We start from the raw sequence: 72,089 nt of genomic DNA on the forward strand, positions 1-72,089 counted from the left end.
ACGACGATACACTGAAATTAGATCAGGATTCAGTAACACAAGCCCTATACCGGCTTCTGACAGGCGAGTAACACTTGAACTGGTCTGTGCTTGGAACCTTTCCTGTTAGTCCACTAGTAGTTTCCGATGCACAACTGTAGGTTTACTGTAACCCTTGTAGATTCAGATTGACGACTAAACACAGAAATTGCATCATGACTCAATACAACATGCCCTATGCCGGCTTCTGTCCAGGCGAGTAACACTTGAATCGGTCGGTGCTTGGAACCTCTCCTGTGAGTCCAGTAGTAGTTTCCGATGCAAAACTGCAGGTTTACTGTAACAACTGTAGCTTCACATATACGACGAAACACAAGAATTATATCAGGATTCAGTAACGAAACCCCTATGCCGGCTTCTCTACAGGCGAGTACACTGGAACCGGTCTGTGCTTGGAACCTTTCCTGTGAGTGCAGTAGTAGTTTCCGATGTACAGCTGCAGGTTTACTCTAACCCACGTAGATTAACATTGACGACGAAACACAGTAATAGCATCAGGATTCAATACAAAAGTTCGTATGCCGGCTTCTGTCCAGGCGACTAACACTTGAACCGGTCTATGCATGGAACTCTTCCTGCGGGTCCAGTAGTAGTTTCCGTTCACAACTGCTGGTTTACTGTAACCCTTGTAGCTTCAGATTGACGACGAAAAACAGAAATTACATCAGCATTCAATAAAACAGTCACAATGCCGGCATCTGTCCAGGCGTGTAACACTGGATCCGGTCTGTACTTGGAATCTTTCCTGTGAGTCTAGTAGTAGTTTCCGATCGACATCTGCAGTTTTACTGTATCCCTTGTAGCTTCACATTGACGAAGAAACACAGAAATTGCATTAGGATTCCATACAACTGTGCCTATGCCGGCTTCATTCCAGGCGTGTAACACTTGATCCGGTCTGTGCTTGGAACGTATCCGGTGAGTCCAGTAGTAGTTTCGGATGCCCAACTGCATGTTTACTGTACACCTTGTAGCTTCACATTGACGGCGAAAGACAGAAATTACTTCAATATTCAGTACAACAGGCCAAATGACGGCATCCATAAAGGCGACAACATTTGATCTGGTCTGGACATGGAACCATTCCTGTTAGTCCAGTAGTAGTTTCCGACGCACAACTGCAGGTTTACTGTAACCTTTGTAGCTTCAGATTGACAACGAAACACAGAAATTGCATCACGATTCCATACAACTGGGCCTTTGCCGGCTTCATTCCTGGCGAGAACACTTAACCGGTCTGTGATTGGAACCTTTCTTGTGAGTCCAGTAGTAGTTTCTGATGTTTAACTGCAGATTTACTGTAACCCTTGTAGCTGCACATTGACGACGAAAAACACAGAAATTACTACAGGATTCAGTTCAACAACCCCTATGCCTTATTAGTCCAGGCGAATAACACTTGGGCCAGCCTGTTATTGGAACCTTTCCTGTGGGTCCACTAGTAGTTTCGGATACACAACTGCAGGTTTGCTGTAAACCATGTAGCTTCAGATTACCGACGAAACACAGAAATTGCATCAGGATTAAATACAACTAGCCCTATGAAGGCATCTGTCCACGCGAGTAACACTTGACCTGGTGTGTGCTTGGAACCTTTCCTGTGACTCCAGTAGTAGTTTCCGATGCACAATTGCAGGTTTACTGTAACCTTTGTAGCTTCACATTGACGACGAAACACAGAAATTGCATCGCGTTCCCATACAACTGGGCCTATGACGGCTTCAATACAACAGGCCCTATGCTGGCATCTTTCCAGTCGAGTAACATCTCAACTGGACTCTGCTTGGAACTTTTCCTGTGAGTCCAGTAGTAGTTTCCGATGCACAAAATGCAGGTTTACTGTAACCCTTGTAGCTATACATTGACGACGAAACACAGAAATTGCATCACGATTCTATACAAGTGGGCCTATGCTGGCTTCTTTCAGGCGAATAACACTTGAACCAGTCTGTGCTTGGAACCCTTCATGTCAGTTCAGTAGTAGTTTCCGATGCACAACTGCAGGTTTACTGTAACCGTTGTAGTTTCATATTGACGAAGAAACACAGAAATTGCATCAGGATTCAATACAACAGGCCTTATGCCAGCTTCTATCCAGGCGAGTAAAACTTGAACCGGTCTGTGCTTGGAACCTTTCCTGTGGGTCCAGTAGTAGTTTCCGATGCATAACAGCATGATCTTTTTTTCTTTTTTTTTGCCCTTGTAGCTTCAGATTTACGGGGAAACACAGAAATTGCATCAGGATTCAATACAACAAGCCTTATGCCAGCTTCTGTCCAGGCGAGTAACACTTGAACCGGTCTGTGCTCCAAACCTTTCCTGTGGGTCCAGTTGTAGTTTCCGTTGCACAACTCCAGGTTAACTCTACACCTTGTAGCTTCACATCCACGGCGACAGACAGATACTGCATCAGGATTCAATGCACCTAGCCCTATGAAGGGATCTGTCCACGCGAGTAACACTTGAGCAGGACTGAGCTTCTAACCTTTCCTCTTAGTCCAGTAGTAGTTTCCGGTGCATAACTGCAGGTTTACTTTTACCCATGTAGCTTCAGATTGTCGACGAAACACAGAAATTGCATCATTATTCAATACAACAGGCCCTATGCCGGCTTCTGTCCTGGCGAGTAACACTTGACCGGTTCTGTGATTGGAACCGTTCCTGTGAGCCCAGTAGTAGTTACCTTGCACAACTTCAGGTTAACTGTAAACCTTGTATCTTCACATTGACGACAAAACACAGAAGTTTCATCAGGATTCACTACAACCGGCCCTATGCCTGCTTCTATCCAGGTGAGTAACACTTGAACTGGTCTGTGCTTGAACCTTCCTGTGAGTCCAGTAGTAGTTTCCGATGCACAACTGCTGGTTTACTGTAAACCTTATAGCTTCCCATTGACGACCAAACACAGAAATTACATCAGGATTTAGAACAACAAGCCCTACGCCAGTTTCTGTCCAGGCGAGTAACACTTGAACCGGTCTGTGCTTGAACCTTAATGTGAGTCCAGTAGTAGTTTTCGGTGCACAGCTGCAGGTTTACTGTAACCTTTGTAGCATCACATTGACGACGAAACACAGAAATTACATCAGGATTCAGAAAAATAAGCCCTATGCCCCCTACTGTCCAGGCGAGTATTACGTGAACCGGTCCATGCTTGGAACTTATCCTGTGTGTCCAGTAGTAGTTTCCTATGCACAACTGCAGGATTACTGTATCCATTAAAGCTTCAGATTGACGACGAAACACAGAAATTGCATCAGGACTCAATACAACATGCCCCATGCCCGCTTGTGTCCAGGCGAGTAACCCTTGAATCGGTCCGTGCTTGGAACTTTACCTGTGAGTCCAGTAGTGGTTTCCTAGGCACAACTCCCAATTTAATATAAGACTTGTAGCTTCAGATTGACGACGAAACACAGAAATTGCATCAGGATTCAATACAACAGGCCCTATGCCGGCGTCTGTCCAGATGAGTAACACATGAAGCGGTCTTTGCCTGGAACCTTTCGTCTGAGTCCAGTAGTAGTTTCCGATGCACAACTGCAGCTTTACAGTAACCCTTGTAGCTTCAGATTGATGACGAATCACTGAAATTGTATCAGGATTCAATACAACAGGCCCTATGCCGGCTTCTGTCCACGCGAATAACACTAGAATCGGTCTGTGCTGGGAACTTTTCCTGTGAGTCCAGTAGTAGTTTTCGATGCACAACTGCAGGTATAATGTAACTCTTGTAGCTTGAGATTAGCGACGAATCACAGAAATTACATCAGGATTAAATACAACAGGTCCTATGCCGGCTTCTTCCAGGCGAGTAACACTTGAACCTGTTGTGCTTGGAACCTTTCCTGTGAGTCCAGTAGTAGTTTCCGATGGACAAGTGCAGGTTTACTGTAACCCTTGTAGCTTCAGATTGACGACGAAGCACAGAAATTGCATCAGGATTCAATTCAACAGGCAATATGCCGGCTTCTGTCCAGGCGAATAATACTTGAACTGGTCTGTGCTTCGAACCTTTCCTGTAAGTCCACTACTAGTTTACGATGCACAACTGCAGGTTTAATTTATCCATTGTAGCTTCAGATTGACGACGAAACACAGAAAATGCATCAGGATTCAATACAACAGTCCCTATGCCGGCTTCTGTCCAGGCGAGTAACACATGAACTGGTCTGTGCTTTGAGTCTTTACTGTGAGTCCCGTAGTAGTTACCGATGCACAACTGCAGGTTTCCTGTGACCTTGTAGATTCAGATTGATGACGAATCACAGAAATTGCATCAGGATTAGATACAACAGGCCCTATGAGGGCTTCTGTCCAGATGAGTAACACATGAACCGGTCTGTGCTTGGAACCTTTCCTGTGAGTGCAGTAGTAGTTTAGGATGTACAACTGCAGGTATACTCTAAACCTTGTAGATTCACATTGACGACGAAACACAGAAATTGCATCAGGATTCAATACAAAAGATCCTATGCCGGCTTCTGTCCAGGCGAGTAACACTTGAATCGGTCTGTGCTTGGAACCTTTCCTGTGATTCCAGTAGTAGTGTCCGATGCACAACTGCAGGTTTAATGTAACCCTTGTAGCTTGAGATTGACGACGAATCACACAAGTCGCATCTGGATTCAATGCAACAGGCCCTCTTCCGGCTTCTGTCCAGGCGAGTAACACTTGAACTGGTCTGTGCCTGGAACCTTTCTTGTGAGTCCAGTAGTAGTTTCCGATGCACAACCGCAAATTTACAGTAACCCTTGCTGCTTCAGATTGAGGACGAATCACAGAAATCTTATCAGGATTCAATACAAGTGGCCCAATGCCGGAATCTGTCCAGGCGAGTAACACTTGAATCGTATGTGCATGGAACCTTTCCTGTTATTCCAGTAGAAGTTCCCGATGCACATCTCCAGATTTACTGTAACCCTTGTAGCTTCACATTGACGACGAAACACAGAAATTGCATCAAAACTCAGTACAACAGGCGCTATGCCGGCTTCTGTCCGAGCGAGTAACGCTTGAACCGGTCTGTGATTGGAACATTTCCTGTGGGTCCAGTAGTAATTTTCGATGCAAAACTGCAGATTAATTATAACCCTTTGTTGCTTCACATTGACGAAGAAACACAGAAATTGCGTCAGGATTCAATACAACAGACCCTATGCAGGCTTCTGTCCAGGCGAGTAACCACTTAACCGGCCGGTCTAGGAACCTTTCCTGTGAGACCAGTTGTTGTTTCCGATGCACTACTGAAGGTTTACTGTTACTCTTGTAGCTTCAGATTGACGAAGAAACACACAAATTGTATCAGGATTCAATACAACAGGCCCTATGCCGGGTTCTGTCCAGGAGAATAACACTTGAATCGGTCTGTGCTTGCAACCTCTCCTGTGAGTCCAGTAGTAGTTTCCGATGCAAAACTACAGGTTTACTGTACCCCTTGTAGCTTCACATAGACGACGATACACTGAAATTAGATCAGGATTCAGTAACACAAGCCCTATACCGGCTTCTGACAGGCGAGTAACACTTGAACTGGTCTGTGCTTGGAACCTTTCCTGTTAGTCCACTAGTAGTTTCCGATGCACAACTGTAGGTTTACTGTAACCCTTGTAGATTCAGATTGACGACTAAACACAGAAATTGCATCATGACTCAATACAACATGCCCTATGCCGGCTTCTGTCCAGGCGAGTAACACTTGAATCGGTCGGTGCTTGGAACCTCTCCTGTGAGTCCAGTAGTAGTTTCCGATGCAAAACTGCAGGTTTACTGTAACAACTGTAGCTTCACATATACGACGAAACACAAGAATTATATCAGGATTCAGTAACGAAACCCCTATGCCGGCTTCTCTACAGGCGAGTACACTGGAACCGGTCTGTGCTTGGAACCTTTCCTGTGAGTCTAGTAGTAGTTTCCGATCGACATCTGCAGTTTTACTGTATCCCTTGTAGCTTCACATTGACGAAGAAACACAGAAATTGCATTAGGATTCCATACAACTGTGCCTATGCCGGCTTCATTCCAGGCGTGTAACACTTGATCCGGTCTGTGCTTGGAACGTATCCGGTGAGTCCAGTAGTAGTTTCGGATGCCCAACTGCATGTTTACTGTACACCTTGTAGCTTCACATTGACGGCGAAAGACAGAAATTACTTCAATATTCAGTACAACAGGCCAAATGACGGCATCCGTAAAGGCGACAACATTTGATCTGGTCTGGACATGGAACCATTCCTGTTAGTCCAGTAGTAGTTTCCGACGCACAACTGCAGGTTTACTGTAACCTTTGTAGCTTCAGATTGACAACGAAACACAGAAATTGCATCACGATTCCATACAACTGGGCCTTGCCGGCTTCATTCCTGGCGAGAACACTTAACCGGTCTGTGATTGGAACCTTTCTTGTGAGTCCAGTAGTAGTTTCTGATGTTTAACTGCAGATTTACTGTAACCCTTGTAGCTGCACATTGACGACGAAAAACACAGAAATTACTACAGGATTCAGTTCAACAACCCCTATGCCTTATTAGTCCAGGCGAATAACACTTGGGCCAGCCTGTTATTGGAACCTTTCCTGTGGGTCCACTAGTAGTTTCGGATACACAACTGCAGGTTTGCTGTAAACCATGTAGCTTCAGATTACCGACGAAACACAGAAATTGCATCAGGATTAAATACAACTAGCCCTATGAAGGCATCTGTCCACGCGAGTAACACTTGACCTGGTGTGTGCTTGGAACCTTTCCTGTGACTCCAGTAGTAGTTTCCGATGCACAATTGCAGGTTTACTGTAACCTTTGTAGCTTCACATTGACGACGAAACACAGAAATTGCATCGCGTTCCCATACAACTGGGCCTATGACGGCTTCAATACAACAGGCCCTATGCTGGCATCTTTCCAGTCGAGTAACATCTCAACTGGACTCTGCTTGGAACTTTTCCTGTGAGTCCAGTAGTAGTTTCCGATGCACAAAATGCAGGTTTACTGTAACCCTTGTAGCTATACATTGACGACGAAACACAGAAATTGCATCACGATTCTATACAAGTGGGCCTATGCTGGCTTCTTTCAGGCGAATAACACTTGAACCAGTCTGTGCTTGGAACCCTTCATGTCAGTTCAGTAGTAGTTTCCGATGCACAACTGCAGGTTTACTGTAACCGTTGTAGTTTCATATTGACGAAGAAACACAGAAATTGCATCAGGATTCAATACAACAGGCCTTATGCCAGCTTCTATCCAGGCGAGTAAAACTTGAACCGGTCTGTGCTTGGAACCTTTCCTGTGGGTCCAGTAGTAGTTTCCGATGCATAACAGCATGATCTTTTTTTCTTTTTTTTTTTTTTGCCCTTGTAGCTTCAGATTTACGGGGAAACACAGAAATTGCATCAGGATTCAATACAACAAGCCTTATGCCAGCTTCTGTCCAGGCGAGTAACACTTGAACCGGTCTGTGCTTCAAACCTTTCCTGTGGGTCCAGTTGTAGTTTCCGTTGCACAACTCCAGGTTAACTCTACACCTTGTAGCTTCACATCCACGGCGACAGACAGATACTGCATCAGGATTCAATGCACCTAGCCCTATGAAGGGATCTGTCCACGCGAGTAACACTTGAGCAGGACTGAGCTTCTAACCTTTCCTCTTAGTCCAGTAGTAGTTTCCGGTGCATAACTGCAGGTTTACTTTTACCCATGTAGCTTCAGATTGTCGACGAAACACAGAAATTGCATCATTATTCAATACAACAGGCCCTATGCCGGCTTCTGTCCTGGCGAGTAACACTTGACCGGTTCTGTGAATGGAACCGTTCCTGTGAGCCCAGTAGTAGTTACCTTGCACAACTTCAGGTTAACTGTAAACCTTGTATCTTCACATTGACGACAAAACACAGAAGTTTCATCAGGATTCACTACAACCGGCCCTATGCCTGCTTCTATCCAGGTGAGTAACACTTGAACTGGTCTGTGCTTGAACCTTCCTGTGAGTCCAGTAGTAGTTTCCGATGCACAACTGCTGGTTTACTGTAAACCTTATAGCTTCCCATTGACGACCAAACACAGAAATTACATCAGGATTTAGAACAACAAGCCCTACGCCAGTTTCTGTCCAGGCGAGTAACACTTGAACCGGTCTGTGCTTGAACCTTAATGTGAGTCCAGTAGTAGTTTTCGGTGCACAACTGCAGGTTTACTGTAACCTTTGTAGCATCACATTGACGACGAAACACAGAAATTACATCAGGATTCAGAAAAATAAGCCCTATGCCCCCTACTGTCCAGGCGAGTATTACGTGAACCGGTCCATGCTTGGAACTTATCCTGTGTGTCCAGTAGTAGTTTCCTATGCACAACTGCAGGATTACTGTATCCATTAAAGCTTCAGATTGACGACGAAACACAGAAATTGCATCAGGACTCAATACAACATGCCCCATGCCCGCTTGTGTCCAGGCGAGTAACCCTTGAATCGGTCCGTGCTTGGAACTTTACCTGTGAGTCCAGTAGTGGTTTCCTAGGCACAACTCCCAATTTAATATAAGACTTGTAGCTTCAGATTGACGACGAAACACAGAAATTGCATCAGGATTCAATACAACAGGCCCTATGCCGGCGTCTGTCCAGATGAGTAACACATGAAGCGGTCTTTGCCTGGAACCTTTCGTCTGAGTCCAGTAGTAGTTTCCGATGCACAACTGCAGCTTTACAGTAACCCTTGTAGCTTCAGATTGATGACGAATCACTGAAATTGTATCAGGATTCAATACAACAGGCCCTATGCCGGCTTCTGTCCACGCGAATAACACTAGAATCGGTCTGTGCTGGGAACTTTTCCTGTGAGTCCAGTAGTAGTTTTCGATGCACAACTGCAGGTATAATGTAACTCTTGTAGCTTGAGATTAGCGACGAATCACAGAAATTACATCAGGATTAAATACAACAGGTCCTATGCCGGCTTCTTCCAGGCGAGTAACACTTGAACCTGTTGTGCTTGGAACCTTTCCTGTGAGTCCAGTAGTAGTTTCCGATGGACAAGTGCAGGTTTACTGTAACCCTTGTAGCTTCAGATTGACGACGAAGCACAGAAATTGCATCAGGATTCAATTCAACAGGCAATATGCCGGCTTCTGTCCAGGCGAATAATACTTGAACTGGTCTGTGCTTCGAACCTTTCCTGTAAGTCCACTACTAGTTTACGATGCACAACTGCAGGTTTAATTTATCCATTGTAGCTTCAGATTGACGACGAAACACAGAAAATGCATCAGGATTCAATACAACAGTCCCTATGCCGGCTTCTGTCCAGGCGAGTAACACATGAACTGGTCTGTGCTTTGAGTCTTTACTGTGAGTCCCGTAGTAGTTACCGATGCACAACTGCAGGTTTCCTGTGACCTTGTAGATTCAGATTGATGACGAATCACAGAAATTGCATCAGGATTAGATACAACAGGCCCTATGAGGGCTTCTGTCCAGATGAGTAACACATGAACCGGTCTGTGCTTGGAACCTTTCCTGTGAGTCCACTAGCAGTTTCCGATGCACAAATGCAGGTTTAATGTATCCATTGTATCTTCAGATTGACGATTAAACACAGCAAATGCATCAGGATTCAATAAAACAGGCCCTATGCCGGCTTCTGTCCAGATGAGTAACACATGTACTGGCCTGTGATTGGAGCCTTTCCTGTGAGTCCAGTTGTAGTTTCCGATGCACAACTCCAGGTTTATTGTATCCATTGAAGCTTCCGATTCACGAAGAAAAACAGATATTGCAGCACGGTTCAATAAAAAAAGCCCTAAGAAGCCTTCTGTCCAGGCTAGTAACACTTGAACTGGTCTGTGATTGGAATCTTTCCTGTGAGTCCAGTAGTGGTTTCCGATGCACAACCGCAGGTATACTGTAACCCTTGTAGCTTTACATAGACGACGAAACACTGAAAATACAGCAGGACTCATTAACACACGCCCTATGCCGCCTTCTGTCCAGGTAAGTAACACTTTAATCCATCTGTGCTTGGAACCTTTCCTGTGAGTCCAGTAGCGGTTTCCGATGCACAACTGCACGTTTACTGTAACCCTTGTAGCTTCAGATTGATGACGAATCACAGAAATTGCATCAGGGTTCAATACAACAGGCCCTATGATGGCTTCTGTCTAGGCGAGTTACACTTGAACCGGTCTGTGCTTGGTACATTTCCTGTGAGTCCAGTAGTAGTTTTAGTGCACAACTGCAGGGTTACTGTAACCCTTGTAGTTTCACATTGACGACGAATCACAGATATTGCATCAGGATTCAATTCAACAGGCGCTGTGCCGGCTTCCGTCCAGGTGAATAATACTTGAAGTGGTCTGTGCTTGCAACCTTTCCTGTGAGTCCAGTAGTAGTTACCGATGCAAAACTGCAGGATTACTGTAACCCTTGTAGCTGCATACTGACGACAAAACACATCAGGATTCAATACAACAGCCCGAATGCCGGCATCTGTCTAGTCGTGTAACACTTAATCCGATCTGTGATTGGAACCTTTCCTGTGAGACCAGTAGTAGTTTGCGATGCACAACTGCAGGTTTACTGTAACCCTTGTAGCTTCAGGTTGACAACGAATCATAGAACTTGCATTAGGATTCAATACAAATGGCCCTATGCCGGCTTCTTCCAGGTGAGTAACACTTGAACTGGTCTGTGCTTGGAACATTTCCTGTGAGTCCAGTAGTAGTTTCCATGACCACTGCAGGTTTACTGTAGCCCACGTAGCGTCATATTGACGACGAAACACAGAAATTGGATCAGGATTCAATACAACAGGCCATATGTTGGCCTTTGTATAGGCGAGCAACACTGAATCGGTCTGTGATTGGAACGATTCCTGTGAGTCCAGTAGTATTTCCCAATGCACAACTCCAGATTTACTGCAAACCTTGTAGCTTCACATTGACGACGGGACACAGAAATTGCATCAAATTCAATACAACAGGCCTTATGGCGTCTTCTGTCTAGGCAAGTAACACTTGAACTGGTCTGTGATTGGAACATTTCCTGTGAGTCCAGGAATAGTTACCGATGCACAACTGCAGGTTAACTGTAACACTTTGTAGTTTAAAATTGATGAACAAACACAGAAATTGCATCACGATTCAATACAACAGGTCCTATGCCGGCTTCTGTGCAGACGAGTAACAGTTGAACCACCTGTGCTTAGAACCTTTCCTGTGAGTCCAGTAGTAGTTTCAGATGCACAACTGCAGGTTTACTGTAAACCTTGTAGCTTCAGGTTGATGACGATACACAGAAATTGCATCAGGATTCTATTTAACGAGCCCTTTGAAGGCATCTGTCCACGCGAGTAACACTTGAGCAGGTCTGTGCTTGGAACCTTTCCTGTAAGTCCAGTAGTAGTTTCCGATGAACAACATCAGGGTTACTGTAACTCTTGTAGCTTCACATTGACGACGAATCACAGAAATTGCATCAAGAATCAATACAACTAGCCCTATGCAGTAATCTGTCCACGCGTAACACTTGAGCAGGTCTGTGCTTCTAACGTTTCCTGTGAGTCCAGTAGTAGTTTCCGAAGCTAACTGCAGGTTTACGTTAACCCTTGCAGCTTCAGTTTCACGACGAAACACAGAAGTTGCAGCAGGTTTCAATACAACAGGTCCTATGTCGGCTTCTGTCCAGGCGAGTAACACTTAACCGGTCTGTGATTGGAACCTTTCTTTTGAGCCCAGTAGTAGTTTCCGATGCACAACTGCAGGTTAACTGTAACCTTTGTAGCTTCAGATTGATGACGAAACACAGAAATTGCATCAGGATTAACTAACACAAGCCATATGCCGGCTTCTGTCCACGCCTGGAACATTTGAACTGGTCTGTGCTTGGAACCTCTCCTGTGAGTCCAGTGGTAGTTTCCAATGCACAAATGCAGGTTTACTGTAACCCTTGTAGCTTCAGATTGACGACAAATCACAGAAATTGCATTGGGATTCAATACAACAGGCCTTATGCCGGCTTTTTCAAGTCGAGTAACACTAGATCCGGTCTGTGCTTGGAACGTATCCGGTGAGTCCAGTAGTAGTTTCGGATGCCCAACTGCAGGTTTACTGTACACCTTGTAGCTTCACATTGATGGCGAAAGACAGAAATTACTTCAATATTCAGTACAACAGGCCCAATGGCGGCATCTGTAAAAGCGACAGCACTTGATCCGGTCTGCATATGGAACCATTCCTGTGAGTCCAGTAGTAGTTTCCGATGAACAACTGCAGGGTTAATGTAATCCTTGTTGCTTCCCATTGACGACGAAACACAGAAATTGCATCCGGATTCAATACAACTAGCCCTATCTGTCCACGTGAGTAACACTTGAGCAGGTCTGTATTTCTAACGTTTCCTGTGAGTCCAGTAGTAGTTTCCGATGCATAACTGCAGGTTTACATTTACCCTTGTTGCTTCAGATTGACGACGAAACACAGAAATAGCAGCAGGTTTCAATACAACTGGCCCTATGCCAGCTTCTGTCCAGGAGATTAACACTTGATCTGGTCTGTGCTTGGAACCTTTCCTGTGAGTCCAGTAGTAGTTTCCGATAAATAACTACAGGTTTAATGTATCCATTGTAGCTTCAGATTGACAACGAAACAAAGAAATTGCATCAATATTATTAGAACATTCCCTATGCCGGCTTGTGTCCAGGCGAGTAACACTTGAACTGGTCTGTGCTTCTAACCTTTCCTGTGAGTCCAGTAGTAGTTTCCGATGCACAACTGAAGATTTACTGTAACCCTTGTAGCTACACATAGGCGACGAAAAACACAGAAATTATTTCAGGATTCATTTCAACAAGACCTATGCCGGCTTTATCCAGGCGAGTAACACTTGAACCTGTCTGTGCTTGGAACCTCTCCTATGAGTCCAGTAGTGGATTCCGATGCACAACTGCAGGTTAACTGTAACCTTTGTAGCTTCAGATTGACGACGAAACACAGAAATTGCATCAGGATTCACTAACACAAGCCATATGCCGGCTTCTGTCCAGGCGAGTAACGCTTGAACCAGTCTCTGCTTCGAACCATTCCTGAGAGTCCAGTAGTAGTTTCCGATGCACAACTGCAAATTTACTGTAACCCTTGTAGCTTCACATCGACGACGAAACACAGAAATTGCATCAGGATCCAATACAACAGGCCCTATGCCGGCATCTGTCCAGGCGAGTAACACATGAAGTGGTCTGTGCTTGGAATCTTTCCTGTGAAACTGGTAGTAGTATCCGATGCACAACTCCAGGTTTACTGTTCCCTTGTAGCTTCACATTGACGACGAAACACAGAAATTGCATCAGGATTCAATGCAACAGGCCCTATTCCGGCTTCTGTCCAGGCAAGTAGCACTTGAACTGGTCTGTGCTTGGAATCATTCCAATTAGTCCAGTAGTACTTTCATATGCACAACTGCAGGTATACTGTAACCCTTGTAGCTTCAGATTGACGACGAAGCACAGAAATTGCATCACTAGTCAATACATCAGGCCCTATGCCGGCTTCTGTCCAGGCGAGTAACACTTGAACAGGTCTGTGCTTGGAACCAGTCCTGTGAGTACACTAGTAGTTTCGGATGCACAGCTGCAGGATTACTGTAAACCTTGTAACTTCACATTGACTACGAAACACAGAAATTACTCCAGGATTCAGTGCAACAAGCCTTATGCCGGCTTCTGTCCACGCGAGTAACACTTGAGCCGGTCTGTGATTGGAGGTTTTCCCGTGAGTTCAGTAGTAGTTTCCGAAGCACAACTGCAGGTTTACTGTATCCCTTGTAGCTTCAATTTGACGACGAAACACAGAAATTGCAATCAGGATTCAGTACAACATTACTGTGCCGGTTACTGTCCAGGCGAGTAACACTTGAACCGGTCTTTGCTTGGAACGTTTCTGTGAGTCCAGTAGTAGTTTCCGATGCACAACTGCAGGTTTACTGTAACCCTTGTAGTTTCCGATTGATAGCGAAATACAGAAATACAATCAGGATTCAATACAACAGGCCCTCTGCCGTCTTCTCTCCAGGTGAGTAACACTTGAACTGGTCTGTGTTTGGAACATTTCCTGTGAATCCAGTAGTAGTTTTCATGCACAACTGCAGGTTTATTGTAGCCCATGTAGCTTAAAATTGACGAAAAAACCCAGAAATTGCATCAGGTTTCATTACAACATGTCCTATGCCGGCTTCTGTCCAGGGGCGTAATACTTGAACTGGTCTGTGGTCTGTGGTCCGCATTCAATACAACTAGTCCTATCTGTCCACGCGAGTAACACTTGAACAGGTCTGTGATTCTAACGTTTCCTGTGAGTCCATAAGTAGTTTCCGATGCATAACTGCAGGTTTACATTTAACCTTGTTGCTTCCGATTGACGACGAAACACTGAAAATATATCAGGACTTATTAACACACGCCCTTTGCCGCCTTCTGTCCAGGCGAGTAACACTTCAATCCGTCTTTTCTTGGAACCTTTTCCTGTGAGTCCAGTAGTGGTTACCGATGCACAACTGCAGGTTTACTCTAACCCTTGTAGCTTCAGATTGATGACGAATCACCGAAATCGCATCAGGGTTCAATACTACAGGCCCTATGATGGCTTCTGTCTAGGCGAGTTACACTTGAACCGGTCTGTGCTTGGAACATTTCCTGTGAGTCCAGTAGAACTTTTCGTGCACAACTGCAGGTTTACTGTAACCCTTGTAGTTTCACATTGACGACGAATCACAGATATTGCATCAGGATTCAATTCAACAGGCGCTGTGCCTGCTTCCGTCCAGGTGAATAACACTTGAACTGGTCTGTGCTTGCAACCTTTCCTCTGGGTCCAGTAGTAGTTACCGATGCAAAACTGCAGGATTACTGTAACCCTTGTAGCTGCAGACTGACGACGAATCACATCAGGATTCAATACAACAGCCCGAATGCCGGCATCTGTCTAGTCGTGTAACACTTAATCCGATCTGTGCTTGGAACCTTTCCTGTGAGACCAGTAGTAGTTTGCGATGCACAACTGCTGGTTTACTGTAACCCTTGTAGCTTCAGGTTGACAACGAATCATACAACTTGCATTAGGATTCAATACAAATGGCCCTATGCCGGCTTCTTCCAGGTGAGTAACACTTGAACCGGTCTGTGCTTGGAACCTTTCCTGTGAGTCCAGTAGTAGTTTCCGATGCAAAACTGCAGGTTTACTGTAAACCTTGTAGCTTCACATTGAAGACGAAACACAGAAATTGCATCAGGATTCAGTGCAACAGGTCCTATGTCGGCTTCTGTCCTCGCGAACAACACTTGAACCGGTCTTTGCTTCGAACCATTCCTGTGAGTCCAGAAATAGTTTCCGATGCACAACTGCAGGTTCACTGTAACCCTTGAAGCTTAACATTGATGACGAAACACAGACATAACATCAGGATTCAGTACAACAGTCTCAATGCCGGCATCTGTCCAGGCGACAACTTTTGATCTAGTCTGTGCTTGGAACATTTCCTATGAGTCCAGTAGTAGTTTCCGATGGAGAACTGCAGGTTTAATGTAACCCTTGTAGTTTCACATTGATGACGGAACACAGGAATTGAATCAGGATCAATACAGCAGACCCTATGCCAGCTTCTGTCCAAATGAGTAACACTTGAACTGGGCTGTGGTTGGACCTTTCCTGTGAGTCCATAAGTTGTTTCCGATGCACAACTCCAGGTTTACTTTAACCCTTGTAGCTTTCGATTGACGACGAAACACAGAAATTGCATCAGGATTAAAACAACAGGCCCTATGCCGGCTTCTGTCCAGGCAAGTAACACTTGTACTGGTCTGTGCTTCGAACCTTTCCTGTGAGTCCAGTAGTAGTTTTCGATGCACAACTACAGGTTTACTGTAACCCTTGCAGCTTCAGACTGTCTACGAAACACAGAAAATGCATCAGGATTTAATACAACAGGCCCCATGCCGACTTCTGTCCAGGTGAGTAACACTTGAACCGGTCTGTGCTTGGAACCTTTCCTGTGAGTCCAGTAGTAGTTTCCGATGCACAACTGCAGGTTTACTGTAACCCTTGTAGCTTCACCTTTTCGACGAAACACAGAAATAGCATCAGGATTCAATGCAACAGGACCTATGCCGGCTTCTGTCCAGGCGAGTAAAACTTGATCCAGTCTGTGTTTGGAACCTTTCCTGTGAGGGCAGTTTTAGTTACCGATGCACAACTGCAGGTTTACTGTAACCCTTGTAACTTCAGATTGAAGACGAAACACAGAAATTCATATAGGATTCAATACAACACGCTCTATACTGGGTTCATTCAATGCGATTAACACTTGAACCGGTTCGGGTTTGTACCTTTTCTCTGAGCCCAGTAGTAGTTTCCGATTCAAAAATGTAGGTTTACTGTAAACCTTGTAGCTTGAGATTGGCGATGAATCACAGAAATTCCATCAGGATTCAATACAACTAGCCATATGAAGGCATCTGTCCAGGCGAGTAACCCTTGAACCAGTCTCTGCTTCGAACCATTCCTGTGAGTCCAGTAGTAATTTCCGATGCACAACTGCTGTGTTACTGTAACCCTTGTAGCTTCCGATTGACGACGAATCACAGAAATTGCATCAGGATTCAGTAAGACAGGCCCAATGCCGGCTTCTGTCCAGGCAAGTAACACTTGAACTGGTCTGTGCTTGGAATCTTTCCTGTGAAACCGGTAGTAGTATCCGATGCACAACTGCAGGTTTACTGTTCCCTTGTAGCTTCACATTGACGACAACACACAGAAATTGCATCAGGATTCAATACAACTAGCCCTAAGAAGGCATGTAACCAGACGAGTAACACTTGAACTAGTTTGTACTTTGAAACTTTCCAGTGAGTCCAGTAGTAGATTTCGATGCACAACTGCAGGATTACTTTATCCATTGTAGCTACATAATGTAGACGAAACACAGAAATTGGATCCATATTCAATCCAACAGGCCCTATGACGTTTTCTGTCCAGGCGAGTAACACATAAACGGTCTGTGATTGGAACCTTTCTTGTGAGTCCAGTAGTAGTTTCCAATGCACAACTGCAGGTTTACTGTAACCCTTGTAACTTCAGATTGACGACGAATCACAGAAATTGCATCAGGATTCAATACTACAGGCCCTATGCCGGTATCTGTCCAGGCGAATAACACTTGAACTGGTCTGTGTTTGGAATCTTTCCTGTGAGTCCAGTAGTAGTTTCCGATGCACAACTGCAGGTTTACTGTAACCTTTGTAGCTTCACATTGACGACGAAACACAGAAATTGCATCGCGATCCCATACAACGGGCCCATGACGGCTTCATTCCAGGCGTGTATCACTTGATCCGGTCTGTGCTTGGAACCTTTCCTGTGAGTCCAGTAGTAGTTTCCAATGCACAACTGTAGGTTTACTGTAACCTTTGTAGCTTCACATTGACGACGAAACACAGAAATTGCATTGCAATTCCATACAACTAGGCCTATGACGGCTTCATTCCAGGCGTGTAACACTTAATCCGGCCTGTGCTTGGTACGAATCCGGTGAGTCCAGTAGTAGTTTCCGATGCACAACTGCGGGTTTACTGTAAACCATGTAGCTTGAGATTGAAGACGAAACACAGAAAGTGCATCAGGAATCAATACAATTAGCCCTATGAACGCATCTGTTTCCACGAGTAACACTTGAACTGGCCCGTGCTTCTAACCTTTCCTGTGAGTCCAGTAGTAATTTCCGATGCACAACTGCAAATTTACTGTAACCCTTGTACCTTCACATCGACGACAGAACACAGAAAATGATTCAGGAATCCATACAACAGGCCCTATGCCGGCATCTGTCCAGGCGAGTAACACATGAACTGGTCTGTGATTGGAATCTATCCTGTGAGTCCAGTAGTATTTTCCGATGCACAACTGCAGGTTTACTATATCGCTTGTAGCTTCACATTGACGACGAAACACAGAAATTACATCAGTATTCAGTACAACAAGACCTATGCCGGCCTCTGTCCAGGCGAGTAACTCTTGAACCGGTCTGCGGTTTGAGCCTTTCCTGTGAGTCTAGTAGTAGTTTCCGATGCACAACTCCAGATTTACTGTAACACTTGTAGCTTCCGATTGACGACGGAACACAAAAATTGATTCAGGATTCCATACAACAGGCCTATGCCAGCTTCTGTCCAGGCAACTAACACTTGAACCGGTCTTTGCTTGGAACCTTTAATGTGAGTCCAGTAGTAGTTGCCGATGCACAACTATAGGTTTAGTGTATTCCTTGTAGCTTTAGATTGACGACGAAACGCAAATATTGCATCAGGATTCAATAGAACAGCCCCTATGAAGGTATCAGTCCAGGCGAGTAACCCTTGAACCAGTCTCTGCTTCGAACCATTGCTGTGGGTCCAGTAGTAGTTTCCGATGCACAACTGCAAATTTACTGTAACCCTTGTAGCTTCACATCGACGACGGAACACAGAAAATGATTCACGAATCCATACAACAGGCCTATGCCAGTATCTGTTCAGGCGAGTAACACATGAACTGGTCTGTGTTTCGAATCTTTCCTATGAGTCCAGTAGTACTTTCCAATGCACAACTGCAGTTTTACTGTAACCCTTCTAGCATCAGATTGAAGACGAAATGTAGAAATTGCATCAGGATTCCATACAACAGGCCCTATGCCGGCTTTTTTCCAGGCGAGTAACACGTGAACCAGTCTCTGCTGGGAACCTTTCCTGTGAGTCCAGTAGTAGTTTCAGATGCACAACTTCAGGTTTACTGTAACCCTTGTAACTTCACATTGACGACGAAACGCAGAAATTTAATCAGGATTCTATACAACAGGCCTTATACAGGCTTCTGCCAAGGCGAGTAACACTTGAACCGGGCTGTGCTTGGAACCTTTCCTGTGAGTCCAGTAGTAGTTTCCAATGTACAACTAAAGATTTACTGTAACGCTTGTAGAATCAGATTGATGACGAAACACAGAAATTGCATCAGGATTCAATACAACAGGGTTATACTGGCTTCTGTTTATGCAAGTAAAACTTGAACTGGTCTGTGTTTGGAACCTTAGTGTGAGATCAGTTGCAGTTTCCGATGGCCAAGTGCAGGTTTACTGTAACCCTTAAAGCTTCACATTTACGACGAAACACAAAAATTGCATCAGGATTCAATACAACTAGCCCTATGGAGGCATCCGTCCATTAGAGTAACACTTGAAACGGTCTATGATTCAAACCTTTCCTGTGGGTACAGTAGTAGCTTCCGATGCACTACTCCTGATTTACTGTATGCCTTGTAGCATCTCACTGACGACGAAACACAGAAATTCCATCAAGATTCAATACAACTGGCCCTATTCCGCCTTCTATCCAGGCGATAACACCTGAACCGATCTGTGCTTCTAACCTTTCCTGCGAGTCCAGTAGTAGTTTCTGATGCACAACTGTAGGTTTACTATAACCCTCGTATCTTCACATTGACGATGAAACACATAAATTGCATCGGGATTCAATACAACTAGCCCTATGAAGGCATCTGTCTAGGCGAGTAACGCTTGAACCAGTCTCTGCTTAGACCATTTCTGTGAGTCCAGTAGTAGTTTCCGATGCACAACTGCGGATTTACTATAAGCCTTGTAGCTCCAGATTGACGACGAAACGCATAAATTGCATCAGGATTCAATACAAAAGTCCCTATGCCGGCATCTGTCCAGGCGAGTAACACATGAAATGCTATGTACTTGGAATCTTTCCTGTGAAACCAGTAGTAATTTCCGATGCACAACTGCAGGTTTACTGTGACCCTTGTAGCATCACCCTGACGACCAAACACAGAAATTGCATTAGGATTCAATACAAAAGACATTATGCCGGCTTCTTTCCAGGCAAGTAACACTTAAACCTTCTGTGCTTCGAACCATTCCTGTTAGTCCAGTGGTAGTTTCCGATGCACAACTTGCAAATTTACTGTAACCCTTGTAGCTTCACATCGACGACGAAACACAGAAATTGATTCAGGATTCAATACAACAAGTTCTAGGCCGACACCTGTCCAGGCGAGTAACACATGACCTGGTCTGTGCTTGGAATCTTTCCTCTGAGTCCAGTAGAAGTTTCCGATGCACAACTGCAGTTTTACTGTAACCCTTCTAGCATCACATTGAAGACGAAATGTAGAAATTGCATCAGGATTCCATACAACAGGCCCTTGCCGGCTTCTTTCCAGGCGAGTAACAAGTGAACCGGTCTGTTCTTACAACCTTTCCAGTGACTCCAGTAGTAGCTTCCAATACTCAACTGTAGCTTTGCTGTAACCCTTGTAGCTTCATATTGACGACGATACACAGAAATTGCATTACGATTCAATACAAGTGGCCCTATGACGGCTTTTTTCCAGGCGAGTAACACGTGAACCAGTCTGTGCTTGGAACCTTTCCTGTGAGTCCAGTAGTAGTTTCAGATGCACAACTTCAGGTTTACTGTAACCCTTGTATCTTCACATTGACGACGAAACACAGAAATTTAATCAGGATTCAATACAACAGGACTTATACTGGCTTCTGTCAAGGCGAGTAACACTTGAACCGGGCCGTGCTTGGAACTTTTCCTGTGAGACCAGTAGTAGTTTCCAATGTACAACTAAAGATTTACTGTAACGCTTGTGGAATCATATTGACGACGAAACACAGAAATTGCATCAGGATTCAATACAACAGGCCTTATGCCGCCTTCTATCCAGGCGATAACACCTGAACCGTGCTGTGCTTGGAACCTTTCCTGCGAGTCCAGTAATAGTTTCCGATGCACAACTGCAAGTTAACTGTAATACTTTGTTGTCCCACATTGACGATGAAACATATAAATTGCATCAGGATTCAATACAACTACCCCTATGAAGGCATCTGTCCACGCGAGTAAAACTTGAACAGGTCTGCGTTTCGAACCTTTCCTGTGATTCCAGTAATAGTTTCAGATGTACAACTGCAGTTTTACAGTAGCCCTTGTAGCTTCAGACGGATGACGAATAACAGAAATTGCATCAGGTATCAATACAACACTCCCTATGCCGGCATCTGTCCAGGCGACAACACTTGATCCGGTCTGTGCTTGGAACTTTTACTGTGAGTCCAGTAGTAGTTTTCAATGCACAACTGCAGGTTTACTGTAACCCTTGTAGCGACACATTGACGATGAAACACAGAAATTACATCAGGATTCAGTGCAACAATCGCTTTGCCAGCTTCTGTCCAGGCGAGTAACACTTGAACCGATCTCTGATTGGAACCCTTCCTGTGAGTCCAGTAGTAGCTTCCAATGCACAACCACAGGTTTACTGTGTCCCTTGTAGCTTCACATTAACGACGAAACACAGAAATTGCATAAGGATTCAATACCACAGGCCCTAAGGTAGCTTCTGTAAAGGAGAGTAACACTTGACTCAGACTTTGCTTGGAACATTTCCTGTGAGTCCAGTAATAGTGCAGATGCACAACTGCAGGTTTACTGAACCCTTGTTGCTATCAACTGACAACGAAACACAGAAATTGCATCACAATTCAATACAACTGAGTCCCTTGTAGCTTCGCCTTGGCGACGAAACACAGATATTGCATTAGGATTCAATACAACAGGTCCTAAGTTATCTTCTGTAAAGGAGAGTAACACTTGACTCAGACCTTGCTTTGAACATTTCCTGTGAGTCCAGTAATAGTTTCAGATGCACAACTGCAGGTTCACTGAACCCTTGTAGCTATCAACTGACAACGAAACACAGAAATTGCATCAGGATTCAATACAACATGCCCTATGACGTCTTCTCCAAATTCGAGTAACAGTTGAACCGGTCTATGCTTGGAACCTTTCCTGTGAGTTCAGTACTAGTCCCGGATGCACAACTGCAGGTTTACTGCAACCCTTGGACATTGGCATTGACGGTGAAACACACAAATTGTATCAGGATTCAACACAACAGGCCGTATGAAGGCATCTGTCCAGGCGAGTAATACCTGTACGGTGTTGGGTTTGGAACCTTTCCTGCGACTACAGTAGTAGTTTCCGATGCACAACCACAGGTTTACTGTGTCCCTTGTAGCTTCACATTAACGACGAAACACAGCAATTGCATAAGGATTCAATACCACAGGCCCTAAGGTAGCTTCTGTCCAGGAGAGTAACTCTTGAAGCGGTCTGTGCTTTGAACCTCTCCTGTGAGTCCAGTACTAGTTTCCGATGCACAACTGTAGGTTTACTGTAACCCTTGCAGTTTCACATCAACGACGAAACACAGAAATTGAATCAGGATTCAATACAATAGACAATATGCCGAATTCTGTCCAGGCGAGTAACGGTTGAAACGGTCATTGCTTGGAACCTTTCCTGTGAGTTCAGTACTAGTTTCGGATTCACAACTGCAGGTTTACTGGAACCCTTGGACATATGCATTGACGGTGAAACACAGAAATTGTATCACGATTCAATACAACAGGTGCTACGCCTGCTTCTACCAGGCAAGTAACACTTGTACGGTTTTGTGGTTTTAACCTTTCCTGTGAGTCTAGTAGTAGTTTACGATGCAAGACTACAGGTTTACTTTAAGCCTTGTAGCTACAAATTGGCGACGAAACACAAAAATTGCATCAGGATTCAATACTGCAAGCCCTAATATGCCGAATTCTGTCCAGGAGAGTAACAATTGAACCGGTCTGTGCTTGGGACCTTTCCTGTGAGTCCGTTAGTAGTCTCCGATTCACAACTGCAGGGTTACTGTAACCCTTGCAATTTCCATTTGACGACGAAACACAGAAATTGCATCAGGATTCAATACAATAGGCATTATACCGCATTCTGTCCAGGCGAGTAAAACTTGAACCGGTCTGTGCTTGGAACCCTTCCTGTGACACCAGTAGTAGTTTGCGAAGCACAACTGTAGGTTTATTGTAACCCTTGTAGCTTCAAATTGAAGACGAAACACAGAAATTGCATCAGGATTCAATACAACAGGCCCTACGCCGGCTTCTGTCCAGGCGGGTAACACCTAAACCGGTCTGTGCTTGGAACCTTTCCTGTGAGTCCTTTAGTAGTTACCGATGGACAATTGCAGGTTTACTGTATCCCATGAAGCTTCCGATTGACGACGCAACACAGAAAACCCATCAGGATTAAATACAACTAGCCCTATGAAGGCATCTGTCCACGAAAGTATCACTTGAACAGGTCTGTGCTTCGAACCTTTCCTGTGAGTCCAGTAGTAGTTTCCGATGCACAACTGCAAGTTTACTGTATCGCTTGTAGCTTCAAATTGACGACGAAACACAGAAATTGCATCAGGATTCAATACTACAGGCCCTTATGTAGCTTCTATTCAGGAGGGTAACTCTTTAACCGCTCAGTGCTTGGAACCTTTCCTGTGACTCCAGTAGTAGTTTCCGCTGCAAAACTGCAGGTTTACTGTAACCCTTGCAGTTTCACATTGACGACGAAACACAGAAATTGCATTAGGATTCAATACAATAGGCAACATGCCGCATTCTGTCCAGGCGAGTAACACTTCAACTGGTCTGTGCTTGGAACCGTCCTGTGAGTCCGGTAGTAGTTTCCGATGCACAACTTTATGTCTACTGTGTCCCTTGTAGCTTCGCAATGAGGACGAAACACAGAAATTGCATTAGGATTCAATACAATACCCAACATGCCGCATTCTGTCCAGGCGAGTAACACTTCAACTGGTCTGTGCTTGGAACATTTCCTGTGAGTCCAGTAGTAGTTTCAGATGCATAACTGCAGGTTTACTGAACCCTTTTAGCTACCAATTGACAACGAAACACAGAAATTGCATGAGGATTCAATACAACAGGCCCTATGACTTCTTCTGCCCAGGCGAGGAACAGTTGAACCTGTCTATGCTTGGAACCTTACAGGTGGGTTCAATACTGGTCTCGGATGCACAACTGCGGATTTACTGGAACCCTTGGACGTTGGCATTGACGGTGAAACATATAAATTGTATCAGGATTTATCACAACAGACGCTATGCCGGCTTCTGTCCAGGCGAGTAATACTTGTACGGTATTGTGCTTCGAACCTTTCCTGTGAGTCCAGTAGCAGTTTCTGATGCACAACTGCAGGTTTACTGTGTCCCTTGTAGCTTCACATTAACGACGAAACACAGAAATTGCATCAGGATTCAAAACTACAGGCCCTAAGGTAGCTTCTGTACAGGAGAGTGACACTTGAACCGGTCTGTGCTTGGAACCTTTCCTGTGAGTCGAGTAGTAGTTTCCGACGCACAACTGCACATATACAGTAACTCTTGTAGCTTCAGACGGACGACGAAAATGATAAACTGCATCAGGATACAATTCAACAGGCCCTATGACTTCTTCTGCCCAGGCGGGTAACAGTTGAACCGGTCTATGCTTGGAACCCTTCCTGTGAGTTCAGTACTAGTTAAGGATTCACAACTGCAGGTTTACTGGCACCCATGGACATTTGCATTGACGGTGAAACACAGAAATTGTATCACGATTCAATACAATAGGCATTATACCGCTTTCTGTCCACGCGAGAAAATCTTGCACCGGTCTGTGCTTGGAAACTTTCCTGTGAGTCCAGTAGTAGTTTCCGATGCACAAATGCAGGTTTTCTGTAACTCTTGTAGCTTCACATTGACGACGAAACACAGAAATTGCATCAGGATTAAATACAACAGGCCCTATGCAGGCATCTGTCGAGGCGAGTAACACTTGAACCGGTCTGTGATTGGAACCTATCCTATGAGTCCAGTAGTAGTTTCCGATGCACAACTGCAGGTTTACTGTGTTCCTTGTAGCTTCACATTGACGACGAAACACAGATATTACATCAGGACTCAATACACCTAACCCTAGGAAGGCATCTGTCGAGGCGAGTAACACTTTAAAAGGGCTGTGGTTGAACCTTTCCTGTGAGTCCAGTAGTAGTTTCCGATCCACAACTGAAGGTTTACTGTAACACTTGTACATTCACATTGACGACGAAACACAGAAATTCAATCATGATTCAATACAACAGGCCCTATGCCGGCTTCTGTCCAGGCGAGTAGCAATTGGACTGGTTTGTTCTTGGATTCTTTCATCAGGATTCAATACACATCAGGCTCTATGCCGGCTCCTTTCCAGGCGAAAAACACGAGAACCGGTCTGTGCTTGGAACATTTCCTGTGAGTCCAGTAGTAGTTTCCGATGCACACCTACCGGTTAACTGTAACCCTAATAGCTTCACATTGACGACGAAACACAGAGATTGTCTTAGGATTCAATACAACAGGATCCGAGACGGCTTCTTTCCAGGCGGGAAACACGTGAACCGGTCTGTGCTTGGAAACTTTCCTGTGAGTCCAGTAGTAGTTTCCGATGCACAAATGCAGGTTTTCTGTAACTCTTGTAGCTTCACATTGACGACGAAACACAGAAATTGCATCAGGATTAAATACAACAGGCCCTATGCAGGCATCTGTCGAGGCGAGTAACACTTGAACCGGTCTGTGATTGGAACCTATCCTATGAGTCCAGTAGTAGCTTCCGATGCACAACTGCAAGTTTACTGTGTTCCTTGTAGCTTCACATTGACGACGAAACACAGATATTACATCAGGACTCAATACACCTAACCCTATGAAGGCATCTGTCTAGGCGAGTAACACTTTAACCGGTCTGTGGTTGAACCTTTCCTTTGAGTCCAGTAGCAGTTTCCGATCCACAACTGAAGGTTTACTGTAACACTTGTAGCTTCACATTGACGACGAAACACAGAAATTGCATCAGGATTCAATACAACAGGCCCTATGCCGCCTTCTGTTCAGGCGAGTTACACTTGTACCTGGTTCTGCTTGGAACATGTCCTGTGAGCCCAGTACTAGTTTCCGATGCACAACTGCACAACTGCAAGTTAACTGGAACCCTTGGACCTTCGCATTGAAGGTGAAACACAGAAATTAAATCAGGGTTCAATTCTATAGGCCCTAAGGTAACTTCTGTCCAGGAGACTAACAATGGAACTGATCTGTGCTTGGAACCTTTCCTGTGAGTTCTTTAGTAGTTTCCGATTCACAACTGCAGGTATTATGGAACTCTTGCAGATTCAAATTGACGACGAACCACAGGAATTGCATCAGGATTCAATACAATCGGCATAATGCCGCATTCTGTCTGGGCGAGTAACACTTGAACCGGTCTGTGCTTCGAACCTTTCCTGTGAGTCCAGTAGTGGTTTCCGATGCACAACTCCAGGTTTACTGTTACTCTTGTAGCTTACATTGATGACGAAACACAGAAATAGCATCAGAATTCAATACAACAGGCCCTATGCCGGCATCTGTCCAAGGGAGTAACACTTGAACCGGTGTGTTTGGAACCTTTCCTGTGAGTCCAGTAGTAGTTTCCGATGCACAAGTGCAGGTTTACTGTAACCCTTGTACATTCACATTGACGACGAAACACAGAAATTCAATCATGATTCAATACAACAGGCCCTATGCCGGCTTTTGTCCAGGCGAGTAGCAATTGGACTGGTTTGTTCTTGGATTCTTTCATCAGGATTCAATACACATCAGGCTCTATGCCGGCTCCTTTCCAGGCGAAAAACACGAGAACCGGTCTGTGCTTGGAACATTTCCTGTGAGTCCAGTAGTAGTTTCCGATGCACACCTACCGGTTAACTGTAACCCTAATAGCTTCACATTGACGACGAAACACAGAGATTGTCTTAGGATTCAATACAACAGGATGCGAGACGGCTTCTTTCCAGGCGGGAAACACGTGAACCGGTCTGTGCTTGGAACCTTTCCTGTGAGTCCAGTAGTAGATTCCAATGCACAACTACAGGTTAACTGTAACCCTTGTAACTTCACATTGATGACTAAACACCGAAATTCCAATAGGATTCAATACAACAGGCCCTATGCCACCTTCTGTCCAGGCAAGTAACTCTTGAACCGGTGTGTGCTTCCAACCTTTCCTGTGAGTCCAGTAGTAGCTCGCGATGCACAAACGCAGGTTTACTGTGTCCCTTGTAGCTTCACATCAACGACTAAACATAGATATTGCATCAGGATTCAATACAACGGGTCCTAAATTAGCTTCTGTCAGGAGAGTAACACTTGAACCAACTTTGAATGGAACCTTTCCTGTGAGTCCAGTAGTGGTTTCCGATGCACAACTGCAGGTTTACTGACCCCCTTGTAGCTTAAAATTGACCACATAACACAGAAATTGCATCAGGATTCAATACAACAGGCCCTATGACAGCTTCTGCCCAGGCGAAAACACCTGAACCGGTCTGTGTTTAGAACCTTTCCTGTGAGTCCAGTAGTAGTTTCCGATGCACAACTGCAGGTTTACTTAAACCCTGGTACATTTGCATTGATGGTGAAACACATATATTGTATCAGGATTTAATACAACAGGCGCTATGCCGGCTTCAGTCCAGGCGAGTAACGCTTCGACGGTTTTGTGCTTGGAACCTTTCCTGTGAGTCCAGTAGTAGTTTCCGATGCACAACTACAGGTTCACTGTAAGCCTTGTAGCTTCAAATAATGACGAAGCACAGAAATTGCATCAGGGTTCAATACTACAAGCCGAAAGGTAGCTTCTGTACACAACAGTAACAATTGAACCGGTCTGTGCTTGGAACCTTTCCTTTGAGTCCATTATTAGTTTCTGATTCACAACTGCAGGTTTACTGTAACCCTTGCAGATTCAAATTGACGACGAAACACAGATATTTCATCAGGATTCAACACAAAACGCCCTATGCCTGCTTCTGCCCAGGCGAGAAACACTTGAACCGGTCTATGATTGAAACCTTTCCTGTGAGTCCGGTAGTAGCTTCCAATGGACAACTGCAGGTTTAATGTAACACTTGTAGCTTCACATTGACGAAGAATCACAGAAATTGCATCAGGATTCAATACAACTAGCCGTATGAAGGCAGCTGCCCACGCAAGTAACACTTCCACCGGGTTGTGCTTCGAACCTTTCCTGTGAGTCTAGTAGTAGCTTGTGATGCACAAACGCAGGTTTACTGTGTCCCTTGTAGCTTCACATCAACGACGAAACAGATATTGCATCAGGACTCAATACAACAGGTTCTAAATTAGCTTCTGTCCAGGAGAGTACACTTGAACCGGACTTTGCTTGGAACCTTTCCTGTGAGTCCAGTAGTGGTTTCCGATGCAGAACTGCAGGTTTGCTGAACCCTTGTAGCTTAATATTGACCACGAAACGCAGAAATTTCATCAGGATTCAACACAAAACGACCTATGTCTGCTTTTGTCCAGGCGAGAAACAATTGAACCGGTCTATGATTGAAACCTTTCCTGTGATCCAGTAGTAGCTTCCAATGCACAACTGTAGGTTTAATGTAACACTTGTAGCTTCACATTGACGAAGAATCACAGAAATTGCATCAGGATTCAATACAACTATCCGTGTGAAGGCAGCTGCCCACGCGAGTAACACTTCCACTGGGTTGTGCTTCGAACCATTCCTGCGAGTCCAGTAGTAGCTTGCGATGCACCAACGCAGGTATACTGTGTCCCTTGTAGCTTCGCATCAACGACGAAACACAGATATTGCACCAGGATTCAGTACAACGGGTCCTAAATTAGCTTCTGTCCAGAACACACTTGAACCGGACTTTGCTTGGAACCTTTCCTGTGAGTCCAGTAGTGGTTTCCGATGCACAACTGCAGGTTTACTGAACCCTTGTAGCTTAATATTGACCACGAAACACAGAAATTGCATCAGGATTCAATACAACAGGCCGTATGACAGCTTCTCCCCAGGCGAAAACACTTAAACCTGTCTGTGTTTGGAAACTTTCCTGTGAGTCCAGTAGTAGCTTTCGATGCACAACTGCAGGTTTACTGGAACCCTTGTACATTTCCATTGATGGTGAAACAAATAAATTGTATCAGGATTCAATACAACACGCGCTATGCCGGCTTCTGTCTAGGCGAATAACGCTTCGACGGTTTTGTGCTTGGAACCTTTCCTGTGAGTCCAGTAGCAGTTTCCGATGAACAACTACAGGTTCACTGTAAGCCTTGTAGCTTCAAATAGACGACGAAACACAGAAATTGCATCAGGGTCCATTACAACAGGCTCTACGCCGCCTTCTTTCCAGGCGACAAACAAGTGAACCGGTCTGTGCTTGGATCCTTTCCTGCGAGTCCAGTAGTAGTTTCCGATACACAACTGCAGGTTAACTGTAACCCTTGTAGATTCACATTGACGACGAAACACAGAAATTCAATCAGGTTTCAATACAACAGGCACTCTGCCGGCTTCTGTCCAGGCGAGTAACAATTAGACTGGTCTGCTCTTGGATTCTTTCATCAGGATTCAATACAAAAGGCGCTATGCCGGCTTCTGTCCAGGCGAGTAACGCTTCGACGGTTTTGTGCTTGGAACCTTTCCTGTGAGTCCAGTAGTAGTTTCCGATGCACAACTACCGGTTAACTGTAACCCTAGTAGCTTTACATTGACGACGAAACACAGAAATTGTATTACGATTCAATACAACAGGATCCAAGACAGCTTCTTTCCAGGCGGTAAACACGTGAACCGGTCTATGCTTGGAACCTTTCCTGTGAGTCCAGTAGTAGATTCCGATGCACAACTGCCAGATAACTGTACCCCTCGTTGCTTCACATTGACGACGAAACAATGAAATTCCATTAGGATGCAATACAACTGGCCCTATGCCAGCTTCTGTCCAGGCAACTAACACTTGAACCGGTCTCTGTTTCGAACCTTTCCTGTGAGTCCAGTAGATGTCTGCGATGCACAAACGCAGGTTTACTGTGTAGCTTGTAGCTTCACATCAACGACGAAACACAGATATTGCATCAGGATCCAATACAACACGTCCTACATTAGCTTCTGTCCAGGAGAGTAACACTTGAACCGGACTTTGCTTGGAACATTTCCTGAGAGTCCAGTAGTAGTTTCCGATGCACAACTACAAGTTTGCTGAACCCTTGTAGCTTAAATTTGACCACAAACCACAGAAATTGCATCAGGATTCAATACAACAGTCCCTATGCCAGCTTCTGCCCAGGCGAGTAACACATGAACTGCTCTGTTCTCGGAACTTTTCCCGTGAGTCCAGTAGTAGTTTCCGATGCACAACTGCAGGTTTACTGTAACCTTTGTAGGTACACATTGACGACGAAGCACAGGAACTTGATTCAAGATTCATTTTATCATGCCCTATGCAGGCTACGGACCAGGCGAGTAACATTTGAAGCGGTCTGTGCTTGGAACCTTTCCTGTGAGTCCAGTATTAGATTACGATCCACAACTGCAGGTTTACTGTAACCCTTTTAGCTTCACATTAACAACGAGAAACAGAAATTGCATCAGGATTCAACACAACTAGCGAATTAAACGGCAACTATCTAAGCGAGTAACACTTGAATCGGTCTCTGCTTCGAACCTTTCCTGTGAGTCCAGTAGTAGTTTCCGATGAATATCTGCAGATTTACTGTAACACTTGTAGCTTCAGATTGATGACGAAACACAGAAATTGCATCGGGGTTCAATACAACAGGACCTATGACAGCTTCTGACCAGAAGAATAACACCAGAACCGGTGTGTGATTGGAACCTTTCCTGTGAGTCCAGTAGCGTTTTCCGATACACAACTGCAGATTTACTGTAAACCTTGTAGCTACACATTGACGACGACACACAGAAATTGCATCAGGATTCAACACAACTAGCGCTTTAACGGCATCTAGCTAAGCGAGTAACATTTGAAGCGGTCTGTGCTTCGAACCTTTATTGTGAGTCCAGTAGTAGTTTCCGATTCACAACTGCAGTTTTCTAAAACCCTTGTAGCTTCAGATTGATGACAATAACAAGAAATTGCATCAGGATTCAATACAACAGGACCCATGGAGGCTTCTGTCCAGCCGAATAACATTACAACTGGTCTGTGCTTGGAAAATTTCCTATTAGTCCAGTAGTAGTTTCCGATGCATAACTGCAGGTTTACTGTAGCTCTTGTAGCTTCAGATTGACGACGAAACTCAGAAATTGCGTCAGGATTCATTACAGCAGGCTCTATGCTGGCTTCTGTCCAGGCGAGTAACACTAGGACTGGTGTGAGATTGGAACCGTTCCTGTGAGTCCAGTACTGTTTTCCAATGCAAATCTGCGGGTTTACTGTAACCCTTGTAGCTTCACATTGACGACGAAACACATAAATTCAATCACGATTCAATACAACAGGCCCTATGCTGGCTACTTTCCAGGCGATAAACACGTGAACCGGTCAGTGCTTGGAACTTTTCCTGTGAAATTAGTAGTAGTTTCCGATGCACAACTGCAGGTTTACTGTAAACCCTTGTAGCTTAACATTGACGACGAAACACAGAAATTGCATCAGGATTCAATACAACAGGCCCTATGCCGGCTTCTCTGCAGGCGAGTAACACTTGTACCGGTTTGTGCTTGGAACCTTGCCTGTGAGTCCAGTAGTAGTTTCCGATGCACAACTGCAAGTTTACTGTAAACCTTTAGCTTTAAATTGACGACGAAACACAGAAATTGCATCAGGATTTAATACAACAGGCCCTATGCCAGCTTCTGCCCAGGCGAGTAACACTTGTACTGGTCTGTTCTTGGAACCTTTCCTTTGAGTCCAGTAGTAGTTTCCCATGCACAACAGGAGGTTTACTGTAACCTTTGTAGGTTCACATTAACGACGAAACATAGAAAATTGATTCAAGATTCAGTATAACATGCCCTATGCCGGCTTCTGTCCAGACGAGTAACATTTAAAGCGGTCTGTGCTTGGAACCTTTCCTGTGAGTCTAGTATTAGTTTCCGATCATCAACTGCAGGTTTTCTGTAACCCTTCTTGCTTCACATTGACAACGAAAAACAGAAATTTCATCAGGATTTAACACAACTAGCGCTTTGCCGGCATTTAGCTAAGCGAGTAACACTTGAACCGGTCTCTGCTTCGAACCTTTCCTGTGACACCAGTAGTAGTTTCCGATGCGAATCTGCAGATTTACTGCAACACTTGTAGCTTCAAATTGATGTCGAAACACACAAATTGCATCAGGAATCAATACTACAGGCCCTAAGATAGCTTCTGTCCAGGAGAGTAACACTTGAAACTTGATGTGTTTGGAATCTTTACTGTTAGTCCAATAGTAGTTTCAAATGAAAAAGTACAGGTTTACTGTAACCTTTGTAGCTTCAAATTGATTGAGAAACACAGAAATTGCATCAGGATTCAAAATGACTGGCCCTAAGGTAGCTTCTGTCCAGGAGAGTAACTCTTGAACCGGTATGTGGTTGGAACCTTTCCTGTGAGTCCAGTAGTAGTTTCCCATGCACAACTGCAGGTTTCCTGTAACCCTTGTAGCTTCAAATTGACGACGAAACACAGAAATTGCATCAGGATTCAATACTACAGGACCTAAGATAGCTTCTGTCCAGGAGAGTAACACTTGAAACTTGATGTGTTTGGAATCTTTACTGTTAGTCCAATAGTAGATTCAAATGAAAAAGTACAGGTTTACTGTAACCTTTGTAGCTTCAAATTGATTGAGAAACACAGAAATTGCATCAGGATTCAAAATGACTGGCCCTAAGGTAGCTTCTGTCCAGGAGAGTAACTCTTGAACCGGTTTGTGGTTGGAACCTTTCCTGTGAGTCCAGTAGTAGTTTCCCATGCACAACTGCAGGTTTCCTGTAACCCTTGTAGCTTCAAATTGACGACGAAACACAGAAATTGCATCAGGAATCAATACTACAGGCCCTAAGATAGCTTCTGTCCAGGAGAGTAACACTTGAAACTTGATGTGTTTGGAATCTTTACTGTTAGTTCAATAGTAGTTTCAAATGAAAAAGTACAGGTTTACTGTAACCTTTGTAGCTTCAAATTGATTGAGAAACACAGAAATTGCATCAGGATTCAAAATGACTGGCCCTAAGGTAGCTTCTGTCCAGGAGAGTAACTCTTGAACCGGTTTGTGGTTGGAACCTTTCCTGTGAGTCCAGTAGTAGTTTCCCATGCACAACTGCAGGTTTCCTGTAACCCTTGTAGCTTCAAATTGACGACGAAACACAGAAATTGCATCAGGATTCAATACTACAGGCCCTAAGATAGCTTCTGTCCAGGAGAGTAACACTTGAAACTTGATGTGTTTGGAATCTTTACTGTTAGTCCAATAGTAGTTTCAAATGAAAAAGTACAGGTTTACTGTAACCTTTGTAGCTTCAAATTGATTGAGAAACACAGAAATTGCATCAGGATTCAAAATGACTGGCCCTAAGGTAGCTTCTGTCCAGGAGAGTAACTCTTGAACCGGTTTGTGGTTGGAACCTTTCCTGTGAGTCCAGTAGTAGTTTCCCATGCACAACTGCAGGTTTCCTGTAACCCTTGTAGCTTCAAATTGACGACGAAACACAGAAATTGCATCAGGATTCAATACTACAGGACCTAAGATAGCTTCTGTCCAGGAGAGTAACACTTGAAACTTGATGTGTTTGGAATCTTTACTGTTAGTCCAATAGTAGATTCAAATGAAAAAGTACAGGTTTACTGTAACCTTTGTAGCTTCAAATTGATTGAGAAACACAGAAATTGCATCAGGATTCAAAATGACTGGCCCTAAGGTAGCTTCTGTCCAGGAGAGTAACTCTTGAACCGGTTTGTGGTTGGAACCTTTCCTGTGAGTCCAGTAGTAGTTTCCCATGCACAACTGCAGGTTTCCTGTAACCCTTGTAGCTTCAAATTGACGACGAAACACAGAAATTGCATCAGGAATCAATACTACAGGCCCTAAGATAGCTTCTGTCCAGGAGAGTAACACTTGAAACTTGATGTGTTTGGAATCTTTACTGTTAGTCCAATAGTAGTTTCAAATGAAAAAGTACAGGTTTACTGTAACCTTTGTAGCTTCAAATTGATTGAGAAACACAGAAATTGCATCAGGATTCAAAATGACTGGCCCTAAGGTAGCTTCTGTCCAGGAGAGTAACTCTTGAACCGGTTTGTGGTTGGAACCTTTCCTGTGAGTCCAGTAGTAGTTTCCCATGCACAACTGCAGGTTTCCTGTAACCCTTGTAGCTTCAAATTGACGACGAAACACAGAAATTGCATCAGGATTCAATACTACAGGCCCTAAGATAGCTTCTGTCCAGGAGAGTAACACTTGAAACTTGATGTGTTTGGAATCTTTACTGTTAGTCCAATAGTAGTTTCAAATGAAAAAGTACAGGTTTACTGTAACCTTTGTAGCTTCAAATTGATTGAGAAACACAGAAATTGCTTCAGGATTCAAAATGACTGGCCCTAAGGTAGCTTCTGTCCAGGAGAGTAACTCTTGAACCGGTTTGTGGTTGGAACCTTTCCTGTGAGTCCAGTAGTAGTTTCCCATGCACAACTGCAGGTTTCCTGTAACCCTTGTAGCTTCAAATTGACGACGAAACACAGAAATTGCATCAGGATTCAATACTACAGGACCTAAGATAGCTTCTGTCCAGGAGAGTAACACTTGAAACTTGATGTGTTTGGAATCTTTACTGTTAGTCCAATAGTAGATTCAAATGAAAAAGTACAGGTTTACTGTAACCTTTGTAGCTTCAAATTGATTGAGAAACACAGAAATTGCATCAGGATTCAAAATGACTGGCCCTAAGGTAGCTTCTGTCCAGGAGAGTAACTCTTGAACCGGTTTGTGGTTGGAACCTTTCCTGTGACTCCAGTAGTAGTTTCCCATGCACAACTGCAGGTTTCCTGTAACCCTTGTAGCTTCAAATTGACGACGAAACACAGAAATTGCATCAAGAATCAATACTACAGGCCCTAAGATAGCTTCTGTCCAGGAGAGTAACACTTGAAACTTGATGTGTTTGGAATCTTTACTGTTAGTCCAATAGTAGTTTCAAATGAAAAAGTACAGGTTTACTGTAACCTTTGTAGCTTCAAATTGATTGAGAAACACAGAAATTGCATCAGGATTCAAAATGACTGGCCCTAAGGTAGCTTCTGTCCAGGAGAGTAACTCTTGAACCGGTTTGTGGTTGGAACCTTTCCTGTGAGTCCAGTAGTAGTTTCCCATGCACAACTGCAGGTTTCCTGTAACCCTTGTAGCTTCAAATTGACGACGAAACACAGAAATTGCATCAGGATTCAATACTACAGGCCCTAAGATAGCTTCTGTCCAGGAGAGTAACACTTGAAACTTGATGTGTTTGGAATCTTTACTGTTAGTCCAATAGTAGTTTCAAATGAAAAAGTACAGGTTTACTGTAACCTTTGTAGCTTCAAATTGATTGAGAAACACAGAAATTGCTTCAGGATTCAAAATGACTGGCCCTAAGGTAGCTTCTGTCCAGGAGAGTAACTCTTGAACCGGTTTGTGGTTGGAACCTTTCCTGTGAGTCCAGTAGTAGTTTCCCATGCACAACTGCAGGTTTCCTGTAACCCTTGTAGCTTCAAATTGACGACGAAACACAGAAATTGCATCAGGATTCAATACTACAGGACCTAAGATAGCTTCTGTCCAGGAGAGTAACACTTGAAACTTGATGTGTTTGGAATCTTTACTGTTAGTCCAATAGTAGATTCAAATGAAAAAGTACAGGTTTACTGTAACCTTTGTAGCTTCAAATTGATTGAGAAACACAGAAATTGCATCAGGATTCAAAATGACTGGCCCTAAGGTAGCTTCTGTCCAGGAGAGTAACTCTTGAACCGGTTTGTGGTTGGAACCTTTCCTGTGACTCCAGTAGTAGTTTCCCATGCACAACTGCAGGTTTCCTGTAACCCTTGTAGCTTCAAATTGACGACGAAACACAGAAATTGCATCAGGAATCAATACTACAGGCCCTAAGATAGCTTCTGTCCAGGAGAGTAACACTTGAAACTTGATGTGTTTGGAATCTTTACTGTTAGTCCAATAGTAGTTTCAAATGAAAAAGTACAGGTTTACTGTAACCTTTGTAGCTTCAAATTGATTGAGAAACACAGAAATTGCATCAGGATTCAAAATGACTGGCCCTAAGGTAGCTTCTGTCCAGGAGAGTAACTCTTGAACCGGTTTGTGGTTGGAACCTTTCCTGTGAGTCCAGTAGTAGTTTCCCATGCACAACTGCAGGTTTCCTGTAACCCTTGTAGCTTCAAATTGACGACGAAACACAGAAATTGCATCAGGATTCAATACTACAGGCCCTAAGATAGCTTCTGTCCAGGAGAGTAACACTTGAAACTTGATGTGTTTGGAATCTTTACTGTTAGTCCAATAGTAGTTTCAAATGAAAAAGTACAGGTTTACTGTAACCTTTGTAGCTTCAAATTGATTGAGAAACACAGAAATTGCTTCAGGATTCAAAATGACTGGCCCTAAGGTAGCTTCTGTCCAGGAGAGTAACTCTTGAACCGGTTTGTGGTTGGAACCTTTCCTGTGAGTCCAGTAGTAGTTTCCCATGCACAACTGCAGGTTTCCTGTAACCCTTGTAGCTTCAAATTGACGACGAAACACAGAAATTGCATCAGGATTCAATACTACAGGACCTAAGATAGCTTCTGTCCAGGAGAGTAACACTTGAAACTTGATGTGTTTGGAATCTTTACTGTTAGTCCAATAGTAGATTCAAATGAAAAAGTACAGGTTTACTGTAACCTTTGTAGCTTCAAATTGATTGAGAAACACAGAAATTGCATCAGGATTCAAAATGACTGGCCCTAAGGTAGCTTCTGTCCAGGAGAGTAACTCTTGAACCGGTTTGTGGTTGGAACCTTTCCTGTGACTCCAGTAGTAGTTTCCCATGCACAACTGCAGGTTTCCTGTAACCCTTGTAGCTTCAAATTGACGACGAAACACAGAAATTGCATCAGGAATCAATACTACAGGCCCTAAGATAGCTTCTGTCCAGGAGAGTAACACTTGAAACTTGATGTGTTTGGAATCTTTACTGTTAGTCCAATAGTAGTTTCAAATGAAAAAGTACAGGTTTACTGTAACCTTTGTAGCTTCAAATTGATTGAGAAACACAGAAATTGCATCAGGATTCAAAATGACTGGCCCTAAGGTAGCTTCTGTCCAGGAGAGTAACTCTTGAACCGGTTTGTGGTTGGAACCTTTCCTGTGAGTCCAGTAGTAGTTTCCGATGGACAACTGCAGGTTCACTGTAACGCTTCTAGCTTCAAATTGTCGACGAAACACAGAAATGATATCAGGATTCAATACAATAGGCCTTATGACGCATTTCGACCGGGAGAATAACAATTGAACCGGTCTGTGCTTGGAACCATTCCTGTGAGTCCAGTAGTAGTTTTTGATGCACAACTGCAGGTCTACTGTGTCCCTTGTAGCTTCGCATTGACGACAAAACATGGATATTGCATCAGGATTCAATGCAACAGGTCCTAAGTTAGCTTCTATCCAGGAGAGTAACACTTGAACCGGACCGTGCTTGGAACCTTTCCTGTGAGTCCAGTAGTAGTTTCCGATGCACAACTGCCGGTTTACTGTAACCCTTGTAGCTTCAATTTGACAACGAAACAAAGAAATTGTAACAGGAATCAATACAACTGGTCCTATGCCGGCTTCTGTCCAGGAGAGTAACATTTGTACCGGTTTGTGGTTCTAACCTTTCCTGTGAGTCCAGTATTAGTTTCCGATGAAAAAGTACAGGTTTACTGTAACCCTTGTAGGTTCAAATTGACGAAGAAACAAAGCAATTGCATCTGCATTCAATACTACAGGCACTTTGCCGGTTTCTGTGCAGGCGAGTAACATTTGTATCGGTTTGTGCTTGGAACCTTTCCTGTGAGACCAGTAGTAGTATCAGATGCACAAATGCAGGTTTACTGTAACCCTTGCAGTTTCGCATTGACGACGAAACCCTGATATTGCATGAGGATAAAATACCACAGGTCCTAAGTTAGCTTCTGTCCAGGAGAGTAACACTTGAACTGGATTGTGCTTGGAACCTTTCCTGTGAGTCCAGTAGTAGTTTCCGATGCACAACTGCAGGTATACTGTACCCCTTGTAACTTCAACTTGACGACGAAACACAGAAATTGCATCAGGATTCAATACAACATTCCCTACGCCGGCTTCTGTCCAGGCGAGTAACACTTGTACCGGTTTGTGCTTGGAACCTTTCCTATGAGTCCAGTAGTAAATCCCGATGAACAACTACAGGTTTACTGTAACCCCTGTAGTTTCAAATTGAGGGAGAATCACAGAAATTGCATCAGAGATCAATACCACAGGTCATAAGATTCTCTCTAGGACAGTAACACTTGAAACATTATGTGCTTGGAACCTTTCCTGTGAGTCCAGTAGTAGTTTTCAATGCACAACTCCAGGTTTAGTGTAACCCTTGTAGCTTGACATTAACGACGAAACACCGAAATTCCATCAGGATTCAATACAACAGCACCTATGGTGGCTTCTGCCCAGGCGAGTAACAATTGTACCGGTTTGTGCTTGGAACCTTTCCTGTGTGTCCAGTAGTAGTTTCCGATGCACATTTAAAGGTTTACTGTAACCCTTGTAGCTTCAAATTGACGACGAAACACAGAAATTGCATCAGGATTCAATACTACAGGCCCTAAGGTAGCTTCTGTCCAGGAGAGTAACTTTTGAACCGGTCTGTGTTTGGAACCTTTCCTGTGAGTCCTGCAGTAGTTTCCGATGCACAACTGCAGGTTTACTGTAACCCTTGTATCTTCAAATTGACGACGAAACACAGAAATTGCATCAATATTCAATACGAAAGGCCCTAAGATAGCTTCTGTCCTGGAGAGTAACACTTGAACCGGACTGTGCTTGGAACCTTTCCTGTGAGTCCAGTAGTAGTTTCCGATGCACAACTGCAAATTTACTGTAAACCTTTAGCTTCAAATTGACGACGAAACACAGAAATTGCATCAGGATTTAATACAACAGGCCCTATGCCAGCTTCTGCCCAGGCGAGTAACACTTGAACTGGTCTGTTCTTGGAACCTTTCCTTTGAGTCCAGTAGTAGTTTCCCATGCACAACTGCAGGTTTACTGTAACCTTTGTAGGTTCACACAAACGACGAAACATAGAAAATTGATTCAAGATTCAGTATAACATGCCCTATGCCGGCTTCTGTCCAGGCGAGTAACATTTAAAGCGGTCTGTGCTTGGAACCTTTCCTGTGAGAGTAGTATTAGTTTCCGATCCACAACTGTAACCCTTCTTGCTTCACATTGACAACGAAAAACAGAAATTGCATCAGGATTTAACACAACTAGCGCTTTGCCGGCATTTAGCTAAGCGAGTAACACTTGAACCGTTCTCTGCTCCGAACCTTTCCTGTGACACCAGTAGTAGTTTCCGATGCGAATCTGCAGACTTACTGCAACACTTGTAGCTTCAAATTGATGTCGAAACACAGAAATTGCATCAGGATTCAATACTACAGGCCCTAAGATAGCTTCTGTCCAGGAGAGTAACACTTGAAACTTGATGTGTTTGGAATCTTTACTGTTAGTCCAATAGTAGTTTCAAATGAAAAAGTACAGGTTTACTGTAACCTTTGTAGCTTCAAATTGATTGAGAAACACAGAAATTGCATCAGGATTCAAAATGACAGGACCTATGGTAGATTCTGTCCAGGAGAGTAACTCTTGAACCGGTTTGTGGTTGGAACCTTTCCTGTGAGTCCAGTAGTAGTTTCCCATGCACAACTGCACGTTTCCTGTAACCCTTGTAGCTCCAAATTGACATCGAATCACAGAAATTGCATTAGGATTCAATACTACAGGCCCTAAGACAGCTTCTGTCCAGGAGAGTAACAATTGAAACTTGATGTGATTGGAACCTTTCCTGTGAGTCCAATAGTAGTTTCCGATGCACAACTGCAGGTTTACTGTAACCCTTGTAGCTTGAAATTGACGCGGCAACACAGAAATTGCATCAGGATTCAATACAACAGGCCCTAAATCGGCTTCTGTGCAGGCGAGTAACACTTGTACCGGTTTGTGCTTGGATCGTTTCCTGTGAGCCCAATACTAGTTTCCGATGCACAACTGCATTTTTACTGTAATCCTTGTAGCTTGATATTGACGACGAAACACAGAAACTACATCAGGATTCAATACAACAGGACCTATAACGGCTTTTGTCCAGGGGAGTAAAACTTGAACTGGTCTGTGCTTTGAACCTTTCCTGTGGGCCCGGCAGCAGTTTCCGTTGCACAAATGGAGGTTTACTGTAACCCATGTATCTTCAAATTGACAAAGATACACAGCAAATGCATCAGGATTCAATACTACAGGCCCTAAGGTAGTTTCTGTCCTGGACAGTAACTCTTGCACCGGTCTGCGCTTGGAACCTTCCCTGTGAGTCCAGTAGTAGTATCCGATCCACAAATGCAGGTTTACTGTAACCCTTGCAGTTTCACATTGATAACGAAACACAGAAATAGCAACAGGATTCAATACAATTGGCCCTATGACGCATTCCTACCATTAAAGTAACAATTGAACAGGTTTGTACTTCGAACCTTTCCTGTGAGTCCAGTAGTAGTTTTTGATGCACAACTGCAGGTCTACTATGTCCCTTGTAGCTTCGCATTGACGACGAAACATGGATATTGCATCAGGATTCAATGCAACAGGTCCTAAGTTAGCTTCTATCCAGGAGAGTAACACTTGAACCGGACCGTGCTTGGAACCTTTCCTGTGAGTCCAGTAGTAGTTTCCGATGCACAACTGCCGGTTTACTGTAACCCTTGTAGCTTCAATTTGACAACGAAACAAAGAAATTGTAACAGGAATCAATACAACTGGTCCTATGCCGGCTTCTGTCCAGGAGAGTAACATTTTTACCGGTTTGTGGTTCTAACCTTTCCTGTGAGTCCAGTAGTAGTTTCCGTTGAACAAGTACAGGTTTACTGTAACCCTTGTAGGTTCAAATTGACGAAGAAACAAAGCAATTGCATCAGCATTCAATACTACAGGCCCTATGCCGGTTTCTGTGCAGGCGAGTAACATTTGTATCGGTTTGTGCTTGGAACCTTTTCTGTGAGACCAGTAGTAGTATCAGATGCACAAATGCAGGTTTACTGTAACCCTTGCAGTTTCGCATTGACGACGAAACACAGATATTGCATGAGGATGAAATACCACAGGTCCTAAGTTAGCTTCTGTCCAGGAGAGTAACACTTCAACTGGATTGTGCTTGGAACCTTTCCTGTGAGTCCAGTAGTAGTTTCCGATGCACAACTGCAGGAATACTGTAACCCTTGTAACTTCAACTTGACGACGAAACACAGAAATTGCATCAGGATTCAATACAACATTCCCTACGCCGGCTTCTGTCCAGGCGAGTAACACTTGTACCGGTTTGTGCTTGGAACCTTTCCTGTGAGTCCAGTAGTAAATCCCGATGAACAACTACAGGTTTACTGTAACCCCTGTAGTTTCAAATTGAGGGAGAATCACAGAAATTGCATCAGAGATCAATACCACAGGTCATAAGATTCTCTCCAGGACAGTAACACTTGAAACATTATGTGCTTGGAACCTTTCCTGTGAGTCCAGTAGTAGTTTTCAATGCACAACTCCAGGTTTAGTGTAACCCTTGTAGCTTGACATTAACGACGAAACACAGAAATTCCATCAGGATTCAATACAACAGCCCCTATGCTGGCTTCTGCCCAGGCGATTAACAATTGTACCGGTTTGTGCTTGGAACCTTTCCTGTGTGTCCAGTAGTAGTTTCCGATGCACATTTAAAGGTTTACTGTAACCCTTGTAGCTTCAAATTGACGACGCAACACAGAAATTGCATCAGGATTCAATACTACAGGCCCTAAGGTAGCTTCTGTCCAGGAGAGTAACTTTTGAACCGGTCTGTGTTTGGAACCTTTCCTGTGAGTCCAGTAGTAGTTTCCGATGCACAACTGCAGGTTTACTGTAACCCTTGTATCTTCAAATTGTCGAAGAATCACAGAAATTGCTTCAGAGGTCAATACTACAGGCCATAAGATGGCTTCTGTCCAGGAGAGTAACACTTGAAACGGTATGTCCTTGGAACCTTTCTTGTGAGTCCAGTAGTAGTTTCCGATGCACAACTGCAGGTTTACTGTAACCCTTGTAACTTCAAATTGGCGTCGAAACACAGAAAATGCATCAGGATTCAATACAACAGGCCCTATGCCGGCTTCTGTCCAGGAGAGTAACACTTGTACGGGTTTGTGCTTGGAACCTTTCCTGTGAGTCCAGTACTAGTTTCCGATGCACAACTGCAGGTTTACTGTAACCCTTGTAGCTTGACATTGACGACGAAAAACTCTGAAATTGCATCAGGATTCAATACAACAGGCCCTATGCCGGCTTCTGTCCAGGCAAGTAACACTTGAACCGGTTTGTGCTTGGAACCTTTCCTGTCAGGACAGTAGTTGATTCCGATGGACAACTGAAGGTTTACTGTAAACCTTGTAGCTTGATATTGACGACGAAACACAGAAATTGCATTAGGATTCAATACAACAGACCCTATGTCGGATTCTGTGGAGGCGAGTATCACTTGTACCGGCTAGTGCTTGGAACCTTTCCTGTGAGTCCACTAGTAGTTTCCGATGCACAACTGCAGGGTTACTGTAACCCTTGTAGCTTCAAATTGACGACGAAACTCAGAAATTGCATCAGGATTCAATACAACAGGCCCTATGCCGGCTTCTGTCCAGGCAAGTAACACTTGAACCGGTTTGTGCTTGGAACCTTTCCTGTCAGGACAGTAGTTGATTCCGATGGACAACTGAAGGTTTACTGTAAACCTTGTAGCTTTTTGCAACGGAAACGTGTGATATGAGTGCGACATCGATGCTATCTTTGGTGTCTGATCCCTCTCCCCAGGACGAGATTGGACAGACAGAGGGCGAAAGTGTAACTCGAAGACATGCCTGAATTTTACTGCTCCTAGTGCAGAACATTAAAAATGGCTAAATCTTTCAGGCGGCCCTGTCTGTAATATAAAATGAATTGGCTGCTTGGGCTATTGCCAACGCCAACTGGAAGGCCGCGTGGAGGAACTTCAGAAAGAAATTGACAGACTAAGAAGGCAATCAATTAAGACCTGGGCTGGTGTGGTCGCGCACGCGCCACCGAAGCCACAAACCACAAGAGACACAATTGCTGAGGCAGCTAATCGGCCAGATACCACGGTCTTCTTGAGGAACCTACCTGGCCAGGATACGGGCGTTAAACGAATTCAGGAGCTGCTGACAACAACAATAATCCCAGTAAAGGACAAAATAAAAATAAACAAAGTTAAGCCAAGTAGAAACTCGGTTGTTGTTGAGGTAGCAACAGAAGAGGACAAAGAGTAATTATTGAAAAACCAGAAATTGAATTCAGTAGTCAAATGTGAACCACCTAGAAAGAGGAATCCATTAGTGATCCTACATGATGTTCCAACAACATTGACGAATGAAGAACTATATGATACAATAAGGACACAAAACTTTGAAGATATAAAAGAGGAAGATTTCAAAGAAAGCTTCAAGTTAAGATTTAAAACGGGACCTCGGGACCGCGATGTTGTTCATCACGTTGCCGAGGTTGCCGCGCCAATGTGGCGAAAGATAACGGGAATGGGCAGACTATACATTGGCTTTCACGCGGTCAACACCAGGGACTATTTAGTGGTACCTCGTTGCCACAACTGTGGAAACCTGGATCACGTTCTGAGGCACAGCACCAAGGGGTCGGCGTGCTTCAAGTGTGGTGAGGACGGACACGTCCGAAACGGCTCTAAAGCTCCAGGGGTCTGCATTCCATGTAAAAGGCGAGGCAAGAAAACCTGTGGAGCCACTGGACGGAATTGCCCCACCTATCGAATGCTGGAGCAAAGAATGATTTCAAGGATAGACTATGGCTAAGCCTGGGAAGGCGTGCAGGATGCCTAAAAGGAAATCCGCGAGCAAAAGGAGGAGGGATGCTATGAGGGCAAGTGCTTTTAGGGAGTTCTTAAAGTAGCTTTCGTGCGACTTCAAGATCGAGACACGTAACAAGAGCACTCAAACTGACTTCCCTACAGCAAGCATCGGCATTCAAACTGACCTCCCTTTGGGGGTCAGTACTCCCTCCTCCTACAGCCGGAACAAGGGGCCGACTAAAGACCAGCTGCGGCAGGGGCATCATGTAAAAGTTACAAATGTAGAAGGCTCAGCCATAGATCAAAAACCAGTCCAGGAAAACACTGTGACTAGCTCCAGTGCGAGTCCCATCACACAAGACCCACCTATAACAAGATTGCCACCTGTTGACCCTGTCAGGGTCTATCCAAATATAGAATTTACCATGCAGTTAGCAAGACTGGAGCAACCAACCACCCTGACCACTGCTTTACGACACGTGGTCCGGGTGGGACATGAAAATGGCAAAAAAGTCACCTTCTCTGTAATGGAGGCTGTAGACAGAATACAGCTCAAGTCAGTGAATCTCCCCACCGACTTCGGAGCCCTGCGAGACTTACTCAAGAAAGTTTTTGAAAGGAGAGGTGAAAAATTCGACCTAAATGACATATATAAACAAGCTGTATTGGCTAATGGACGCATCGTATTTGACTGGAGTAAGACCTGGCCGAATGATCGACTGCATACTTACTTTCCATAATGACCAGGATCAACATTGGCCAACTAAACGCGCATAACAGCAGACTTGTGATGCAGGAGTTGCGTAAAGAGGTGGAGGAAAGGAGACTGGACGTGCTCTGCCTGCAGGAGCCGTACTCCCTAGCTGGGAAATTAGTTTATACAGCTGCAACTTGGCAAATAGTCAGCACAGGAGCAAATCCGAAAGCGGCGATAATCTTAACAAACAGACTTCTGAGAGCCACGATACTCTCGCAGTACACAACCACCCACTGCAATGTCACGGAGCTACAACTACCAGTTGGTGACTTTACACTGAGAAATATGTACTTTCAGTACGGCGACAACATAGAGAAACATCTCGATCATCTGACAACTGTACTTAAGGCATTGCAGGGGCGAAAGGTGATAGTTACTACAGACATTAACGCCAAGTCCCCGCTGTGGTACAGCAGCACCAGGGATTCAAATGGAGAAAAGGTCGAAGAGCTTATCATGCCCTTACAACTAGTGCTGGCCAACAAGCCCGGTAACCCTCCAACCTACGCGGCTGGAGGGGGACAGGGCACGAACATTGATGTGACCTTGGTCAACCCAAACACAGAAAATCTTATAATACAATGGAGAGTGGAGGAAAATGCCACCTCTAGTGATCATAACCTGATCACTTTTTCCCTGGAGCATACAGAGAGCTGCTGGGCCACAGGGTGGGAAGTCCGCTACAATTTCAAAAGAGCTGACTGGGAACGCCTAGCAAGCGAGTGCAGCATTCCTGGATTGCCAGAAGGTGACATTGACAACAGAGCTGAAGAACTAGTGGGCGCTATAAACAGGGCGGTGAAAGCAGCTGTGCCAACCAAGAGAAGGGCCATGGCGGCCTCCTCGTCACCATGGTCTGCTGAACTGGAGGAGATGCGCCGATCTGTCAGAAGGCTGAAGAGGCACTACCAGCGCAGTGTCGTCTGGCTGGAAAGACAAAGGTGGCTGATACAGTATCGAGAGGCAAAGCAGAGGTTTCAGGAGGAGCTACGCTCTGTTAGGTTAAAGAGCTGGGAGACTTTTGTACAAAACCAACTGGCTATTGACCCTTGGGGTACTCCATATAAGCTGGTGAGGGAGAAAATCCGCTCTCCTATGGAGCTATCAACTGTCAGGCACGGGGACGGGATGACGGAATCTTGGCAGGAGACTGCTGAGGTCCTTTTCCAGTCCCTGCTGCCTGATGACAGCGCGGATGGGGAGACTGAGGAACAGCGCCAGATACGGGAGAAGGATTTGGAAGAATATTTTAACGATACCGCAGTCTACCCCTTCTCTGAGGAGGAGGTAGCAACTCATATCAAGTCATTAAAGAAAGGGAAAGCTCCCGGGCCAGACGGCATTGTGGTGGAAGTGGTGCAGTTTTCAGCCCCCCAGCTGACTGCACCACTCACTCATTTATATAATGAATGTTTAAATCAGAAAAAATTTCCGAAGATCTGGAAATCTGCCAATATTGTTATTATCAAAAAGGGACCAGACAAAGATCCAGTGGAGCAAAAATGATATAGACCAATATGTCTTCTAGACCTACTAGGGAAGATATTAGAAAGATTGTTGGCTGACAGATTGGCTGCACACAGAATGCTGTGCAGGATGAGCAACAGGCAGTTTGGCTTCAGGCCTGAACGATCGGCATCTGATGCTATCGCCCTGGCGGCCGAAGTCTGCGGCTCTACCCCGCATAAGTATGTGGTCGGCATCATGGTTGACATCAGTGGCGCCTTTGACAACCTGTGGTGGCCTTCGCTCTTCTCCTGCATGAGGGAAAAGGAGTGTCCAGGGCCGCTATATGGGGGTCTCAGGAGCTATTGTGAAGATCGGGAAGTATGGCTATCATCCCCTAGCGGAAGAGTCAGAAAATCAATAACTAAGGGGTGTCCACAGGGGTCCGTTCTTGGTCCCCTGTTCTGGTACATCCATATGGATCCTTTATTGGATAGTTTGCAACAGAGTGCAGATGTACTAGAGGTATAGCCTACGCCGATGACCTCCTCTTGCTGGTCGGCGGCCGTAGCCGAGAGGATATACAACCAAAAATAGAAAGAGCCATTGAGAGACTCCAACAATGGTGCCATAATTCAAAAATGAGGATCTCGCCCGGTAAGTCAACCTATCTACTGCTCAAAGGTCAGTTAGCAAGAAACCCAACGGTCAGAATAGAAGGCTCACCAGTTCTTCGGCGACGAGAGACTCGGTACCTTGGGATCATCGTTGATGAAAGGTGGAACTATGGAAAACACATTGAGACTGTAACCCAGAGAGCACTCCACGTTCTAAATAATCTCATCTCCATTGGACACACAAGGTTTCACCTTCCACCACACCTCATTAAATTATATCATAACAGTACATTGTCAACAATAGTGGGTTACGGCACGGGAGTCTGGGCGCACAGGCTCACGAGGGTGGTGCCCGCCATGACAGTGAGAAGGGTGCAAAGAAACATGGTTCTGAGATCAGTAGGGGCATATAGAACGTCACCAGGAGGAGCCTTGCTGATCATCCTGGGGCTCTGTCCCTTGGATATCAAGATCAGAGAGCAAGCTGCCTGGTATTGGGTAAACAAAGGGAACACGGAAAAAACAGAGGATATCTTAGGAACAAGGGTGGGAAACAAGAGGGAAATTAAGCATAGGGGGGAACAGTTATGGCAAGAACTGTGGGAATCGGAGGAAACGGGCCGAAGGACCTTCAATTTCTTTCCGAATATTAGGGAACGGATGGGCATGAAGTATATTGAGCCAAGCAGGAGACTTTTCCACTTCCTCACTGGTCATGGGCCGTATCCGACATACCTTTGCCGATTCGGCAAAAGGGCTACGCCCGAGTGTGAATGTGGCGCGCCAGAGGTTACCCCGATCATGTGGTTTTCGAGTGCCCCCTTTTCAATGACGTTGCATCGATACTACGCAACCAGCTACCACACCACGACACTTACCACCTACTAAGACAGACAGATACCTTTCAAACCTTGAACAAACTGGCTAACGAGGTATTACTGAAGGTTCTGAAAGACTTCTTGAGGGATAGGAACTAATATGACTTCACAACAATTACCGACAAAATCCGTGCCCTACTTCCATTCCGCCTGTGCACGAACAGGCCGGCTTTTTAGTCAGGAATCCGCCGCGTACAGGACTAGGGGGAGTGGGGTACAATTTTCCCGATTGCGACTAGCACCGGTATTGACCTAGGATGGATTCTGTAGTTTGTAGGACTTAGAATAGGATATTAAATAACAGGAACCTGCAGCGCTAAACATTTTGGCCTGCCCAGTGAGAGGGCATCGCTCGTTGGGGTTGACTCAACAAGCAAGGCCTCAAATAGTAGGTTTATATATAATGCTGACACACATGTAACTCTGCAGGCAGAAATATTTAGTTAGTTAGTTTAGTGAATTAAATAACAGTCAATAAATTGAAATAAAACAAGTTTGCGCATTTGTCTCAGCCTGTAGTAGTACATTAGTCACATTGTTAGTAACACAGTTAATAGCCCGTAGCATAGTACGTTGTAATATTGTTAAGCATACTGCAAATAGCTGCAAACAAATATTGTATCAATATATGACTCACTAATCGAATTAGGAAATGGGTTACTATAAATGAACACAATGAATTGGAAATAAAATTTAAAAAAAAAACCTTGGACCTTCGCACTGACAGTAAAACACACAAATTGCACCAATATTCAATACAAAAGGCCCTATGCCGGCTTTTGTCCAGGCGGGTATCACTTGAAACGGTCTTTGCTTGGAACCTTTCCAGTGAGCCCTGTAGTAGTTTCCGATGTACAACTGCAGGTTTATTTTAACCCTTGGACCTTCGCATGACGACGAAGCACATAAATTGCATGAGGATTCAATACAATTCGCCCTATGCCTGCTTCTCTCCAGGCAATTAAAATATGAACCGATCTGCGCTTGGAACCTTTCTTGACTGTCCAGTAGTAGTTTCGGTTGCACAACTGCAGGTGTAATGTAACACTTGCAGCTTCACATTGTCGACGGAACACAGAAATTGCATCAGGGTTCAATACAACAGGCTATATGGCGGATTTTGTCCAGGCGAGTATCACTTGAGACGGTCTTTGGTTGGAACCTTTCCTGTGAGACCAGTAGTAGTTTCCGATGCACAACTGCAGGTTTACTGTAACCCTTGTAGCTTCAGATTGACGACGAAACACAGAAGTCTCATCAGGATTCAATGCAACAGCTCTATGCCGGCTTCTGTCCAGGCGGGTAACACTTGAATCGGTGTGTGCTTGGAACCTTTCCTGTGAGACCAGTAGTAGTTTCCGATGCACAACTGCAGGTTTACTGTACCCCATGTAGCTTCACATTGACGATGGAACACAGAAATTGCATCAGGGTTCAATACAACAACCACAGTGATAGAATCTGTCCAGGCGAGTAACACTTGAAACGGACTGTGCTTGGAAAGTTTCCTTAGAGTCCAGTAGTAGTTTGCGATTCACAACTGCAGATTTACTGCACCCCTTAGCCCTTCGATGCACAACTGCAGGTGTACTGTAACACTTGCAGCTTCACATTGACGATGGAACACAGAAATTGCATCAGTATTCAATATAACATCCACGATACCAGCTTCTCTCAAGGGGAGTAACACTTGGGCCGATCTGTGCTTGGAACAATTCCTGTGAGTCCAGTAGTAGTTTCCGATGCACAACTGCAGGTTTACTGGAACCGTTAGACCTTCGCAATGACTGTGAAACACAATAATTGCATCGGTATTCATTACAAGAAGTCCAATGCCGGCTTCTGTCCAGGCGAGTAATACTTGAAACGGGCTGTGCTTGGAACCTATTCTGGGAGTCCAGTAGTAGTTTCCGATGCACAACTGCAGGTTTACTGTAACCCTTGTAGCTTCAGATTGACGACGAAACACAGAAGTCTCATCAGGATTCAATGCAACAGCTCTATGCCAGCTTCTGTCCAGGCGGGTAACACTTGAATCGGTGTGTGCTTGGAACCTTTCCTGTGAGACCAGTAGTAGTTTCCGATGCACAACTGCGGGTTTACTGTAACCCATGTAGCTTCACATTGACGATGGAACGCAGAAATTGCATCAGGGTTCAATACAACAACCACAGTGATAGCTTCTGTCTAGGCGAGTAACACTTGAACCGGACTGTGCTTGGAAAGCTTCCTTAGAGTCCAGTAGTAGTTTGCGATTCACAACTGCAGATTTACTGCACCCCTTAGACCTTCGATGCACAACTGCAGGTGTACTGTAACACTTGCAGCTTCACATTGACGATGGAACACAGAAATTGCATCAGTATTCAATATAACATCCACGATGCCAGCTTCTCTCGAGGGGAGTAACACTTGGGCCGATCTGTGCTTGGAACAATTCCTGTGAGTCCAGTAGTAGTTTCCGATGCACAACTGCAGGTTTACTGGAACCGTTAGACCTTCGCAATGACTGTGAAACACAATAATTGCATCGGTATTCATTACAAGAAGTCCAATGCCGGCTTCTGTCCAGGCGAGTAATACTTGAAACGGGCTGTGCTTGGAACCTATTCTGGGAGTCCAGTAGTTGTCACATTGACAACGAAACACAGAAATTGCTTCCGTATTCATTACAACAAGCCCTAATCTGGATTCTGTCCATGCGAGTAGCACTTGAACCGGTTTGTACTTGGAACCTATCCTGTGAGTACAGTAGTTGTTTCCGATGCACAACTGCAGGTTTAATGTAACCCTTGTAGCTTCACATTCACGACGAAACACAGGTATTGCATCAGGATTCAATACAACAGGCCCTATGCCGGCTTCTGTGCAGTCGAGTAATACTTGAAACGGTCTGTGCTTGGAACCTTTCCTTTGAGCCCTGTAGTAGTTTCCAAACCATAACTGCAGGTTTACTGTTACCATTAAAACTTCACATTGACAACGAAACACAGAAATTTCATCAGGATTCAAGACAACAGGCCCTATGCCGGCTTCTGTCCAGGCGAGTAACACTTGAACCGGTCTGTGCTTGGAACCTATTCTGTGAGTCCAGTAGTAGTCTCCGATTCACAACTGCAGGTTTACTGTAAACCTTAAAAGTTCACATTGACAACGAAACACAGAAATTGCATCCGTATTCATTACAACAAGCCCTAATCTGGCTTCTGTCCAGGCGAGTAGCACTTGAACTCGTCAGTGCTTGGAACCTCTTCTGTGAGTCCAGAAGTATTTTCCGATGCACAACTGCAGGTTTACTGTTACCCTTAAAACTGTTACCCTTGGAACTTCGCATTGACTGTGAAACACAGAAATTGCATCGGTATTCATTACAACGATCCCTATGCTGGCTTCTGTCCAGGCGAATAACAATTGAACCGGGCTGTGCTCGGATCCTTTCCTGTGCGTCCAGTAGTAGTTTCCCATGCACAACTACAGTTTTACTGTAACCCCTAAAACTTCACATTGACAACGAAACACAGAAATTGCATCTGGATTCAATAAAACAGGCCCTATTCCGGCTTCTGTCCAGGCGAGGAACACTTGACCCGGTCTGTGCTTAGTAACTCGTCCGTGAATCCAGTAGTAGTTTCCGAACCACTACTGCAGGATTACTGTTACCCTTAAAGCTACACATTGACAAAGAAACACTGAAATTGCATCAGGATTCAATACATCCGATCCTATGCCCGCTTCTGTCCACGCGGGTAACACTTGAATCGGCCTGTGCTTGGAAGCATTCCTGAGAGTCCAGTAGTAGTTTCCGATCCACAACGGCTGGTTTACTGTTACCCTTAAAACTTCACATTGACAACAAAACACAAAAATTGCTTCAGGAGTCATTACAAAAAGCCCTAAGCCGACTTCGGTCCAGGCGGGTAACACTTGAATTGGTCAGTGCTTGGAACCTTTGCTGTGAGTCCAGTAGTAGTTTCCGATGCACAACTGCAGGTTTACTGTAACCCTTGGACCTTCGCATTGACTGTGAAACACAGTAATTGCATCCGTATTCATTACAACAAGCCCTATGCTGGCTTCTGTCCAGGCAAGTAACACTTGAACTGGTCTGTGCTTGGAACCTTTCCTGTGAGCACAGCAGTAGTTTCCGATGCAACACTACAGGTTTACTGCAACCCCTAAAACTTCACATTGACAACGAAACACAGAAATTGCATCAGGATTCAATGAAGCAGGCCCTATGCCGGCTTCTGTCCAGGGAAGTAAAACTTATACCGGTTTGTGCTTGGACCCTTTTGGGTAAGTCAAGTAGTGGCTTCCGATGCACAACTACAGGTTTACTGGAACCCTTGGACCTTAGCAATGTCTGTGAAACACAGAAATTGCATCGGTATTCATTACAACAAGCCCTATGCTGGCTTCTGTCCAGGAGAGTAACACTTGAACCGGTCTGTGCTTCTAACGTTTCCTGTTAGTACAGTAGTAGTTTCACATGAACAACTGCAGGTTTACTGTAACCCTTGTAGCTTCTCATTCACGATGACACACAGAAATTGCATCAGGAATCAATACAACAGCCCTATGATGGCTTCTGTCCAGGCAAGTAACACTCGAACCGGTTTGTTCTTGGACCCTTTCCGGTGAGTCAAGTTTTGGTTTCCGATGCACAACTTCTGTTTTACTGTAATCCATGTAGGTTCACATTGACGACGAAACACAGAAATTGCATCAGGATTCAATACAACAGGTCCTATGCCGGCTTCTGTCCAGGCGAATAACACTGGAAACAGTCTGTGCTCGCAACATCTTCTGTGAGTCCAGTAGTAGTTTCCGATCCACAACTGCAAATTTACTGTAACCCGTAAAACTTCACATTCACAACGAAACACAGAAATTGCATCAGGATTCATTACAAGCCCTATGCCGGCTTCTGTCCAGGCGGGTAACACTTGAATCGGTCTGTGCTTGAAACCATTCCTTTGAGTCCAGTAGTAGTTTCTGATGAAGAACTGTAGGTTTACTGTAACCCTTGTAGCTTCGCATTGACTGTGAAACACAGATATTACATCAGAATTCAATACACCATGCCCTATGCCGGCTTCCGTCGGGGCAAGTAAAACTTGAACCGGATTGTGTTTGGACCCTTTGCGGTAAGTCAAGTAGTGGTTTCCGATGTAGAACTACAGGTTTACTGGAACCCTTGGACCTTCGCAATGACTGTGAAACACAGAAATTGCGTCGGTATTCATAACAAAAAGTCCAATGCCGGCTTCTGTCCAGGCGAGTAACACTTGAATCGGTCTGTGCTTAGAACCTTTCCTGTGAGTACAGTAGTAGTTTCCGATGAACAACTACAAGTGCACTGTAACCCCTAAAACTTCATATTGACAACGAAACACAGAAATTGCTTCAGGATTTAATACAACAAGCGCTATGACGACGTCTCTCCAGGCGAGTAACACTTGAACCGGTCTGTGCTTGCAACCTTTCCTCTGAGTCCAATAGTAACTTCTGAGGAACAACTGCAAGTTTACTGTAACCCATGTAGCTTCACATTGACAACGAAACAACAAATTGCATCAGGATTCAATACAACAGGTCTTATGCCGGCTTCTGTCCAAGCGAGTAACACTTGAACCGGTCTGTTCTTGGAACCTATCCTTTGACTCCAGTAGTAGTTTCCGATGAACAAGTGCAGGTCTATTGTAACCCTTGTAGCTTCACATTTACGACGAAACACAGAAATTGCAATGGGATTCAATACAACAGGCCTTATGCAGGCTTCTGTCCAGGCAAGTAAAACATGACCCGGTTTCTGCTGGGAACCTTTTCTGTGAGTCCAGTAGTAGTTTCCGATGCACAACTGCAGATTTACTGTACCCCTTGGACTTTCGCATCGACTGTGAAACACAGAAATTGCATTCGTATTCATTACAACAAGCCCTATGCTGGCTTCTGTCCAGGCGAATAACACTTGAACCGGTCTGTGCTTCTAACGTTTCCTGTTAGTACAGTAGTAGTTTCACATGAACAACTGCAGGTTTACTGTAACCCTTGTAGCTTCTCATTCACGATGACACACAGAAATTGCATCAGGAATCAATACAACAGCCCTATGATGGCTTCTGTCCAGGCAAGTAACACTCGAACCGGTTTGTTCTTGGACCCTTTCCGGTGAGTCAAGTTTTGGTTTCCGATGCACAACTTCTGTTTTACTGTAACCCATGTAGGTTCACATTGACGACGAAACACAGAAATTGCATCAGGATTCAATACAACAGGTCCTATGCCGGCTTCTGTCCAGGCGAATAACACTGGAAACAGTCTGTGCTCGCAACATCTTCTGTGAGTCCAGTAGTAGTTTCCGATCCACAACTGCAAATTTACTGTAACCCGTAAAACTTCACATTCACAACGAAACACAGAAATTGCATCAGGATTCAATACAACAGGCCTTATGTAGGCTTCTGTCGAGGCGCGTAACACTTGAACCGGTCTGTGCTTGGAACCCATCCTTTGACTCCAGTAGTAGTTTCCGATGAACTCCTATAGGTTTACTCTGACCCTTGTAGCTTCACATTGATTACCAAACACAGAAATTGCAGCAGGATTCAATGAAACAGGCCCTATGCCGGCTTATGTCCAGGCAACTATCACTTGAACCGGTTTGTGTTTCTACCCTTTCCAATGAGTCAAGTAGTGGTTTCCAATGCACAACTACAGGTTTACTGGAAACCTTAGTCCGGCGCAATGACTGTGAAACATAGAAATTGCATCCGTATTCATTACAAAAAGCAATATCCCGGCTTCTGTACAGGCGAGCAATACTTGAATCGGTCTGTGCTTGGAACCTTTCTTGTTAGTACAGTAGTAGTTTCCGATGCACAACTACAAGTTCACTGTAACCCCTAAAACTTCATATTGACAACGAAACACAGAAATTGCTTCAGGATTTAATACAACAAGCGCTATGACGACGTCTCTCCAGGCGAGTAACACTTGAACCGGTCTGTGCTTGCAACCTTTCCTCTGAGTCCAATAGTAACTTCTGAGGAACAACTGCAAGTTTACTGTAACCCATGTAGCTTCACATTGACGACGAAACACAGAAATTGCATCAGGATTCAATACAACAGGTCTTATGCCGGCTTCTGTCCAAGCGAGTAACACTTGAACCGGTCTGGTCTTGGAACCTATCCTTTGACTCCAGTAGTAGTTTCCGCTGAACAAGTGCAGGTCTACTGTAACCCTTGTAGCTTCACATTGACGACGAAACACAGAAATTGCAATGGGATTCAATACAACAGGCCCTATGCAGGCTTCTGTCCAGGCAAGTAAAACATGAACCGGTTTGTGCTGGGAACATTTTCTGTGAGCCAAGCAGCAGTTTCCGATGCACAACTGCAGGTTTACTGTATCCCTTGTAGCTACACATTTACGACGAAACTAAGAAATTGCATCGAGATTCAATACATAAGGCCAAATGATGGCTTCTGTCCAGGCAAGTAACACTTGAACCACGCTGTGCTTGGAACGTTTCCTGTGAGTACAGTAGTAGTTTCCCATGAACAACTGCAGGTTTACTGTAACCCTTAAAACTTCACATTGACAACGAAAGACAGAAATTGCATTAGGATTCAATACAACAGGCCCTATGCCGACTTCTGTCCAGGCGAGTAACACTTGAACCGGTCTGTGCTTGGAACCTCTCCTGTGAGTCCAGTAGTAGTTTCGGATGCACAACTGCAGGTTTACCGTAACCCTTGTTGCTTCACATTGACGACGAAACACAGAAATTGCATCGGGAGTCAATACATCAGGCCCTTTGCCGGCTTCTCTCCAGGCGAGTAACGCTTGAACCGGTCTACGCTTGGAATCTTTCCTGTGTGTCCAGTAGCAGTTTCTGATGCACAACCACAGGTTTACTGTAAACCCTAAAGCTTCACATTGACAACGAAACACAGAAATTGCAACAGGATTCAATACAACAGGCCCTATGTCGGCTTCTGCCCAGAAAAGTAACCCTTCAACCGGTTGTGCTTGGAACCTTTCCTGTGAGTCCAGTAGTATTTTCCGATGCACAACTGCTTGTTTACTGTAACCCTTGTAGCTTCACATTGACGACGAAACACAAAAATTGCATTGGGATTCAATACATCAATCCCTATGATGGCTTCTGTCCAGGCGAATAACACTTGAACCGGTCTGTGCTTCTAACGTTTCCTGTTAGTACAGTAGTAGTTTCACATGAACAACTGCAGGTTTACTGTAACCCTTGTAGCTTCTCATTCACGATGACACACAGAAATTGCATCAGGAATCAATACAACAGCCCTATGATGGCTTCTGTCCAGGCAAGTAACACTCGAACCGGTTTGTTCTTGGACCCTTTCCGGTGAGTCAAGTTTTGGTTTCCGATGCACAACTTCTGTTTTACTGTAACCCATGTAGGTTCACATTGACGACGAAACACAGAAATTGCATCAGGATTCAATACAACAGGTCCTATGCCGGCTTCTGTCCAGGCGAATAACACTGGAAACAGTCTGTGCTCGCAACATCTTCTGTGAGTCCAGTAGTAGTTTCCGATCCACAACTGCAAATTTACTGTAACCCGTAAAACTTCTCATTCACAACGAAACACAGAAATTGCATCAGGATTCAATACAACAGGCCTTATGTAGGCTTCTGTCGAGGCGCGTAACACTTGAACCGGTCTGTGCTTGGAACCCATCCTTTGACTCCAGTAGTAGTTTCCGATGAACTCCTATAGGTTTACTCTGACCCTTGTAGCTTCACATTGATTACCAAACACAGAAATTGCAGCAGGATTCAATGAAACAGGCCCTATGCCGGCTTATGTCCAGGCAACTATCACTTGAACCGGTTTGTGTTTCTACCCTTTCCAATGAGTCAAGTAGTGGTTTCCAATGCACAACTACAGGTTTACTGGAAACCTTAGTCCGGCGCAATGACTGTGAAACATAGAAATTGCATCCGTATTCATTACAAAAAGCAATATCCCGGCTTCTGTACAGGCGAGCAATACTTGAATCGGTCTGTGCTTGGAACCTTTCTTGTTAGTACAGTAGTAGTTTCCGATGCACAACTACAAGTTCACTGTAACCCCTAAAACTTCATATTGACAACGAAACACAGAAATTGCTTCAGGATTTAATACAACAAGCGCTATGACGACGTCTCTCCAGGCGAGTAACACTTGAACCGGTCTGTGCTTGCAACCTTTCCTCTGAGTCCAATAGTAACTTCTGAGGAACAACTGCAAGTTTACTGTAACCCATGTAGCTTCACATTGACGACGAAACACAGAAATTGCATCAGGATTCAATACAACAGGTCTTATGCCGGCTTCTGTCCAAGCGAGTAACACTTGAACCGGTCTGTTCTTGGAACCTATCCTTTGACTCCAGTAGTAGTTTCCGCTGAACAAGTGCAGGTCTACTGTAACCCTTGTAGCTTCACATTGACGACGAAACACAGAAATTGCAATGGGATTCAATACAACAGGCCCTATGCAGGCTTCTGTCCAGGCAAGTAAAACATGAACCGGTTTGTGCTGGGAACATTTTCTGTGAGCCAAGCAGCAGTTTCCGATGCACAACTGCAGGTTTACTGTATCCCTTGTAGCTACACATTTACGACGAAACTAAGAAATTGCATCGAGATTCAATACATAAGGCCAAATGATGGCTTCTGTCCAGGCAAGTAACACTTGAACCACGCTGTGCTTGGAACGTTTCCTGTGAGTACAGTAGTAGTTTCCCATGAACAACTGCAGGTTTACTGTAACCCTTAAAACTTCACATTGACAACGAAAGACAGAAATTGCATTAGGATTCAATACAACAGGCCCTATGCCGACTTCTGTCCAGGCGAGTAACACTTGAACCGGTCTGTGCTTGGAACCTTTCCTGTGAGTCCAGTAGTAGTTTCGGATGCACAACTGCAGGTTTACCGTAACCCTTGTTGCTTCACATTGACGACGAAACACAGAAATTGCATCGGGAGTCAATACATCAGGCCCTTTGCCGGCTTCTCTCCAGGCGAGTAACGCTTGAACCGGTCTACGCTTGGAATCTTTCCTGTGTGTCCAGTAGCAGTTTCTGATGCACAACTACAGGTTTACTGTAAACCCTAAAACTTCACATTGACAACGAAACACAGAAATTGCAACAGGATTCAATACAACAGGCCCTATGTCGGCTTCTGCCCAGAAAAGTAACCCTTCAACCGGTTGTGCTTGGAACCTTTCCTGTGAGTCCAGTAGTATTTTCCGATGCACAACTGCTTGTTTACTGTAACCCTTGTAGCTTCACATTGACGACGAAACACAAAAATTGCATTGGGATTCAATACATCAATCCCTATGATGGCTTCTGTCCAGGCAAGTAACACTTGTACCTGTTTGTGCTTGGTTCCTTTCCGGTGAGTCAATTTGTGGTTTCCGATGCACAACTTCAGGTTTCTGGAACCCTTGGACCTTCGCATTGACTGTAAAACACTGAAATGTCTTCTGTACTTATTACAAAAAAACTTTATGCCGGCTTCTGTCCAGGCGAGTAACACTCTAACGGTTCTGTGCTTGGAACCTATCCTTTGACTCCAGTAGTAGTTTCCGAAGAACAAGTGCAGGTTTAATGTACCCCTTGTAGCTTCACATTGACGACGAAACACAGAAATTGCATCAGGATTCAATACAACAGGCCCTATGCCGGCTTCTATCCCGGCGAGTAACACTTGAGCCGGTCTGTGCTTGGAACCTTTCCTGTGAGTCCACTAGTAGTTTCCGATGCACAACTGCATGTTTACTGTAACCCTTGTAGCTTCACATTGACGACGAAACACAGAAATTGCTTCGGGATTCAATACTTCAGGCCCTATGATGGCTTCTGTCCAGGCAAGTAACACTCCACCCGATTTGTTCTTGGACCTTTTCCGGTGAGTCAAGTAGTGGTTTCCGATGCACAACTTCTGTTTTACTGGAACCCTTGGACCTTCGCAATGACTGTGAAGCACTGAAATTGCATCGGTATTCATTACAACAATCCCTATACCGGCTTCTGTCGAGGCGAGTAACACTTGAACCGGTCTGTGCTTGGAACCTATCCTTTGACTCCAGTAGTAGTTTCCGATGAACAACTGCTGGTTTACCTTAAACCTTGTAGCTTCACATTGACAACGAAAAACAGAAATTGCATCAGGAATCAACACAAGAGGCCCTATGCCGGCTTCTGTCCAGGCAAGTAACACTGGTACCGGTCTGTGCTTGGAACCTTTCCTTTGATCCCAGTCGTAGTTTCCGACGAACAACTGCAGGTTTACTTTAACCCTTGTAGCTTCACATTGACGACGAAACACAGAAATTGCATCAGGATTCAACACAAGAGGCCCTATGCCGGCTTCCGTCCAGGCGAGTAACACTTGAAACGGTCTGTGCTTGGAAACAAATCTGTAAGTCCAGTAGTAGTTTACGATGCACAACTGCACGTTTACTCTAACCCTTAGAACTTCACATTGACAACGAAACACAGAAATTGCAACAGGATCATTAAAACAAGACCCATGCCGGCCTATGTCCAGGCGGATAACACTTGAATCGGTCTGTGCTTGGAACCATTCCTGTGAGTACAGTAGTAGATTCCGATGAACAACTGCAGGTTTACTGTAACCCTCGTAGCTTCACATTGAGAACGAAACATAGAAATTGCATCAGGATTCAATACAACAGGTCCTATGCCGGTTCTGTCCAGACGAGTAACACTTGAACCGGTCTGTGCTTAGATCCCTTCCTTTGAGTCCAGTAGTAGTTTCTGATGAACAACTGTAGGTTTACTGTTACCTTTGTAGCTTTACATTGACGACGAAACACAGAATTTGCATCGGTGTTCACTACAAGAAGTCCTATGCCGGCTTTCGTTTAGGCAAATAACACTAGAAGCTTTAATGTGAGTCCAGTATTTGTTTCTGATGAACAACTGTAGGTTTACTGTAACCCTTGTAGCTTTACATTAATGACGAAACACCGAAATTGCATCAGGATTCAATACAACAGGCCTTATGCCAGCTTCTGTCCATGCGAGTAACACTTGATCCAGAGTGTGCTTGGAACCTTTCCTGTGAGTCCAGTAGTAGTTTCCGCTGCAAAACTGCAGGTTTACTGTAAACCTTGTTGTTCCACATTGACGACGAAACATAGAAATTGCGTCAGGATTCAATACAACAGGCCCTATACCGGCTTCCGCCGGGCAAGTAACACTTGAACCAGTTTGTGCTTGGATACTTTCCGGTGAGTCCAGTAGTACTCTCCGATGCACAGATGCAGGTTTAGTATAACCCTCGTAGCCTCACATTGAAGACGAAACACATAAAATGCATCATGATTCAATAGAATAGCCCCTATGCTGGCTTCTGTCCTGGCAAGTAACACTTGACCTGGTTTGTGCTTGGAGCCTTTCTGGTGAGTCATGTAGTGGTTTCCGAAGCACAACTGCATGTTTACTCCAACTCATTGACCTTCGCATTCACTGTGAAACACAGAAATTGCCTCGGTACTGAATACAACAAGCCTTATGCCGGCTTCTGTCCAGGAGAGTAACACTTAAACACGTCTGTGCTTGGAACCTTTCCTGTGTGTCCAGTAGTAGTTTCCGATTCACAACTGCAGGCTGACTGTAACCCTTGTAGCTTCATATTGACGACGAAACACAGAAATTGCATCGGGAGACAATACATCAGGCCGACCGATAGCTTCTCTCCAGGCAAGTAACACTTGAACCGGTTTGTGCTTGGACCCATTCCAGTGAGTCAAGTGGTGGTTTCCGAGGGACAAATTCAGGTTTCTGGAGCCCTTGGACCTTCCAATTGACTGTAAAACACTGACATTGCATCAGTATTCATGACAACAAGCCCGATGCCGGCTTCCGTCCAGCCGAGTAACACTTGAACTGGTCTGTGCTTCGAACCTTTCTTGTGAGTACAGTACTAGTTGTCGAAGCACAACTGCAGGTTACTGTAACCCTTGCAGTTTCACATTGACGACGAATCACAGAAATTGCATCGGGATTCAATACAACAGGCCCTATGATGGCTTCTGTCCAGGCAAGTAACACTTGAACTGGTTCGTGCTTGGAACCTTTCCTTTAAATCCAATAGTAGTTTCCGATTCACAACTCTAGGTTTACTTTTTACCCTTGTACCTTCACATTCACGACGAAACACAGAAATTGAATCAGGATTCAATACAACAGCCACTATGCCGGCTTCCGTGCAGGCAAGTAACACTTGAACCGGTCTGTGATTGGAACCTTTCCTGTGAGTCCAGTAGTAGTTTCTGATGAACAACTGTAGGTTTAGTGTAACCCTTGTAGCTTCACATTGACGACGAAACACAAAAATTGCACCAGGATTCATTACAACAGGCCCTATGCCGGCTTCTGTCCAGGCGAGTAACTCTTGAATCGCTCTGTGCTTGGATCCTTTCCTGTCAGTCCAATATTAGTTTCTGATGCACAAGTACAGGTTTACTGGAACCCTTAAATTTCACATTGACAACGAAACACAGATATTGCATCAGGATTCAACACAACAGGCCCTATGCCGGCTTCTGTCCAGGCAAGTAACACTTGATCCGGTTTGTGATTGATCCCTTTCTGATGAGTCAAGTAGTCGTTTCCGATGCACAGCTGCAGGATTACTGGAACCCTTGGACCTTCGCAAGAAACAGAAATTGCATCGCTATTCATTACAACAAGTCCAATGCCGGCTTCTGTCCAGGAGAGTAACACTTGAACCGGTCTGTGCTTGGAACCTTTCTTTGAGTCCCATAGTAGTTTATGATGATCAACTGTAGGTTTACTGTACCCCTTGTAGCTTCACATTGAAGACGAAACACAGAAATTGCATCAAGATTCAATACAACAGCACCTATGCCGGCTTCTGTCCAGGCAAGTAATACTTGATCCCCTCTGTTCTTGGAACCTTTAATGTGAGACCAGTAGTTGTTTACGATGAACAACTGCAGGTTTATTGTAACCCCTGTACTTTCACATTGACGACGAAACACAGAAATTGAATCAGGATTCAATACAAAAGGCTCTACGTTGTCTTCTGTCCAGGCAAGTAACACTTGAACCTCTTGTGCTTGGAACCATTATTGTGAGTCCAGTAGTTGTTCCTGATGAACAACTGCAGGTTTATTGTAAACCTTGTAGCTTTACATTAACGACGAAACACAGAAGTTGCATCAGGATTCAATACAACAGCCTGTATGCCGGCTTCTGTCCAGGCAAGTAACACTTGAACCGGTCTGTGCTTGGAACCTCTTCTGGGGGTCCAGTGGTAGCTTCCGATGCACATCTGCAGTTTTACTGTAACCATTAAAACTTCACATTGACAAAGAAACACAGAAATTGCATCAGGATTCAATACAACAGTCCCTATGCTGGCTTCTGTCCAGGCAAGTAACACTTGAACCGGTTTGTGCTTGGACACTTTCCGGTGAGTCAAGTAGTGGTTTCTGATGCACAACTCCAGGATTACTGGAACCATTGGAACTTCGCATTGCCTGTGAAACAAAGATATTGCATCGGTATTCATTACAACAAGTCCTATGCTGGCTTCTGTCCAGGCGAATAACACTTGAACCGGTTTGTGCTTGGAACCTTTAATGTGAGTACAGTAGTAGTTTCCGATGAACAACTGCAGGTTTACTGTAACCCATGTAGCTTCACATTGCCAACGAAACACAGAATTTGCATCAGGATTCAATACAACAGGCCCTACGCCGTCTTCTGTCCAGGCGAGTAACACTTGAACCGTTTGTGCTTGGAACTTTTAATGTGAGTACAGTAGTTGTTTCCGATGAACAACTGCAGCTATACTGTAACCCTTGTAGCTTGACATTATCGACGAAACACAGCAATTGCATCAGGATTCAATACAACAACCCCTATGCCAGCTTCTGTCCATGCAAGTATGTCTTGAACGGGTCTGTGCTTGGAACGTTTCCGGTGAGTCAAGTAGTGGTTTCCGATCTACAACGTCAGGTTTACTAGAACCCCTATACCTTCGCATTGACTGTAAATCACAGAAATTGCATCGGTATTCATTACAACAAGCCCTATGCCGGCTTCTGTCCAGGCGAGTAACACTTGAACCAGTCTGTGCTTGGATCTTTTCCTGTGAGTCCAGTAGTATTTTCCGATGCACAACTACAGGTTTACTGTAACCCTTAAAACTTCCCATTGACAACGGAACACAGATATTGCATCAGGATTCAATAAAACATTCCCTATGCCGGCATCTGTCCGGGCAAGTAAAACTTGAACCGGTTTGTGCTTGGATCCTTTCCGATGAGTCAAGTAGTTGTTTCCGATGCACAACTGAAATGTCCCCTTTGAAAAATTATACAAGACTGTGCTTAAACTGAAACACAATACTTTTGGCGCAACACAATCTGACTTCCAAAAATCCCTACGAAAGAATGGCCCTGACTAACATTAACCTATACGCTTCACAAATCACTTACCTCACAAAAATCTTCGTTTCTCAAGCTACTGCAATACAGCGAGCGCCACTACTGCCAGCTAAATAAAAGATTCAAACTACTGAACGCACTAACTACTGATAGGCATAGTTAGCAAATGAAAGATTTTAATACAGAACAAACAATGTATTTACCTTAGTAGTCAATAAATATATATCAGTTCATGACACCAATTCTTACAAATTTCAAAACTCCGCCATCTCTCTCCCCACGTCCACCGCTGCTGGCGGCTCACCTCCAACTGCGCAACGCTACGCGCTGTTAGCATCCAATTGCCGCTGCCCAATATTTCAATGGCAAACAACAATGCAAACCAGCCGCAGACTGTACACGGCACAGCCAGTGATTTTCATACAGATCGCTACGTGGCGGCGGCGTTACCAATAAAAAAACCTAAACAGCCTACTTACATAGCCCCTATGCTCCCCATAAAAAATTTTACAAATTGTTTTGGGCACTGGCCAATAATGATTTGACAAAATTTTTCATCATTACAATAACAAGGATATCAAATGCACACGCTTATTGATACAATGTTGGTTAAAAGCTAAAATTTTCTCACAGTCCATAAAGACAGTCCTGATCGTTCATCACAGAAAATTACACTGTTTTTCTCAAAGTCTGAGCAATAAAAGAAATTTCACTTCGAAGTAGTGGATTTCTGAGCGGTCTTGAAGAAGTAGTGTTGTCCTTCCAACGGAAAGACTGTGCAGATTCTTGACATGCAGACAGGTAATGGACCACAACAGAGCTAACCCAAAGCAGAGTCAGTCGAAGTCGAAGACTATTTGTAGGTTGGTCATCACAAAGCAGACCCACTGTAGTCCAGGTAGAGATTAGGGTATTGGTGGGCCACCAGAGGTACAAACCCACTGCAGTCCATGTAGAAATAATGGTATTGGTGGGCCATCGAAGGTGCAGACTCACTTCAGTCCTTCTAGAGATGGCCAACAGCCATCTGTTGCGACTGTGCAGGTGCACAATCACCCTCGAAGAGTCTTGCGGAGAATATAGCAAGTCCATAAACCACCACTTGTCCAATCACAAAGAATTTGTTTGAAATGTCCTTAGAACCAGCAATGCTGTTATCCAGTCCCTTGCTGAATTATTAACACACGTGCAAACACTATCAGTCCCTACTTCTCACATGTTGTCCGTATACTACGACCAACAGAAACGTGTGCAGTGAAATGTAATTTACAAGTTACTTAATTTGATGAACTGGTGTCAATTACAATTTTATAACATGAGAATACAATAACAAAGGCACAAAATATATCATTAAAGAACATTATAGTACAGATAACATTTGCAGTGATACAGGCTTTACAAAAGAATCGAAATAACAAATACATCAGTGTTACAAAAATTATGACATAAGTACATACATAAAAGATCAGAATAACTTTTGAAACATCAACTTCACACATGAGCATTAGAACAAAACAGAATAAATAATGTGTAAACATCTTTACGAAGTAAATAACATGTTATTAATGCAAATTATATTTAAGGATAACAGTATTCCTCATCATAGTTCATGTAGCTGAGTATTAAAAAAATTCTGCAACATAAGTCTTATCAGATAAACATATAAAGACCGCTAGAACATAAATACACAATGGTACACAAACACATAGTGGGATAACAGAAGTAAAGGACAGGGTTTGTTTTCATTGTAACATTTGGTACTGCAGTCCAACTCAAACTTCATTCTGTAGATCTTTCGTCATATCTTAACATTTGTTTCCATCAAAAATATCCTATCCAAGCATGCTTTCTGTATTTTGTTCACATCCTCTTTCAAAAAAAGTTTTTCTCCACTGTACACTACTTTTTTTGGCCAAATCATTTCTTATAGCTTCTCAATGCTTTTCTTCCAATTCATCATAGTTAGTTTCTTATACAGTCTACCTCCTCTTAAGCTAACTTAAATCTACTGAGCTCAGATGCTAAACTAAGGGGCGACGCAATGCAGCAGCACAAAGCAAATTAACACAAACAGCAATGACCAAAAAAATGCAGATTTGCAAAGCAAGCATCAGTAAATGTAATAACTTATATCTAAACATGAAAAACTCACAAGCAGAAAAAATAGTATACTAAAGACAACAATGCAGATAAGGGGAAGTTATAATCACATCTAAATGTCTATGTAATTAAAGTGGTGCACCACAAAACCTAATGCTACAACAAATTACCAAGTACTTGAAAAGAAAATTATATATACAGTTACTGTTATTTGTCGCTTCTTATTGCTCTTTCCATTCCAAGAGCTCCTTTTTCGAAGAACATGGATCATAAAATAATTATTTAATAGCTCTGTTGACAGAAAGTGTTCACATTAGCAAATGCATTTTATTTTATTTTATAAAACCAATGCTGCAACACAGCTGGAAAACTGATATCAAATGAAATAAGCATCTATGTACAAAGCATAAAAATATCATTCAATAGTGATGTGGCATTTCATAAGTTAGTAGAAATTCTCTCAATTCTCGTAGAAACACGCTTGTCATTATCAGGTGTGCAGATGTAAGAAAGTATCTTTCCAAGTAATGAGCGTGTCGTTTTTGCGATGCTTTCTAAAAAGGAATGTCAATAGCGAGGATAATGGCCTCTCTTTTTTTCTTGTGCATCTGAAAGGCACACACTAATGGCTTGTTTCCAGGTGGCTGTCGCCCAGCTGGGTGCCCACGACGCATTACGTGCAGGTGGTCATTTAACTTTCTTACCGAAATATTTACAACACCAGTTTCCGCTATAGTGGCAGTCTCATATAAAAAAATTCACAGGTCCAGATTTGCGTTACACATCTGTAGAAGCAAAATCCTATTGATATAGCAGCGTCCAAAAAAATTTTCGTCGGCATTGCAATTCATTCACGCATTTACATACATTTCATAACTCTTAAAATAAGATTCTTGGTTTCCAACAACCTTTTTCACAAAGCAGAGTCCCTAACCACTACTCATTATTCCTTACCTTATTACACATATACATATTCGTCGACACTTCTTCAATATTTCATCATAACAGACATGTAGCATAACCAAATAACTCATATAGCAACAGCTTATTGATCATAAACATACCGCAACAGCATAATACACAGAGTCATTGTAATAATAACATCATAACACCTCAGTCAACTCTCAAAATCGTCGTAGCTTCCTCCAATAATTTCAAAACCTAAAAAAAATTCTCTGCTGATGTCAAAAGTGTCATCTACCTCAAACGTACTTTAAAAATCATGATCCCATACCAAATACATCATTCAAACCTCTCATAGTATCACAATGGTTCCGAAAAAATATGAACATTTCACAAAGTACAGACAAAATACAATTTGATAAGTGTGAAATTATCCAGCTGTGTAATTGCATAAACATGTGTCACTGACATAATAAAAGAAATGTTTGTCTCTCAGTTAAATGATCAGATAGCTGTGTAATTTATGTGTTAGAGAAATATGGTACCGATGTGTAAAGTTGTATAAGCAAATACCATATTAGCTAGGGCTCCTTGTGCTTGCCAGACACATGGTACACAAAGTAGGCGTGTACCCCCTGAGGATTAATATAATTTGTAAGATAATCTCTATGGAAGTGTCGTAGTTATCGTCCTCCGAAAGCTAAGTTCTGCAGAAGTCAATGTACTTACCTAATGATAAACAAAAGTGAAATGCTTTGCGTATAGATATCGTAGTTACTACGCTTATTGACGTGATGAAGTAAGTACTGTACTGTAACGTATTGTTGTGCTACAGAAAAGGCTGTCTCATTGTAGCTATACCACGAAGTTACTACTAAAACATGTTTTACTTTACAGAATAATACAGAAAAACTGTGCAGATATAAAACATATACAGTGCAAAAGCAACATTGTAAATTGTCACTCATTAGTAGCGTCGTGATAAAATCTTGTAGCTATCACATAAACTAACCACTGAGTCATCTGGTATCTTACAGAAAGTACTTTAAATCCAGAATGTGTCTTCAAGTAAACCAAAATGTTGCATTAGAATCTCATTAGCAGTATATGTTCTAAGTATGTGAGCCTTATGGTCGTTACGTAATCGTGCAACTAACAAGCAAGAACGTACACACACAATAACACTGTGTCGTCTGTTCGCTGCAACAAATACATTCGTAATTTCTGTTTAGATAAGTTCTCTTGGTTCTTGATTGTATATTTAACTTCAAATATTATTGCATGTTAACAGTTTCTCAGTGTGACAAAGCATACTAGAAATGTGAAGTGAAATGTTTTATGGCAAAGACAAAGTTAAAAAGCAGGTTACATTTCAATAAACGGTTTTACATGTGAATTGTGGTGTAAACCTTTACTCTTCCTAGTACGCAGAGTTTCAACTTGAACGCATACTGGAATTTTTCTCAAGATTAGGGTCTATGTTATTCTTATCTGAGCCAGCCGACGCAAGCGGCTGCCTGCGGTGCGAGTCATTGTCTGTCTCTTTGTTGGCGCGCGCCGTTATTGAGATTAGGAGACCTAACTTCTACAAATTCACCTTGACGAGAAGGCCCTGCACTGTTTGAAGCTCGCCAGTTCTGATGGAATTCCGGTCTGTCATTATGATTATATCGTCTGTCGTCATGTCGGTAGTTCCTGTAGTTTCTTTCTTGTCGGTTAAGTGGTGGAGAATTTCTCCCTGAATTATCACTGCGCGGTGGACCCTTGCGTCTGAAATTATTCTGCCTACCCTGATAATAATAGTTATGGTTGCCATATTGGCTGTTTCTATGATTGTCTCTGTTATATTCATTACTACGGAAATGCGATCTTTCTCTGTAACTATTACTCTGCCAGTGGTTGTCATATGGGTGGTGTCTGTTCTGTCACGGTTTGCGTTGTAAGAATAGCCTTGTCATTCCAGTTATTATTTCTGTCATCGCGGAATTGTGACGATTGTGACCTGTAATTGTAGTGTCCCTGTTTTCGCGTTCCGCGATTTTCAGTGACAATTTCCAATTCTTGTAACAGTCCCTGAAAAGCTTCAATGTCATCTTTGCAGCGTCCTGCCAAAATAATATTCCTTAAATGTTCAGGCAATTACATTATGCAAATGCGGATGAGTTCTGAAGGGCTATATGGGTTTGAAAGATATTGATTCTTATGCAACATCTTCAAAATATTTGACGAGACTGTAAAATTCAAATTGTTCAAAGTGTTTTATCTTCATGATGCTATGTTTTACTCGGTCCTGTGTAGCTTGAGACCAATATGCTCAGAGGAAGGCATGATAAAATTCTCCTTCACTGTGACAATCGTGAATGACCGATCGCATTCTTACAGCTGGTTCATTCTCCAAGTAGCCACACATAAATTCTAATCTGTGCTCTAATGACCACTTGGGAGGAAAACAATGAGAGAATTGATGGAGCCACGCTTGTGGATGAATGTCGTTGCCAGAATTCTTAAATGTTTTGAATTTACGTGTAGTAATGAACAGCTTATAGTCAAAATCATCATGTCGGCGAGTCGCATGTCGGTCATTGTTACATCGTTTCGGCGGTTCCATCTCAAAATTCGGTGTACCTTGCCAATTTCTTTCATAATTTTCGAAGTGCCTTGTGTTATTATTTTGTGGCTGTTCCGTATTTCTATGTCCCTCTTCCCGTATTGGAGGGCAAGTGTCCTCTGAAATACGTAATTCTTGTATTACCTGTGTCAGCTGATCTTGTACTTCCCGGATTTCTCTTTGGTGTTGCGTATTAATTTGATTCTGATTTTGCTTGAATTTCCTAATGTGTTCGCACTCTTCTGTGTCATTCAGATCATCATCTACCTTTTCAGATAAGTTAATGAACTGATCCGAAAGTTGGGCTACTTTCTCCGATAGTGTATTTATTTGCTCAGTGTGTTTTTCTGAACCAAATTTCAGAGTGTCCGTTTGTGGTGAAATCGTATCTACTGTGTCCTTTAAGTTTTCCTGAGTTTTTGCAAGTTGCGTAACCGAATCGGTAGATGCAACTGAATCAATTTTGGCTTGCAAGGTCTCATGATTTTCATGAACAATAGTTTGCAGTTCTTTTATGGCTGCTCGTGATTCTGTAATGCATTTTCAGGCCGCGAAAAAATAGGTTGAAAATGCTCACAAATTTGTGTTTTTACGTCATTACAGACTTTTTACATTTCGATTCAATGTTATGTAACTCATTAGTTAAGTCTTCACGTGTTTGTTCAAGCGTGGTGTCTAACTTTTGAAGCTTTTGTTCCATTGTGTCTAACTTTTGAAGATTTTGTTCCATTGTGTCTAACTTTCGAAGCTTTTGAGCCATTTGTTGCATTAATTGTAATAACAATGCATTGGTGTCTGAAACATGTTCCTCAGTGCTTTTCGGCAGTGAAGTTGCACCGGCAACATTCACATTTTGACAAGAAGAAAATGTGTCTTGACTTATTTTAGAAAACGGTGAGGACCCAAAACCTGAATCTGCAGCATTTGCAAGATTGTGTCCTGTCATTCCCCATTCCTGAGGCGAGCTGTTGCCGACCGATCGATCGATAATGCTTCCCTGTTCACTATCTGTTTCACTGTCTACACCATTATTTGACGCCCACTCCATTTCCCTATGCATAATTACCAAATTACTACTTAGAATGTCTGTTAAATCATTACGCAGTGGTGCTGGTAAGCCAAGCTCGTCGTCACTATTATTTCTCAGTTTACTTTGAAGACTAGTGTTACGTTTTTGTCACGCCATTATTGTCACAATATTTCACATGACAACACAGAAAACCACAATTTGAAGAGCAAAATAAGAGAACACATTAACGTAGCACTGAAAACAATATCTAGTTAATTGCAAGTGTAGCTGCGAAATACTTGGTGCAAATCTATATGCATGCCACAACTGATTTACTGTACAACAATGAAAAACTACAACTACAAAGGAAATTCTCTCTACAATTACGCGCTAGCAATAAACAAAATCTACACTAATTACACAAACTACAAGAACAAAATCAGAAGATTCCAGTGAGGTATCCTTGGCTAAGGGTCGACATATGAAACGTCCCCATTGAAAAATTATACAAAGCTGTGCTTAAACTGAAACACAATATTTTTGGCGCAACACAATCTGACTTCCAAAAATCCCTACGAAAGAATGGACCTGACTAACAATAACCTATACGTTTCAAAAATCACTTACCTCACAAAAAGCTTCGTTACTCAAGCTACTGCAATACAGCGAGCGCCACTACTGCCAACTAAATAAAAGATTCAAACTACTGAACGCACTAACTACTAATAGGCATAGTTAGCAAATGAAAGATTTTAATACAGAACAAACAATGTATTTACCTTAGTAGTCAATAAATATATATCAGTTCATGACACCAATTCTTACAAATTTCAAAACTCCGCCATCTCTCTCCCCACGTCCACCACTGCTGGCGGCTCACCTCCAACTGCGCAACGCTACGCGCTGTTAGCATCCAGCTGCCGCTGCGCAACACTACAATGGCAGACAACAATGCAAACCAGCCGCAGACTGTACACGGCACAGCCAGTGATTTTCATACGGTGTGCCACATGGTGGCGGCGTTACCAATAAAAAAAACTTAAACAGCCTACTTACACAACTACAGGCTTACTGGAACCCTTGGACATTCGCATTGCCTGTGAAACACAGAAATTGCATCGGTATTCATTACAACAAGTCCAATGCCGGATTCTGTCCAGGCGAGTAACACTATAAATGGTCTGTGCTTGGAACCTTTAATGTGAGTCCAGTAATTGTTTCCGATGAACAACTGCAGGTTTACCGTAACCCTTGTAGCTTCACATTGACGACGAAACACAGGAACTGCATCAGGATTCAATAAAACAGGCCCTATGCCGTCTTTTGTCCAGGCAAGTATAACTTGAACCGGTTTGTGCTTGGACCATTTCCGGTTAATCAAGTAGTGGTTTCCGATGCACAACTACAGGTTTACTGGAACCCTTGTAGCTTCCCATTGACGACGAAACACAGGAACTGCATCAGGATTCAATAAAACAGGCCCTATGCCATCTTTTGTCCAGGCAAGTATAACTTGAACCGGTTTGTGCTTGGACCATTTCCGGTTAATCAAGTAGTGGTTTCCGATGCACAACTACAGGTTTACTGGAAACCTCGGACCTTCGCATTCACTGTGAAAAACAGACATTGCGACGGTATTCATTACAACAAGTCCATTGCCAGCTTCTGTCCAGGAGAGTAATACTTGAACCGGTCTGTGCTTGGAACCTTTAATGTGAGTCCAGTAGTAGTTCCCGATGAACAACTGTAGGTTTACTGTAACACTTGTAGCTTCACATTGACGACGATACACAGAAATTGCATCAGGATTCAATACAACAGGCCCTATACCGGCTTCTGTCCAGGCGAGTAACACTTGAGCCGGGCTGTCCTTGGATCCTTTGCTGTGAGTCCAGTTGTACTTTCAGATGCACATCTGCTGGTTTACTGTAAAACTTGTAGCTTCACATTGACGACGAAACACAGAAATTGGATCTGGTTTCAATTCAACAGGCCCTATGCCGGCTTCTCTCCAGGCGAGTAACTCTTCAACCGGTCCGTACTTGGAACCTTTCCTGTGAGTCCAGTAGTAGTTTCCGATGCACAACTGCAGGTTTACTGGAACCCTTAGACCTACGCATTGACTGTGAAACACAGACATTGCATCGGTATTCATTACAACAAGGCCATTGCCAGCTTCTGTCCAGGAGAGTAATACTTGAACCGGCCTGTTTTTGGAACCTTTCCTGTGAGTCCAGTAGTAGTTTCCGATGCATAACTGCAGGTTTACTGT

The sequence above is a fragment of the Schistocerca gregaria genome, chromosome 7 (genome assembly GCF_023897955.1).
Source record: "Schistocerca gregaria isolate iqSchGreg1 chromosome 7, iqSchGreg1.2, whole genome shotgun sequence".
Lineage (NCBI taxonomy): Eukaryota > Metazoa > Arthropoda > Insecta > Orthoptera > Acrididae > Schistocerca > Schistocerca gregaria.